At 39.8% G+C, this 60,948-nt stretch overlaps 2 protein-coding genes across 2 annotated transcripts in view; both read right to left on the reverse strand.

The window, feature by feature from the left end:
- The window catches only part of LOC137261456 (arylsulfatase I-like), a 17,663-nt gene extending 4,707 nt beyond the window's left edge, over positions 1 to 12,956 (reverse strand). Inside the window, exons 1-9 of the mRNA XM_067799206.1 lie at positions 12,799 to 12,956; positions 8,359 to 8,470; positions 7,413 to 7,464; positions 6,269 to 6,372; positions 5,228 to 5,334; positions 4,206 to 4,270; positions 3,410 to 3,511; positions 1,567 to 1,630; positions 653 to 750 (exon numbers count right to left, since the gene is read on the reverse strand). Coding sequence (XP_067655307.1) covers positions 653 to 750; positions 1,567 to 1,630; positions 3,410 to 3,511; positions 4,206 to 4,270; positions 5,228 to 5,334; positions 6,269 to 6,372; positions 7,413 to 7,464; positions 8,359 to 8,470; positions 12,799 to 12,931 — 837 coding nt within the window. The 5' untranslated portion in view covers positions 12,932 to 12,956. The remainder of the gene's footprint in view (positions 1 to 652; positions 751 to 1,566; positions 1,631 to 3,409; positions 3,512 to 4,205; positions 4,271 to 5,227; positions 5,335 to 6,268; positions 6,373 to 7,412; positions 7,465 to 8,358; positions 8,471 to 12,798) is intronic.
- Positions 12,957 to 29,505: 16,549 nt separating this feature from the next.
- On the reverse strand, positions 29,506 to 60,227 carry LOC137261457 (arylsulfatase I-like). Its single transcript, XM_067799207.1, has 14 exons — positions 60,049 to 60,227; positions 50,754 to 50,865; positions 48,476 to 48,527; positions 47,940 to 48,043; positions 47,361 to 47,467; positions 45,436 to 45,512; positions 44,587 to 44,688; positions 39,703 to 39,766; positions 38,594 to 38,691; positions 38,077 to 38,216; positions 33,248 to 33,306; positions 32,475 to 32,586; positions 31,393 to 31,532; positions 29,506 to 30,813 (listed from the first exon to the last, which is right to left on the reverse strand). The coding sequence occupies exons 1-14, from the start codon at positions 60,209 to 60,211 to the stop codon at positions 30,641 to 30,643; spliced, it is 1,503 nt and encodes a 500-aa protein (XP_067655308.1). The 5' UTR covers positions 60,212 to 60,227; the 3' UTR covers positions 29,506 to 30,640.
- Between the last annotated feature and the right edge of the window lie 721 nt (positions 60,228 to 60,948).

The following is a 60,948-nucleotide window of genomic DNA, read 5'->3' on the forward strand; positions in this document are numbered from 1 at the left end:
ATGATTAGTTTAGCATTGTTAACGGTGTCATATAAATACGGAGTGATGTCAAGCTTGATTTCAACGGTACGCCTCAGTAATAAGTCCAAGCAAGGCGACGCGTGAAGATTCAGGTTAGAATATTGATCTTCGATAACCTATGCTTGTCGTAAGAGGTGACTAACGGGATCAGGTCGTCAGGCTCACTGACTTGTTTGACACATGTCATCGTATCCCAGTTGCGTATACGATGTCAGTGATGTTGATCACCGGATTGTCTGGTCCGCTATATTTCTAGAATATGTCTAATAAGACTAAACCCATTCACTTATTGGACTCCCCATTCCATCCCTAATCGGATGGTCATCTCCAAACCACAAACTTTATGACGATTATTAATCGGTGCATGTTTAAGAGTGCATGAATCTCCAAAATGACAGAACACGTTATTTACACCAAGATTCTTAGATACGTATATGAATGTGGGCATCACCCTGTGCTAATGGATTTCGCCAACATCCTTTATGGTTATACAGTGAACGAATGAGTGAGTATGGTCTTACGTGAATGAGTGAAGCCCATAGCTGGCGTTCCCCGCAGTGATATTGCTGAAAAAACGCTAAGAGCGGCGTAACATTAAATTCACTCACTCTAACTTTCTGAGCATACGTACGTCTGAAGTAAACACCAGCACCAGATTGTCCATAAATCCCCTTTCTTCCAAAACTGCCCTTATCCGGCCAACGGAGTTGTCCATCTGTGTCACCATGCCTGCAACAGAGGGATTATCTTAGAGTTGAGTGACAGTACCTTCAGATTAGGAAACCATCCCTGATCTACGTAGTCATGGAAGTCTGTGGTCAACAAAGAAAGATATACGTTCTCTCTACTACCAGTTGATAGTTATGACAGTCAGTAATAAAATATTACGGTATAGCGTACGATGTTTTTAGAACATTCATTTTAGCGGTTTCAGACCGTCAGACAATATAGCGGTCTGGTCATACGCCCAACGCCAAAACACATCCAAGAGGGTTCCCACAGGCAGACTACAATTCACCGACATTTACCTTAAAAGTTTAGACTTTCCCATGACCACCAAAGCGTGAAAAACTGGCTTCCTTCCTCCCCTTCCGTTAATCCATGCCAATAAGACTTTACATTCCGTACAACCATTACATCTAGATTATCAATACTATTCAACCACTATCAGTTTTGACAACTGACACCATGTTTTTTTTTAATTCAAGGCAACGTTTTCTTAACAAAATTTGTAACTTGAACATATAATACATTGCACACCAAATGCAGCAAATATGATGTTAAGAATTAGGCATTAGGCAGGCTGTTCAGCCTGCGGTGGTATAACTCCACCCGCAACCACCATTGTCACATGGCTAAAATACCGTTTAAAGTGGCGTTTCATCCACTTCCTACTACCCGTACGATATGAGTGACTGATAGATGTATATTGGACTCAACACCCGATCTTAACCCAATGCAGTATTAAACTAAACTATCAGACTATGCTAAATGAAATACTGCGCTTGTGACCGTCCACTAATTATACCCCGATGTGTATCTTACCGCTGAAAGTACGACGTTTGTCGTTGACGACGTTGCTGTATTCAGTCTCATATTGAGGGTCCGTCTGCCAAAAAATACGCAAGTCATTAACACGGAAATCACACGAAATATTCAACAAAAGGTATAATATTAGATTATAATAAGTATGAAAACACAAGCACTGTCAAACAGACTACAATAATTGGCCCTACAGTAAGCAGTGTGTACGGTAGTTAGAGTGAAGAAATTCGTACAATGCCGTTAATCAATGCGTATCAAAAAGTGTGTACAATGTACAGAAGTTAAAATATGTACAGTAATTAGAGTATAAAGTGTAATCAGTGTGTACACTAATCAGAGTGTTAACACTTATCAAATGATAAACTGTAATTAAAATATTTACGGTAATCAGTTTATATTTATTATAATTTTTATTTATGTATATTTATACAGTGCCAATAACCAGGTCATCCGCTCAAAGGCGCTTTGTTTCCCCCTCAACCATTGGATGTCAGTCTGGGGATTAAAGTCATAGTCTGCAGTAGAGATATGAGTATGTCAACACTTGCAGGTAAACAGTAAAGTTTGTCACATTTTGTTTCTTGCTTATATAGTATCTGCAAATATACGAATATGATTCATTTGAAAATAGGGTGACATTTATAATTTTACTAATATTGCATTTTACATAATAGGCATATACATATACAAATATGAATTATCCGACAAATATGATGAAATCAGCAAATACGTAAATACATATTTAAGTGCACTGTGCATTATACATAAACACATACAGTTGTATAATTTATTTATATATTTGTCCAATAATATATTTACATTCACATTCACTCCACATAAGAAAATTCATCACCATAAATAGTGAGCTGAAACTATAGAGCATAGTTATGACTCTAAACTTGTAACCATTGCATATTAAACTCTGGCCACCCAAGGAATTGGGAACAAAGTGAGCACGTGTCTCTGCTATTGTAGGATGACTTCTTGTGAAATAATTAAACCCCATTCTCCACCTTATATTTGATTACTTTTAATGACTGAGTTAACTGACTATTATGAATTGGTCAATGTGGTCAGTTGGTGATCTTCGTGGTGAGTGGATTAGTCTTTAACAGACTAAAATTGTGCAAGCTAGTCCCTTATACAGCCAATTTAAAGTACATGCAAAAAGAGAATAGACCCTGCGGACAACCACAGACAACTCGGGCAGCTCAATGGCGCACCGAGTTTATGTTGCTTTCCCATCCTAATGAGGTACCCATTCACAGCTGAGTGGACTGATTGCTGGATCAATAACCTGGCGCCTTAACCAAATCGTCCACCTTGTCCCAGTCATCAGTATCTTCATTAAAATTATAGAACTACTAGAACTTCTACAGGGATTAAACTTCATAAATAAACAGTACCGACCCTGGAAAGCCGCACTCATTGAAGAATGAGGACAACTTCTTTATTCTGTATAAGCAACGTTTCGACATAGATTCTCAGATCGTTGTCAAGCATTCTAATGTCGTTGTCACTTGCTTGACAAAGACATTAGAATCTGTGTCGAAATGTCCCCTAAAAAGAATGGAGAAGTTGAATATCCATCAAATTGTCCCCGTTCTTCATACCCTCAACTTCAAGAATGCCAATCAAAGAAGCCACACTCATTGCAATAAAGAAGTTGACTATCCATAGAACTTCATCTTCCTTTACTACTTCTAAAATGACTCTCATTGAAGTTAAAATAATTCATTCATTCATTCATTCATTCATTCATCACGTGGTGTCCGGTATTCAGAGGTGTCCAGTGGTCAGTGTATGTACACAATATTCAGTAACTATGTGTGCTGGGACTTACCTCGAGAGGCGTGTGAGGGGCCTGGTAGGCGAGGTACAGGAACATTGGCGTGTTGGGATCCTGGCCTTTGATGGCCTGTATGGCGAGGTCAGTATACGTCTCCTGCAAATATAAGGAACCAGCTTTATACTACTACTACTACTACTACTGCTACTACTACTACTACTACTGCTACTACTACTACTACTACTACTGGTAAAATTGTAAAGTCAAACACATGTCTAGTGCATTAGTCACTCACGCAACACATGCACAGACTGCAGAGAATTATGTTATATTTTGTACATTGTTCTCACAAATTAATGTCCTAATCAATATTCAAAACGTATGGCGTGTTCGGGCTCATGAACATAGAATCGCTACCCGTTCCTATGGACAGGTACTTAAAGGAGAATGCTTGAAAATTTTAGTAACGAGTCACCAGAAAACAACATTAACCCAATTTGTAATGGAAAAGTATTTATAGTTACATTTCAATCGCAAAACTGTCTCTGATAGCACAGCTTCGACCATTATGCAAAATCCGATAAGACTCACGTGACCTTTTTTTGCTCGTGGTGTCAACGGTGGTTATTTCATTAGACCAAGCGCTACAGTAATACAAATCGTAGGATATTTTTTGTCGTTTTGCAAATGGCACGATGGAGTATTGTGACTTTCTGTTGCACGTGGATGCACTACGTCATCGAACAAGGTTTATTGTGAGTTTTGCTTTACGCCACACTCATCGACAAATCGGACAATGGAAAGAGCAACCACTGCTTCCGGAATGGGTGATGCTGTAATGTTTGCTCACCGTAGAGTGATGGCCAGTGAAAGAACGATTGGCTTGTCTATCGATGTAGAAGTCAAAGCCTTTACCTGGAATACAATGAAAAATATATTTCTATATCACCAAATCATGGTAACAGTGTGGTTTCGTCATGCCGAAAGTCCTAGGTTCGAGAAAGTGAATACACGTATATAAGTACAACACATGTATTATCGAGAAGCATGTACAATGTGAATGACTATAACACAGGGCCAAAGGCCGTGGAACAAAGACCCATTGTGAAGACCGTGACACAGAAGGATAAGAAACATGTCCGTATATTAGATGTTCATTTCACCAAACAATTACTGCCATTAATGAGCTCGTGTAGCTATCCATTAGAACACGCCCTTGGATAAATAGACATATTACCACCTGCAGATGTTCTCGTTTATCCCATTTACTAAGTTCCAGTAAGTCTGTATGCATTAAGTGACATTAACGGAGACATCTGTCAGTCATTGTTGTTGAAGCAGATAGGTAAAATATAAGCACATATGTTCCACTCAACCGTTAAACAAAATGCCACGGTGTGATAGTCCCGTTCCTTTGTCGGAAACAGATTCACATGTACTTAAGGTTCCCTTTTACTGAGATCTATATCCTTGGTTGATTATCTTTGTAGTAATCTGAACAAGATTGTATTGAAATTGTTCGTAAACCATCACCGTAGATGTTTACCCCTCAACCGTAAAACAAAATGTCACCGCGCTAGTCCTGTTTTTTTGCCCGAAAGACATTCATATCTCCCTTTTATTGAGATGTGTGCCATTGTGTGATTATCTTTATAGTAGTCTGGAGAAAGAAAGAAAGAAAGAAAACCACGTTCCACTCAACTATTAAACAAAATCTCACAGTGTGCTAGTCCTCGTTGATCAAAGTGAAAATTTATAAATTTATCGTGGTGAAATATTTGATATGAAAAGACTCTCGGTTGATATTCTCTACAAATCCCGATCTGTAGGCGTTAATGATAAGAGATAATAATGTTTTGTGTCTCTTATTACCGCTCATATAGTCGTAATGTCCGGCCGCACCACCGAGAATCCCACCGAAAGAGTCGAACCCTCGAGACGTGGGGGTGTAGGTCCAGTTGCACATACCCAAGTGCCACCTTGAAAGGAGACAATGGAGTGAGCCATTCACGGTAAAAGAAAGTCTGGTTTTGCTTCTGATTTATTCAAAATAACGAACTTGCGCGGCACAGAAAGCCATGTAACTGACATATGTTATAATTGATTCAGTAAATTACAGATTCTGTACATTTGTTTGGTTGAATCTCATCTGGGATTCGAAGCCACTGTACCAGAGAAGGGCAACAATATGTTTTTTTTTGCTAGTTCGATGTGGAGAGTTGCGGCCCTTCAGCGTGATAAAACCTCCCAGACTGCGGGCTCGAATATCAGTTTGAACTGTTACTGGGTTTGTCAGCGCCTATAGGGCCCCTAAGTAGGTCAGGGCACATCCTGTGACAAACGGTTTCATACCTTTTCGAATGGCATCAATATTATCAGATTAAACTAAGGACCCAACACTCCTGACAGGAATGCCAAATTTCCTATCTAACCATCCCCAAATTAGCCAGCTTACGACTGTCAAACGTGGTTGTACACTTGGTCCGGTCTAGTAAAGTCGCGCAATTTGGAACCAGAACTGGTTCTTGAATATGCACATGTCACCGGAAACCTGGTACCGAAAGTAAGCCGGGCCCCGTCTCGTTTATCGCAAATTGGCGCGCGCAAACTCATTCGTAGCTACTCGTGTCATTCCTGAAAGTAGGTCACGGTAAGTAGCAAGTAGTTACGAATGGCGTAACAGGGAACCAACTGTGTATAGGAAGTGGCACTTCTCCCTATTGTCCTTGAACTTCGCTAGGGGGTAAACGTCTGGGACCTGCATCACTTCCCATATAGAACTGTTACATGAAATACAGTTTCATACAACGTTGAACCAAATTTACTTACGATCGGTTACATCCATTATTTTTTCTCAGGTTTCTCGCATAAAATATAATGTAAATGTGACTGATTTTCAGCCAATCCACCTACTTGCCGACCATGTGTGTGGTGTAGCCGTTTTCGTGCAGTTTCTCTGACAGGGTACTCTTTTTTGTTGTCAAAAATGTTGGTGTGTTACCCTGGATGATCCCATGCTGAAAAAACACACAAAAAACATCACGATCAAATGTTACTGGGTTACGTAATGTTTACATGTTAGGTATACCCCGTAGTCTCATTCGTGAGCAACTCTTGTTGTTCCGGGACAAGACCAGTGTTTAAAGGTCACTTGAAAGGCTCGGAAATCGCCAGACAAGTTGAACAGAATTTGTGTTTTATTGTAGTTTAAAGGCCAGACTGGAGTGGATGTTGATAGCTTGGATATCTTTTTTTTAAAAAAATATAGGGTTATTATAAAATTCTATGGGAACACATTTGGTGTAGTGTAGAATCTAAGGATGAGAAAAAAGTTCGTATTCCCTATGATTTCACAAAGCTAACGAGGGGCCAATTGCGTCATGGCTGAGTTAAGGTATAGGACCTGTGCCACGACAGATTTGTGTACCAATGTCAGATCATACCCACCACGTCCCTGTGTTTGCGTAACATCGCTCATTTCCGTAGAACCCGTGAAAATCCTGGTTAAAATTGGTCTTCAGAAACACATACGTGGGGCAACTAACGGGATCGGGTGGTCAGACTCGCTGACTTGGTTGACAGGTGTTGTATGGGGTGAGGTGGGTGGGGGGAAGAATGACTATGCTCTATTTCAAGATACGCCATACCATTTGGAAAGTGGCCAGATACGACGTATGGTGTATTTAGGATCACACTCTCTGGTGAATGACTCTTAGGGTGTGGGTTCGGATCCCGAATTGGGCTCAACCCAACAAAAGTACTATTTGTACGTTACATTACAGACATATTTCACATGACGTGTCAAAGATTGAGTAAAAGTCATATATTATGTGATTACAAATTAACTATAGAAAAAGGTGCCATTGTACAGAACAACATTTGCGCTAAGACTACCTTAAGTCTGAGTTCAGATACGGGAGATCGCACGGCACCCTGGGGCTGCTTTCAAGAAGAAACCTTTATTAAGGTTAACCTTAACATTGCACTAAGGTTACCTCAGTGACTTACGATCACATTAGTGCTTTGTGAAAGGAGGCCCTGTTTGTTTCTAACCTACCTGTAGTCCAAGGTGATACGGGTAGTAGCCAGTGAGAAGGGCACCCCGTGTTCTGAAACATCGCAGATTACCGGATAACCAACACTGGCATATCAGCAGTCTCAGGTGAGAAGTAAACAAACACTTACCACGACGATGGTGGTGAGGATTCATAAGGCCTTGATTGAACCTCGTTTCATTTAAATCCAGAGTTTATTAAACAAAATATGTCACGCTGAAAACCTTTTCCGTGATTTGACTACGGAATCAGGAACGTGAAATATGTAACCATTTCAAAACTTTCTTTCTTGTCCCCGTGTTAATATGTGATAAAGTAAAAAAATCAAAAGTCATACTGAGTACTCTCAGAGTGCAGATCATAAAAGTACATGAACGAAAAATATGAAAAAAACGATATAAGTACCTATATGAAATAAAAATTTCAAAAGTTAATGTGTGGAAATATATAAATTAGGTGTCGGATTTGATTTGAATCGAACCGAAGAGTTGCAGCTCTCATAGGGAAGGTCTTGTTATTGGTCCCAGAACATTGAACACACCCAACGTGTTTTTGAACCTAAAATGTATATGTTCACAATTTTACCCTATATGATTGTTAATGTTGTCCGCCCATCCCGATAACATGCGCAAAGGACGCAAGAAACTGACGCCGATGTGATCAGTCCTTGTATTCCTTCAATGTACATCCTTAAGCCCGGTAATAACCATCATTTATACAAGATGGATAGTCATCGAAATAATCATAGTAACCAGTTTATTCATTCATTCATTCATTTATTTAAATATTGAGTATCGTCATATGTAACTTCGGCGTTCACTCCTCATATTGTACACAATAGACATTATGAATGTTTTCTATATACAGAAATCTTTTGTTTTGTTTAAAATGTGATTTAATTTAATTTGACTTGTGTTAATTTAATTTAATTTGACTAGGGCAACTTACGGAGAGCACACGGGCATGACGTAGGATGAATTGAGGATGACGCCATTGTTTGCCAGATCCTGCAGGTTTGGGGTCTTGATGTCGTTATTGTTCCAGCTGACGTCATTCCAACCTTCAAATAAAAAAGCAGAATTATTTCTTTGTGCGTTCCTTTCTGATATTTGCACACAGTACAAACAAGCCAGGAATGGAATTCATTTGCTACCTCCTGAAAAGTACAAGTTATATACAATCGGTTTTCTCTTGATATTCCTAAATGTCTACCTTTATCTATCAGAATATCATAAGAACTACATCTGAAACGGGCTAGTGCTGTTCCGAATTTCTTAATATTAATATGTAAAAAATATTTTTCTGTACGAATAGATGATTTGAAACATGAGTAATGATTTAACGTGTTGTGTAAACATACTGAACACTAGCACTTTTGAATATGCATGTATATATCCTTTAGCCTTTGTCTTATGTCATGAATGAAATGATCGGGTGCTGTTACATAGAGATTATTAGCTGAGTATGTTTCCGTATCATTAATCATTAATATTATTATTAGGGATAAAAACTGTATTTTGCGATCCATTGGCGAGCTTTATATATATATATATATATATATATATATATATATATATATATATATTGTGTATGTATGTATGTATGTGTGTGTATGTGTGTGTGTGTATATATATATATATATATATCCTACAGTAATAAGATTGACAAATGTCAAATGCGGCATAAAGCATTATTGCCAACTCATTGCCAATTAACTCGTATATGTGTGTGTGTGTGTGTGTGTGTGTGTGTGTGTGTGTGTGTGTGTGTGTGTGTGTGTGTGTGTGTGTGTGTGTGTGTGTGTGTGTGTGAACAGGCTGGTTCCAGGTTAGGCTTTATCTACCTCACTAAAATACCAAGCCACACCCATTCGGTCTTGTTTAAATGTTTAAACATTAGAAGGCCACAGTTATGCATCCTTTGACCTTATGTTTACTCAAAATACGAAAGACGTCATATTGACTCCATAGACTGAGATACTGTTGGAATGCATTTGTAATGGGCAATAAACCCAATCTCAGTTTTACCACCAGTTCTATAGGACACGGCTTGACGTACCGGATTCCACATATCTTTACTTCATTTATGTGTCTAGTCGTGTATCCCGTGTAAACAATTCTTGGCCAATAATTTGGAAATGAGGGTGTCATTAAATACACAGAGTCTCTGTGCATTCAAGTGCATCTGCGTCAACACGTTGTGTTGTCTGGAGGCTTTTCAAAATGTCACTTAAACACGGGGGGAGCTAACATTAAATGTACACAACTATGTCACTCCTTTCCTTATCTTTATTGATCTGCACTTCACTGAACCTGTCGTTACTATTTGCCTCTATTACCTACAATGTGGTCCCGGTGGTTTTGTTGAATATCGAAAACTATAGACATGGAACTCAGTGTAATCATGAAGATAAGATAAAAAAAAGCTTACCCTAAGGTGTCAGAACTTTCATTTTCCAAGAAGGGCTGAATGTGTCTTCAAAATAAGAAACGCAAAACCCAAATATCAGTGAAAATTTGGTGTTATTCAAGGACGTGTAAATCAGCGGAAAACAAACTGAAATTTTGTGGAGCAATGCATTGCTGTCTTGTCCATATTTCATGTGAATAACAGTCATCACAGTCATTACTGCTGTCCACGAGGTGGTGTTAAAGTACCTCGTATGACCACCTCCAGGTTGTCTTGGACAAGCACGAGTTCCGATCTGCGGGTGTATGAGATCCTTCCCTCCAAAACACACAGACAGAGACAGGCACAGACAGACAGACACAGACAGACACACAGACACACAGGCACACACACACAACACTCTCACCACCGAATCTCTCCACCTGTGTGATGCAGTTAGGAGCAAAACGTTCATGACGTCGTCTGTAGACACGGCCTCTATCATCACGTCGCCTGAGGAGATACCGGGATTCATCGCTAACCCATATGTGCCCCCAGTTTGCCAGGTTCCATGGTTACACCATCTCACTCGTCGTCGTCGATGTAGTCGTGTCAAGGAGGGAGCATATTTTGGACGTTTGGCACATATTCCCACTACTCGGAGACGGTTCCTGGCTGTCTGATCGGACACTCTTCGGGCTCCAAACTGTTCTTGCGCTGTGTCCCGGGCGGTACGATGGCGGACACGTAGGTGGGTTACCCGGATGTACCGATCTTCGTCAGGTTTGGTGACTTTAGGTCTTCCTGATCTTGGGCGGTCATTTGTCGAATCCCACAATCGAGTTATTGTGTTGGGATGAACGTTGACGATCCTTGCCACCTCACTCTCACCACATGATGAAATAGTGCTAAATCTCGCTGCCCGTTTAGGCCAACCATGTGGCCTCGCCACATTACTGCGCCTCCACATAAGCGAACAACAGGATGAATGTTCCTAGGTACAGATGTAGTGTTTACGTGTCTCCAAACTCTCGGACGAACATCGTCTGACTATTGGGTGTATCTCAAACGTGAGTCAAGCAAAACACCGCTGACAGCAAAAGAGTGGCTACAATTATTATAGAAAAACACGTCTTACACATGATTTTTGCTATGTAGGTTCGGCATCTCTCAAGTACACCACGGTATCCTAACTTGTGATTGGTCATGAATTGCGTAGGGCGTAGATTCACTTAAACTACGTTGTAGCTACAGACCTTCACTTAGACTATGTTGTAGCTACAGAACTTCACTTAGACTTTCTTGTAGCTACAGAACTTCACTTAAACTTTGCTGTAGCTACGGAACTTCACTTAAACTTTCCTGTAGCTACAGAACTTCACTTAAACTTTCTTGTAGTCTCCACATAAGCGAACAACAGGATGAATGTTCCTAGGTACAGATGTAGTGTTTACGTGTCTCCAAACTCTCGGACGAACATCGTCTGACTACTGGGTGTATCTCAAACGTGAGTCAAGCAAAACACCGCTGACAGCAAAAGAGTGGCTACAATTATATAGAAAAACACGTCTCACACATGATTTTTGCTATGTCAGTTCGGCATCTCTCAAAAACGCCACGGTATCGTAACTTGTGATTGGTCATGAATTGCGTAGGGCGTAGATTCACTTAAACTACGTTGTAGCTACAGACCTTCACTTAGACTATGTTGTAGCTACAGAACTTCACTTAAACTTTCTCGTTGCTACAGAATTTCACTTAAACTTTGCTGTAGCTACAGAACTTCCCTTAAACTATGTTGTAGCTACAGAACTTCACTTAAACTATGTTGTAGCTACAGAACTTCTCTTAAACTATGTTGTAGCTACAGAACTTCACTTAGACTTTCCTGTAGCTACAGAACTTCCCTTAAACTATGTTGTAGCTACAGAACTTCACTTAAACTATGTTGTAGCTACAGAACTTCTCTTAAACTATGTTGTAGCTACAGAACTTCACTTAGACCTTCCTGTAGCTACAGAACTTCACTTAGACTATGTTGTAGCAACAGAACTTCTTTTAAACTATGTTGTACCTACAGAACTTCACTAAACTTGGTTGTAGCTACAGAACTTCACTAAAATTACATTGTAGCACAGAACAGTACTTAAACTTTCTTGTAGCTACAGAACTAACAACTAACCTTTTGAAATGATCAGAACATAGCTTACCAAATCGCGAAGGTTAACATTCGCGCATTCCGTTTGAACTTATACCTTGAAAAGGTTTGTTATATAAAGATTCCGAAGGCTACTCGATCGACTGTGGAGTATCCATACTGGCAGTCGCCTTGTTGTACACAGCACCTGTGGGGTATTCCTTTTTGTGCACACGTAGCTACGTGTCATCATTGTGTTTCAGTCATTTATTCAGAAAACTGCCCCACTATTTTCCACTTTCTCCAAGTGGAATCTGGGTCGACAGCCAATCGTGATTTTACTCCGCTTTTAGCAATATTAATGCGGGGGACACTAGAAATCAACTTCACAAATTGTACCCATATCGAGAATCGGGTCTTCGGCGTGACAAGCGAACACTCTACGAATTAGGCTACCCCACCGTCCCCAACATTTACAACTGATATCGTACACATATGTGTTATCCCAAGGGAATTAGATCTGGGAAGGTTTAACAGTTCGATGAGTTTATAATGAACATACCAAACCCTTAACTAATGTTTAATCATCTACAGACGACACACCAATCTTACATTTACAGAGTAGGGCGTTGCAACTGTAACTTCTTTATGATTACATACATATTTTACTAGCTATTTTTATATTATATCTGTCAAGTATCGCGACACTGTACACTATGCATTATTGTATACGGGTATCTCTACATATACTCACCCTCCACCCGTATTATGGTACGGCATTAATATGTGTCATGAAAGCTTGTTTGCCAATCCAATTTCTCTCTTTTTGAATGGTATACAATATGTTTTAAAATTATACTCACCCAGATCATCAGCAACGATCAATACAATGTGGGGTGGATTAGTTGAGCGTACGCTCACTACGGCGCAAACAGCGAGCCAACAGAGCTTCAACATGGTCGCCATACTGTGGTGACTCCTTCGCTGGGAAAACATTCTTATATATGCTGCAGGCGAACTAGGCGAACTAGATCCAGAGAGTAGTTATTAGCTCACCAGACCGTGTGACAGATGTGTGATTGTTATCGAATAAGTAGACATGAAATGAGTGTCAGTGGGATGATGGTGATGGAAAAGATTTGAACAACTGTTAAAAGGGACCCGAGGACAAATTGATAGAGTCTTTGTAAACTTCAAACTATGACAATAGGAAGCGGGTTCTGTCTAAAAACAAAATCATTGAACATACGTAATACAAACATACCTACCGGTGACTTTCTGTTGATGACGTTTATTTACTTCACAACAACGTTACGACGTTAAGCACCTTCGGCTTGACGACCGAACCACTAGGCTACCCCATATGATGATGATGATGACGACGACGATGGCGATGTGGATATCGATGATGAAGAGATGACAGTGACTCAACGAAATTAAACAACGAATAACGAATAACAATAATGATTGAAAGTAATGACACCCATAAAGATGTGAATCACTTAATTAACAGGATGCGTAGGCATTTTATCCCAGGGTTTTATGTCCGTCACCTATTTATGACGGGGCTGTTATCCGACAATCACACTGTACAGCGTAAAGTATTATGATTAGTGGTGATGGTGGAAGTAGGTGCATGGGTGGGGTGGGGTGTTGTCCCTTTCCCTGAACCGGATCAGAGGAAAGGCCATTGGTGTTATCTCTCAAAGTGGCAGCCTGTTACACATTCGCTACTTGATCAACACGATTGGCGTTTTAAAGTAAGAAGACAATATATTGTGAACAACTTCTTTACTGCAATTAACTGTGACGTTTCGGTGTGGGTTCTGTTGCCCGTTTCGTTATGGGATAACAAATTGTAAATCATTACAAGTAAAATATACCATAGAATTAAATAAGTCATTGATCAAGGAGAACCTTCAATATTTATTGTGAGGTCAGGTATGGTGATACGATCTCTTTTTATAGTCGAAACATCACTGATCAATGTTTGAATTCTTTGCGATTGACCCAAACATATACATGCGATATAAATCTGTCAATTACACTTTTAGTTGGTTGACATAGAACAGATATTTTTACTAATAGTAACTGATTGGACAAACCAAAAAACGATTTTTCTAATGTGACCATGGCAGGATAATTACATCAGCTTAATTGCGGCTTGTTTTAAGCTCTTGTGTTGAATTCAAATTACCTTTTTAGCCTGTCACATGACCGTGACACAATGGTACATGGCATCAATTAGATTCTCATTTATTGCAGTTTGTTTTTACAGCTGGTGTCCGAATGTCTATACAGCACTCATTCAAACATGTACCGGTGCAGGAAACAACAGCGTGAGTAGACGTATACCCTTTCAATGGTATATGGCTTATGACAGAAATATTTTATTAAGGTGTTACATGACAGGTAAAACAACATTTCAAATGCTATATGATCCTATTTCAATATTCAAACGTAAAATACTGCCTTTTTGCACTACCTTACTAATCTTTGCAAAGTGCTTTACATCAGCTTGATCAATGACACGAAGGATAATGAAAGCAACATTTCAATATTAGCAAACTCTTGAGAATGAAAGTGATATTCGTGGCAAGAACTATACGATAATTAGTGCATTGCCACAGTTCTAACACCGTTATCAACCAAGTGATGAGCAGAATAAGGATAGAGAAGCATTATACAAGTGTGAGGAGATGTTTGTACAGTAGAAAAGAGGATTAGGAATGTGATGGTCGATGGAGGCCAGTAACGATAACAACACATTGCCTAGGTAGATGGGAACGGGAAAACCTGCCTTAGTCTCGGTCTATTCGTCACTGGGGTCTTTTGACGTAGATTGGTCCTTGGAGGCATTTTTTTGTTTCGTTTCATTGTCTTTGGGTTATTTGTTAGAGTTTTGACTCTGGTCGGGCACAGGCAAACTGTAGCGAAGCGAGCGAAGGTTGGCAACGTACTTTCCTCGCTTCGGTTCGAAAAATATTGTTCATGTCAAAATTTAATACCTCCGTCATTAAAGGTATAAACCCATTTCTTGACTTGGTTGTGCTCTCACATTTCCTACCCCGTGTGTAATAACTACTTATGTGAAAAATGTTTTATTCAACATTTTAAACGCCACTCGTGGTATTCAGATCGTTCTTCGCCTCCATTACCCCTGCCAGCTTCCGGTTGAATGGAGTGTTCCTTTGATGGTGGCGGTATTTTATTTTGACGTGAATAATATTTTTCTGATCGGAAGCGAGGGAAGTACGTTGCCAACCTTTGCCCGCTTCGCTTGTATATAAGAAGACTTGTCATACTGTCTGTGCTGCGGAACCCCATTTGCGCTACAGTTTGCCTGTGGTTCAAACCATCAAACATGAGTGTATTCTTCCCTGTGATGCAGCAATATAATTGACCTTTAAGGCGACTAGGTTTAGTAAAGACACAATGATATCAATCGCACCAGCCCAGAGTTTAGTTTTACGCCGCACTCGATTCTGGACCAGGCAACCCAGTGATCAACAGCATCAGCATAAATCTCCTGGATGTGGTCTGAGTCTGAGTGAACTTTTTATATTGACGTTCAATGCGTTTTGATTCGGGCAATGAGCTGTTTCGAACACATTAGCCTATCCACTGTCACACGGGACGCGGTAAGCTTTGTACGTTCAGGTTCGGTGCACCTTTATTTCACGTCCAGTCACTGACACACGCATGAGTGAATGTAGTTTTACGCCGCTCTTAGCAATATTCCAGCAATATCACAGCGGGGGACATCAGAAATGGGTTTCACACATTGTACCTGCGTGGCGAATCGAACCCGGGTTTTCGGCGTGACGAGCGAGCGCTTTTACCACTAGGCTACCCCGCCGTCCTCAAACGTGAAGCACCTAACAGTAGTAATGGTGGGAGCTGATTTTCTGACGACCACGTGTTAGCTATGAGGAATAACGGAATATTTATCCAGTAGTTTTTATGAAAGAAAGAAAATACGTCACTTTGCCGGTGAGAGGTGGAGAGAGAATGAATGAATGAAACTTACGTTTTGGTCTTCAAACGACGTCAAATTGCCATGGGTTACTTTTGGAACAATCATAACAGGGAGAAACAAGAATCGGAAGGTTTATCTGTGTAAGAAAATAATTAAAAATACGTAAAAAGTTACTTCAACAACCCATATACTTGTCTTAAGAGATGACTATTCAGACTGGTTCATGTCCATGTCCTCGACCGCCAAATATGACTTTACTAGACCGGACCAAGTCAACAACCATTCTTGGCTGTCACATATGTCGTGATAGTTGGCTAATGTGGGGATGGTTAGATAGAAAATTTGCAATCCCTGCAAGGATTATCAGTTCCTTATTGTCAACTGACAACAATGAGACCATTCGGAAAGGTAAAGTTGTTTTGACACCGGAAATACTAAACAACTAAAGATCTCGAAATGCCGTGACATTCTTACGGTCCAAATTGCTCCACATGTTGTACTCATGTTTGGCAGAGTACCCGGGCCTTCGTGTGGATGAGTAAATGCGATATCCACGACACTACCCCACCGACCACCAACGGTGTTGTAAAGTAGTGGGTTGGCACAAATCTTGTGCAAACAGTCATACAGATGTAAGCACGTCGCTGAAGTATACTTCTCTTCATTTTAATAGTGAGTTACAGTTTTACGACGGGCGGCACGATGTTAGTCGAGGAGCGACGAGTAAACATTGTTATAACAGTGCATTGATATTTCATATGAGCTGTGACTTGTCATTCGGAACTACAACGTTTTTTAAAAAACACAAACTTTCAAAATACACTGGTTACTAGGCAACGCTGGTTATTATTTGCATGTATTTTACACATAGTTCTAAGTTTAGCTAGTCGAGAACAAGAAGTCTAGGAACAACATCAGCACTTAGGCTGACGAGATGTTTTACATGATTTTGTTGTATTACTAGAAGCAGGTATTTTTACAGGCGTGGCGTTGCACTGGTATAGTGAGTGGGTTGGTCTAGCTAAACGGCTCACTCTGAAAACTATATCAAAACAACACAGATTAACCACATACCGACACCTGTGTCTGCTGAATGGATTTGCCCAACAGAATACAAATAAGCATTATTTATTTATTTATTTATTTATTTATTTATTTATTTATTTATACAAAATAAATAGATATTAATATATAGACACCTTCATACTGAGTGTTCAATCTGATCCATGTAGAATTCGTTTAGCTTTAGCTTCAGTAAGTATCCCACGTCATCCAGGCACTAGATTGCAGTCTTCTGTCTCCTCTGCAGCTGATCTTTCAGGCGATGGAGTCCGCTGGACACTTACCAATAGACTGAATCGTCTCAAGTGACATTCTTCTGGTAACGGAAATCAATACAAAGCACCTGAGGTTTACCTATCTGACTAGGAACAAAGTCAACTTCCCAAAGCCCCGCCATGTCGACATTAAATTTGACCACTTCATTATGCCTTATATATGAGAGGAAAACAATACTATTTTAACTTCATGACTCATTTGTTTATACATGTATTTCACCTCTACTCCAAGTACCTTTACTCCAGTTACCTACACCTTTAATTCAATATACCAAGCTTGGCTTGTTGGCGGCAGTCTTTAAATAATGGAAACTGGGTCAGACAATCCAGTGATCAACATCATGAGCATTGACGTATACAGTTGGGATATGGTGACATATGTCAATCAAGTGCCGTTCAAACCTGGATGTTCACAGATAGCTGGTAGTAGTTCAAGCACCAGCAGCAGCAGTGATAGTAGTAATACGTACTAGATGGTTGTGATCTCAGATATAACATATGTTATTATCTTACCTCACACATGAATGTCGCTTTCTGATTGGCTAAGCGCTATTCTGTTATTTTCAATGTACCCCGCTTACAGGCGATGTATTATTTTCAATGTACGCCGCTGGGTTTCCGAACTCTTCTGGTGCTTCATTGTAGTACTTCTTTGTCTCGAATAACATTGAATCACGCATCAAGCACGGAAATTACCGATCTTTTGCGATTGAAAATCGATGGAAGGGAGATAACTCTAAATCTGTTTACCGTGTGTCTTCTGCAAAATGGCGATTCGCCTCGCATTCAACAGATGTGCTTCAAACAGTTCAGAATTAAAAGTCAGGTGTTCGGTAAGATAAATACGTTGTTCACTAGTCCCTCGGGGTACATGGTCTCATGGCCCCCTCGCGACCAGTGAACAACTTATATAATATAGTTTTGGTCGCGTATTTCGCCACAGTGTCAAACATTTATGATATGCTTTACTGCTTGTCGTTGTCGCATTAGAATGTTATGCAGCAACATAAATGGTCATAAATTTGATAGAGTTATTGACAGTGATTCACGGACGTGTGGTCATGCGTATGAGGATGTACATTATTACCTGTTTATATGCCTAAACCATACAAATATTCGTCATGTAAGCTGTTTCTATGTTAGTGGTCACAACTTGAACACAGTTATATTTGGCAATACGAATTTATCAAATCAGGTCAATACATAATTAATCCAGTCCGTTCACGAGTTTATATCGCTAAGTAAACGCCTTACGTAGAATTATCAGTATGTCACAATTGTTTTCCACGTGAACGTATAATAATATCTGACGTAAATATCTTGTTATATGTATTCGTTTGGGAGAGACTTTAATATAGGGGAGACTCTGTCAGTCTCACTGTAGATTCCTTAAGTACAAAAAATATTGTTTAAACTATATGCTTTACTGCATCATCAAAGTGACGACATAGAATTGAATGATATTCAAAGAGGCCTTTTATCAAACCCAATGTCTTTCTCATGGTCTAGTTGACAGTGTTCTGTCCGGTGAACGGAAGACTAGCGGTTCGATCTCTGGAAGACTGCATCGGGAATAAGTTTTGTCAGAACCACAGCAGGTTTTGAAATTTCCTCCATATATCTACCTTAAGACCTTTTGAAAGCTTAACTGAGTTCTTGAAAGTTGAATTGATCATCAGCAACCCATGCTCGTAAGTGCCGACTAACGGGATCTGGTAGTCAGACTCGCTGACCTGGTTCACACATGTCATGGTATCCAGTTGATCACTGGATTGTCTGATTCAGACTCGATTATTTATAGACCGCCTCCATACAATAGGACTATTGCTGTGTGCGGCGTAAAACTAATTTAACTCACCTTGAATGTTGGAACCTTGACCAAGCATAGCCGAGAATATATTCACAAAACGGGTTACAGCATTTTCGTACAAGTATATTTTCTGGAGTAATTATGATCTCCTTGTACTATATTTGTTGTTAGAGCTCCGAATTCTGCCCATTTCTGAGAAGGACGATTCCTAGTACTCACGACTCACGAGAAAGTGAATGCGGCGTAAAACAAAACTCAGTCACTCGTGAAAGTTTTCATCACTCACTCTTGATTGTTTCTCTTCCATTGTTGATGCATCTGTATTGTTTTTCTTCTGTTACCGGATGATGTAACTCTTTCGTTTCAAGTTCAGTACGATACTATGTCAGTATAAGAGAAGCTATTTCCTACAATCCACGCATCGGTTTTTCCATTCGCGAGAGAATAGGATTTCTTACATTTCCACTCCACTCCACTCCAGAAGCAAATCAGTATGGACTGATTGAACTGTTCTGCGTATGTTCGGATGGGATGTACTGGACTTGTTCGTTTAAGAGAGGCTCTTCACGTGACCATCCGATTTAAAATCAGCCACAGATGCATTAGATGCCATTTACCGTTGACAGACGGGTTCTAAATTAAACAGTCACAGGCATTCAAGAAATAACATTCCTTCCGTTCGTGAAAACAGAAATGACTTTATGATAAACTTTGCAGTCCGGAAATACATGTTTCCAAGAAATGTTTTGGATTTTTGTTTCGATGGGTTTCGTTGTGACTTGTGTGCGTGTGCGTGTGCGTGCGCGTGCGCGGGCGTAATCGTTCATGAGAGAAGCAGCTCCTTTCATATTTGAAAACAGTGATTTTCTTACGATTCATTAGATTGAAAATAATTTCATCATATATATTCTTAAATCTTTGGTCCACTTCAAAAGAAGATTGGGGTTCTTTATCTTTGTTTTCCTCACCTGTCTCTCTCTCACACATACACACAAACACACACACACATACACACACACACATACATACATTGTTTTTTTTTTGTTTAATCCAGTTTCTTTTTTCTTTAATCCATTTTTTTTCTTTATACAAAATTACCATTTCATGTAAATTCATCAAAAGATGCCTGTTCCTACCCGCAGAAAGTTGTGTATGACATATACATAGGCTAAACTTTGTCCAAAGTCCCAATTCCAATGTTTCAGAACCAACACAACTACAAAGTAGACAGCATGAATTATCTCTTTGTAAAACATGGCGTCTGGAGTTGCTATAATAACTTAATTGGTATAGTTCCGTTGTCCCCGAAATAGACAACATGAAGTAGCATCACACAGAAAGACTCTGTTCCGAAACAAACCATGTACGTCATTCATAATCAGTTAATCACCTATAATCTTCAGCTAGTTGTACGAAAGTGTTTGACTTGGTTAATATTGGGCCCCAGTGTCTTCATATAGATGTAGATGAAGATGAACACTAGACTGGAAGTGGTTGCTCAAGCACTTCGTGATCACTTCAAGAACTGGTTCTTCTTTCATCTGTACAATTGAGAGTCGGTGATGGGGGATGTAGAAGGGGATGTAGAAAATTAGCCCTGTCTTTTTGCAGCATTGAAGACGAGGAAACCCCTTAGCGTGCGCTAGTTAGCGCTGGTATAGAGCCCCCGGCCTCTCCTCACTAGGCTCGCTGTCTTGCGACACGTCTTCCTTTCAGCGCCAGCCCTTCTTCAAACTGTGATATGTGTAAGAGACGTGAGAAACTAGTATATATCGCCGACGTATTTATTGGATAAAACTTGGAGCACGTGGGTGTTATCACACTATAAGACAATTGGTATGATAAAAGAGCAAGGGTGTGTGAGACCAGCTTTGTGTTTGAAGAAACGCCATGGTGTTCAAGACTCTTTTCATCCTTGTCGTAGTCCAATGGCTATTCTTTGCATCCTGGTGGTCACTTGGCCATGCAGCACCTCTCGGACGGTCATCAATGCCAAGAGTTCGGGTAAAACGTTTCGATACCAGTTTGCTAACGGTGAGTACTCGTTCATTTAAGCATGTACGTTTTGCAGAGGTTTACCATCAGAGAGCATTCCAGATCGTGTAAAGTCATTATTTGACAAATGTTTTAAGGATTACCAACGTTCAACAGAAACGTTCCAATTCTTTCTTCATAATTACTTTCACATATACGTGCCATTTACGACCCATTTTCTATCCTTGTTATAAGCCTTGTTTGTTTTTCACAATTCTCTTTGGAACATGTGCAAGAAACATTTAATTAGGTGTCCGAAAAGACGTTTATTTCTAAATTGTTTGAAGTTCTTTTCGTGTGTTTACCTTACTTTTGTAATCTGTTTAAACATTTTACCAAACTGTTTGTTTGTATTTTTAAGAGCGAATAGTGCGATATTTCCAGAACACATCGCGTGTGCATGGAATATCTGCGCTATTGGCACAAAACAGATCTGGGTCATAAAATGAGGACACGTTGCCCGAGCTTCAGATGTTTAAAAAATATTTCAAATGTAATTTGAATTATGGATTGGGATTCGTGTTACTATATAAATATGACTGTGCATAAGTTGCCAAAATGGGACCGACGAAAATGTTTCTTCTTTCTCTCCGAAATTACTTTCGTCACTTTCTCTTCATCGTTACTTTCACAACTTAACATTAATTCTGTACTACATAAAGGTTATATTTCAATTAGTATAGGATATGTGAAACATGAATTAGTAATGAATGATTACATTATACTGGCGCTTTCTTAAGCATCTGAGTAAACGTTCTTCGGTGAATTCATAATAGATATATTTGTCTGGCTAAGTCTAACTTTGCTTTAAATAATATACAACATGGGTTTATTTGATACCTGCACGTACCCGCCTCTGTCATTGCAGTGTGTAATGTAAATGGGGCGGTACATTTGGTACCTCTAGGTTCATTTGTGTGATAGAAAAAGTGAACAAAACGTGGTCTAATGTATATCGCATAGTGTATTTTGTTTGATTACGTATATTATTTAATAGCAAAGTTAAAGTATCGAGAATGATTAGAATATCAGTCATTTTACTTAAATGTTGTTATTTTCTATGTACTTCAGGTAATAACAAAGAACACTATACAGACAAAACAACCGCCAAAGTGAAACAGTGTTGTGTTGTCGATTTGTCTTTTTTGAAGAATCAGCAAAAAGTTGAGCCAACCACATTGTCATGTCAGAACAACCTAACTGAACTATCCATCATAGTATTTTAAACCAGGGGTACGAGGAATGATGGCATTGTTAGCTCTTTGAATGCTCATATTTCATGTCAAACTTGACCTGAAGGTAGTAGCAATTACTCACGGAAGAACGGGAGAGCAAAACAGAATATCTACGGAACGCATAAGCCGACAGATATGGACATTCTGATTGACAAAAATATCTGGGTTCAGACACTTGCGATGCTATATTTAGGATTTCCTTGAACGATCCCCCGCCATGTACATCGTAATAGACGCACTGTATACACGTGTGTAATGGAGACAAGAACTCAGCTGTATGTAATTGTCAGCAAAGAGATATGTTTGAGTAGAACAGGCTGGGTAATAGAAACATCAAGCTGAGGACAGCGCTGTGCTGACGGTTTGTGATCTGCTTGCACGCTCGAGTACCATGACTTGCAGTAAAATTAATAAGTGTACTTGTGTAGTTGTTCACGAATGGGGACAGACTTTCTGTTGTGCTTTTAACAAAGGTTACTTATTTCTTTCATGGGCTACAAGTGAAATTTTACCATTAAGAAGTTAGAAGTATTTTCGTTCTATGCAGAGTTCGCGTTTAAACAGAAACCTGCGTTTTCCACGCAAAATACCCGCAAACAATATATTGCGTGCGTGTTTGCACCCGCTCATCAATGAATCTGTCTCACCTATCCATCATCTATCCACCCACCCATCGATGAATCTGTCTCATCTACCCGTCATCTATCACCCATCCAAATCTGTCTCATCTATCCATCCATCCACCTACCCACCCATGCATCTGTCCCATCTATCCATCATCTGTTCACCTATCCATTCACGAATCTGTTCCATCTATTTATCTATTTATCCACCCACGCATCCATGAAGCTGTCTCATCTATCCATCCATCACCATCCACTATCTGTCTCATGTATCCATTCATCTATCCACTATCCATAAATCTGTCTTATCTATCTCATCCATCTATCATCCACCCACCCATCCATGAATCTGTCTCATCCATCTATGAATCCATCCATCCAACGCATCTTTATGGAGCAGTTCGATTCGTCCCTCAAACCCCTACATATCTATGAACTAATCAGCTAACCCATCCACGAACGAACATCACCATTCTGTCCATCTTTCTCTCCAACCAATTTCCCATCTCATCAATCTATACCCCCATCAATTAACCCACACATCCATTTACCCACTTAACCACCCACCCACCAAGCAGTCAAACCATACACCATAAATCGTTTCATCTGTAACCACTCGCTTTAAGTGGAACATTGTTTTTCGTGTACCAAGCTATGTAAACCAACTAGTGATAATAATAGCACGTATCGTCTATATTGGACGGCAAGAGTTACCACGAGAGTGGGTTTCGACGAGTTATGCAAAAGGGTGTTTATTTATGGCAAAAATAGCAGCAATTAAATACTCCAGAGGAAGTTAATAATCCCGTATATTTACCACATCTGCAAACGTAAACAGAAACACGTAGGAAATAATCCTACTCCAGGATTTAAAAAAATACAAGGAATTCTTGGCCTATTGCACGATTGTACTTATGCACGGAATGAGGAACTCGTATGTCTGAGCTGACTTAGTTAGCAGTGAGCAGAACATGGGCAAATCTATTAACCACGTGTTCACTCCTTGAACGACAAGCACCTTGTTAAAGTACGTTTACTGCGCAAGGAAATATCGAGAAACAGCTGACAATAACTAACTGCTGAACGTGGACGCGCGTAAAAAAGTAACAGCGGTAATAACTATCACTAAACTCTGAGCTGACACTACGTGTCAGTGTAGTCGAAAAAATAATTTGGTTAATGTTCATAGATTTGATGGTAATCAGTTTGTTTGATATCTATGTGTCGTTTTTGCTTCTTGTGGTTCATTCTTTTATACAACGACCGCCAGACAGAGTGTCAAGGTGATAATACTTGGTTTCTGGACGTTGCATTGATTAGTTCCTAAGTAACGCCTAGAATACGCAATGCCAGTTAGGGCTTACACTTTTTAAGTAAAGTGTATATTCTAGTACTTTGGATGGATTGAGTCCCATTCGATTCGAACCCACACACTCAGAGTCAGGCAGGTGATTGCCTCAACCAAGTGTACTTATCTAACTAGTGTAACCAATGTTCACTTCATTTCACTCCGTCCCGTGAAAATCCGGGATAGAACTGGTCTTCCGTAACGCATGCTTCTCGTAAGAGGCGACTGACAGGATCGAGCGGTCAGGCTTGCAGACTTGTTTCACACATGTCATCGTATCTCAGTTGCGTTAAACGACGATCATGCTGTTGATCACTTCATTGTCTAGTCCAGACGCGAATATATACAGACCAATGCCCGAGAGCTGGGATCATGCCAAGTGCGGCGTTAGACAACAAATCAACCAACCAAACCAACAATCTCAACATCCCATGCATATAATATTTTGTAATAGAGTAATGGCCAACAGATTAGTGCCAAGGCGGTTTAATAACATTCCTCAGATACCTGATCTGTAGATAGGATTTTGCATTTCCTCATGAGCTTAGCATTGCACCCATGTATATACATAGGAAATGCTTAAACGGTTTGTTGAGAGCAAGGGTGTCCCTGTTATTTAAGTCGTTGCCCTGCTGGACATATGCTTTGTTGTAGTGGCAGTTAGTACTGTAGTATCTGAGTCCCAAGGTCTATCAAAGTACATTCATTCATTCATTCATTCATTAATTACCTGTGAAGGTCCCGGGGTAGAATAGGCATTCAGCAACCCATGCTTGCCATAAAAGGCGACTATGCCGTAAGAGACGACTAACGGCTACCTGTCATCGGTTCCCAATTGCACAGAATGATGTGCATGTTGTTGCTCTGGTCCAAACCCGATTATTTACAGACTGCCGCTATATAGCTGGAATATTGCTGAGTGCGGCGTAAAACTAAACTCACTCACTCATTATTGATTTTTTTAAAATTTATTTATTTATTTATTTATTTATTTATTTATTTATTTATTTATTTATTTAAATCTTTCAGGCCCACTGTGGAGGACTTCGTCACAGATGTAGGCACATACCACCGGAAACCTGTGTTCGCGCATGCGTGCATGGGGAAATAAAGACAGTCTGTCGTCTGACACCTGCTCATGCAAATGACAGACGATGCCTTGTTGTGTGACGTCGAGTCAAGATGTGAACAGAGGGACTCCTACCGCATAGTCTACAACATATACACTGATGGTGCCTACTCGCATGTCGTCATTGTTTTATTAAGTGATAATGCCTTCTCTTCAGACGTCATTCAGACTATAAACAGACGGTGCCCTCATCAAGGTGTACAAACTGATGGTGATATCATCATTTGACCTCAGGTGTAAATGTGCATATGGTGCGCTACCACGTAACGTCAGAGACGCCCAATTATGTTATTGTAACTGTTGGTGGCTCTTCACGTGGCATCCTCAAGTTAAAAACAGGCAATGGCGTAAAATACGACGTCATGTGTTTTATGTGCCTTCTCATCTGTTCTACGGCACAATTTCATCTCACTAAACTGCATTTCAGTGCGGAAGATGTCTACGCAGTGACACATCATTCACAATATTCACAAAGTGCATTTTGTGACGCCATTTACACTTCACCATCCACCGTTCATCCATCTTATGGTAGCTTTCAAAGGAACTTGTTTCCTTGGAAACGTATAGACATGACAAGTTTGCAAAACGTATGGGTTAAAGTTAGCCCAAAGTTAATTCATTTTGGTATTCAAGGGCCCTTTCCACAAAGTGATCTTAGCTTTAAGACGGACTTTCCGGAGTCTTACTTCTTGGATCAGTTCAGTGGAAACGTTTATAATATTCTGCAAATAGGGCAAATATGAATTTAGATATACCTGGTGATAAGAATGATTCTCATTTAGTGATAGTTAATGTACTGGGTAACGCTTCGATTCATCGGAACCCCTTAAACCTTAATGCCTCGTGAAAAATGTTATTTTATATTTCTGTATATTGAGGAAAATTGTTTGTTTCAGGTAATTTACGAAAACGGTACTGTAATTTAACAACGCTTCATTCAATCTTTTCGCCATAATGATATTCTTGTTGAGAATACACCCCCAGTCAACGACTTAATAGATCGTTAGTGATGTCATATTAGAAAATATGTAGCCTGTATCAGGTGAGTTCAGCGCTGTGGAGCCTAGTCTAAATATATATGAAAAAATAATGAATACACCCCACGGGAACATAGTTTAGGGTAGATTCAACGCTCCTACAGTTTGAACGTGACCTCAAACACATTTTCTTGTCATAAAAGGCGACTACAATGGGTGAAAGTGAGTGAGTGAGTTTAGTTTTACGTCGCACTCCGCAAATTCCAGCTATGTGGCGGCGGTTTGTAAATAATCGAGTCTGAATCAGACAAGCTAGTGATCAGCATCATGAGCATCTATCGACACAATTTGGATACGATGACACGTGTCAACCAAGTCAGCCAGCCTAACCACGTGCACACGATCCTGTTAGTGGCTTCTTACGACAGAACTGGGTTAATGAAGACTAATTCTCACCCAGATCTTCACAGGTCAGTGGGTGTAATGCTTGCTGTGCTCATGATATCAAACAGTGGTTACAGGTTATAGCTGGCTGTGTGTTAACAATAACAAACAAAAACTTGTATATTCCGATATTTGAGGAGTTATAGATGCACCTGAGCACAATTTCCAAATTATGTCGTTAAAAATTCGTGGATGTTAGGTTTTTTTTTTTGTCCTCTGTATTTGTAATATGATGTATATGAATATGTAATTGTTTGTAAATAAATGTATATACTTGTCATCAAAGGCTTCTGGATTTAAGGCAATGATCTACAACGACGAATCTTGTGAGTGAGTTTAGTTTTACGTCGGTTTTAGCTATATTCCGACAATACCACCAGAAATGGGCTTCATGCACTGTGCCCATGTTGGGAATTGAACCCAGTGTGACGAGCAAACGCTTCAACCAGGAGGTACAACCCGGGTCTTCGGTGTGATTAGCGAATGCTATAACCGCTTGGCTACCAGGACACTACAATCGTGGTTCGAATTTCCCATTCGATTTATTTATGATCTTCACCTCTGCTCAGGGCTTCCAAAAGGGGACAACATCCCGTCCAATCTGCAACTTATCCACAATGATGGTGGAAATATTATGACCTTATGGAATAGCCATCCTGACCTTCTACGTGCAACCTTTTGGTATTGTAGGGCGGTGGGGTAGCCTAGTGGTTCAAACGTTCCATCGTCGCGCCGAAGACACGGGTTCGATTCCCACATAGGCACAATTTGTGAGGCCCATTTTCTGGTGTCCCCCGTCGTCATATTGCTGGAATATTGCTAAACGCGGCGTAAAACTAAACCCACTCACTCATTCTTGGTATTCAAGTGATCTATACCGTTGACAGCTGTCCTTTGCCCGATGTGACCCCGATTACAGCAGAATGTATTCATGCGCCGGGTTCGTGGGCATTGTTTTGGTTTGCTGAAAATGTACTGATCCATCTCAAAGATTCCTCATTCGCTTCCGGAAACTGGGTATTTTTATACTGCTGTTGTGTTCTGGTGATACGCATAACAGCGATGCGTTTACTACGCCAAGAGCTTTATAGTGAAAACAATTACTTCATAAATGACTGTATAAATGTATATTGTACATATTTAATTCGTATATAGATCAGAACGTAAGTGCAAAAGAATACCTACTCTTTGCTATCCTCAGAAACAAATTCCGTTTGATGTAAAGGGAAAATAACGATGATAACCCTCAAGTCATGACGCTAGCTCATAATCTTCCGGGACAATATATATTCTGTGTTTGCCTGTTTAAAATTCAGCGTTGTTCAATATATCACTTGACTGGTACAGTCAAAGATGTCGTATAATGGACACCACAAATGGGCTTCACCTACTGTACCCATGTGGGGAATCGAACCCCGGTTTTCGGCGTGACAAGCGAAGGTTTTAACCACAAGGCTACCCCTAGTAACGGATGACCATACAACGCACAGTGTCACAGGTATAGATCTGGGCCTAGATTTTCGAATCTCTCTTAGCGCTAATACAGTCGTACGTTAATGTTAATGTATGGCACTTACGACTATTGTAGAGCCCGAACTCCGATGTTTATCTTTCTCACCTCACTCCGCGGCGTATAAATAGGTTATAAATAAATTAGTAAATGATTATACACTGTACTTATATCCTATTCTTTATTGAAAAAATGTACATCTGTAAATTGTAGAGTATGATAAAAAGTTCAGTAGTCGTGCAATTTGTAAAACACAAGTGCAGGTGTTAAACGTAATCAGCAAAACAAACAAATTAAGGAATTCTCACACCATCCAATCTAATATCCCTTCCTTTCCGACTCCCATTAAAGCCAGTTCGTGTACTAAAATTCGATACGATCCTAGCCTCATGATAGTTATATGATTTTAGTAAGAGATAATATAAAAAACACAACTGGAAGTAGAAAACCCAGAGAGATAAGCAATGTGCGTGCGTGCGTGCGTGTCTGTGTGTGTGTGTGTGCGTGTGCGTGTGCGTGTGCGTGTGTGTTTTACACAGTCATTAACGGTGCAGACAATACAATACCAATATTGCCATAGCAACTATACTGAAGTACAGATACAAGCTCATACTCCAGCAAACGCCGACTTGTAGCAATATTCCACTTAAAATACGGCGGGGGGACACCACAAATGGGCATCACATATCGAACCCACGTGAGGAATCGAACCCGCTTTTCGGCGTGATGAGAGGCAACTTTAATCACGATGCTAACCTACCCCTAAGACATAGGGGTGTGTTTATCAAGAGTAACTGCCATTTGTTCAACGCATCATGCATCAAACATGTAAAGTCATATTTCTGAATAGTATAGTTGTGAGTTACTGACTGCCAAAGGAATAACTTTTGGATCAGTCTCTTGGAGTATTTACAGAATACTGTCGTAAATCAGCGCACATTGAAGAGAAAGCGTTAATCTGGCAGATAACTTGTACTTGGTTCTGTGGAGAGTATCTTGGTGGGATCACGTAGCACAACATAAGACCAGTTCTAAACGTAACTTAAAAAAGACGTCCTCACACGTAAATTAGTTACATTACAACGAAAGTATTGTCTCAATGACCAATTTAAAGTGCAAAAATATACTTACGCATAAGAACTCACATCTTAAAATATGTATTTTAGGAAACACCTACTTAAGAAATCGTTTAGCCCTCGTACCTATTCATGAGCACTGGCGTTATTCTGGGAAACTGTCTCGTTCTCAGGGAGGGGCGATTGGTACTGAATGCTTCTTCGCAATTGCCTGCTTCACCTTGAGGGTCGTAGGAACACACGGACGGTAAGAATTTGATTCGTTATGGAGTACATTTTTAAAAGGCATGATTGAAGCAGTTCCGGTCTTTCAGTGCACCTGTTTACAAGAAACCCTGTAGCCCGAACCATTCCTCAAACATGCGTAAGTGAGTGAGTGAGTGAGGTTTGGCACCGTTTGTAGCAAAACGCCAACAACACATTGCACTCATGTAAGGAATCGAACCCGGGTTTTGGACGTGACGAGCAAACACATTCACCATAAGGCCACCCGACAACAAACATGAACCTAGGAACAAGAATGTAAACTCCGTACAGGTTGTCGTCTTTTCAAGTGTTGTAAGGTCTTCAGTGGAATAGGCCAAACCATCAATCACCTCTAACGGAAACACTCAAGCAATACCATATCATGCAGTGGTTCAGACAGTTTCACATCATAGTGAGCGAGTGTGGTTTTACGACGCTTTTAGTCGTATTCCAGCAATATCACGGCGGGGGACATCAGAAATGAGTTTCACATATTGCACCCATGTGGGGAATAAAATCCGGGTCTTTGGCGTGACGAGCAACACTTTAGCCATTAGGCTACCCCACCGCCCTACGTTTCACAGTACACAAACTTCCGGTGTGTGGAACTTGCACATGTCGAGTAAAATAGATATGTACGGCTTCGGTACTTCCGGTTTTATACATTCAGATTACAGATCGAATTCGACTATCCAAATTCGAGACACCAGGTTCGAAATATTCAAATTCGAGACGACAGGTTCAATACATCAAAATGAGTGAATCACATGAGGGAAACATGTCTGGTACAATATGAGGGAAACATCTGGTACAATAATACCCAGGTACAATATCATTGTCATGAACACATTGGGGTATCCTAATTCGAGAGATGTTGCCCCTGAAGCTAGCACCAAGGGCTTGCAAACATCCATGTTGGGGATGACGGTAGATGTTAGCGTGAGATTTGGAAACGTCTCAACACCATCCTGAAGCCCACACGCCGCCATAGTATTTGGGATTGGATTTACGTGTTGACTTGCCTAAAGACGAGGGCACCATCTTCCTCTTGTAACGGTTTAAGATCTTGATCATCTTGGCTAGGATATCAGGGGATTTGTAGGCGATGTCGTAGCTTTCTGTTGGGTCAGCTATGAACAAAGAAATTTAGGAATAAGACATAATCCTTCAAGATCAAACAGGATGGTGAGGTAGCCCCGTGGTTATAGCGTTCGCTCGTCACACCGAGGACCCGGGTTCGATTCCCACATGGGCATACAATGTGTGAAACCCATTTCTGGTGTCCCCGGCGTGATATTGCTGGAATGTTCATGAAGCGGCGTAAAACTAAACTCACTCACTTAAGTTAATATAGCAACACAAGGGGGGCATGAGAAACGTGGTTGTCACATTGAATGTTTGTTTGGAATCGCATCCGGGGTCTTCGGCGTGACAAACGAACGCTGTAGCCATCAGGCCACCTACGGCCCATAGTCTTTCTCAAAATGGCAAACACCATTTATTCAGATTTAAGAATCAAACAATAACTAAAGGCAGTTGCATTTATGGACCATGGTATGAGTATGAAATAGTGAAGTCTTTTAACAGCGTTTCCCCTAATAAAAGATTAAAACTCCTCTCTTCAACCGTTTCACAAACTGCAAGTTTGGCCCAGTGTTTGTGGTATCATACGCACGCACGCACCCATCCAATTGGTCGAATTCATCTACCTGTGATGTTAAAGAGTTGATACTCGGGAAGCCTGAGCTTGTCAGCTTTATAGAGGCACCTGTCTGTCCACAGGGTAGGTACGGGGTACCAGTTGTTATAGCGCCCTGGATTGCCATGGATGAGTTTCATGTGACCGATACTGTGAAGGAGAGTTTAGATGCATTGTAAACTTTGTAACTTCTAATCAATCAATCAGTTTATGATATTCGGGACTGTGACAATGTTTATTAAATCTGAAAACTTTACAGATTCTACTTGAAAATGGCCCAATTCATTCAATTAGAGCTGTTTCCAGTTTTTGTCATTTTTCATTGAGAAAACATGTTCTGTAATGATGGATTAGTTCAAAATTGACTTTTTTCAGGAAGTTTGGATTTTAACAAAACGGCCACATTTGAAGAAAATTGTTTCCTACGGTCTAATCCTATACTTCTTGCCTTGACCTTGTATTCAGTTGAACTAAACATATTGCCCTGAACGTAGCGCAGCATCTCTTTCATACGACCGTAATACACTGCGTTCTGTCATGTCTAGTCAGGTGAGCTAAACATGATCACCTTAAAGCGGTGTCCTGCCTTTTTCACGCTACCGTATGTTGGTCAGGTGGGCTAAACATGATCACCTGAAAGCGGTGTCCTGCCTTTTTCACGCTACCGTATGTTGGTCAGGTGGGCTAAACATGTTGCTCAGGACCACGTTTCGCAAATCTTAGATCGCGTAACTTTCCTCGCAGCTTTCCTACCTTCTATATTGTAGCACTGACTTAGTAGCAGCGCTAGAGAACTTTCGGAAACGGGACACTGAAAGTGGCGTCCTGCCTGTTTCGCTCTACCTTAATGCTGTGTTCTGTCATATGTTGTTCAGGTGAGCTAAACATGTTGACCTGAAAGTAGCGTTCTGCCTGTTTCGCTCTACCTTAATGCTGTGTTCTGTCATATGTTGTTCAGGTGAGCTAAACATGTTGACCTGAAAGTGGCGTCCTGCCTGTTTCGCTCTACCTTAATGCTACGTTCAGTCATATGTTGTTCAGGTGAGCTAAACATGTTGACCTGAAAGTGGCGTCCTGCCTGTTTCACGCTACCGTAATGCTGAGTTCTGTCGTATGTCGTCGATGCTGTGGACGATCTGCCGACGTTTGCTAGGCGTCCCCTTTCGTATCATCATCCACTGGTTGACACCGTCAATTGCGTTACCTGAAAGATTATTTTCAAATATCATTCAACATATCGCAATGTTTGGGTAAGCGGGTAACATATTTATGCCGCCTTTGGGAAACTCATCAATTATGAGTGATTTTCGTTTGAGGCCGCTTGAGCAATATTCCAGCAATATCACGGCGAGGGAGTACACTTTCTCTACTGTGCTACCTAACAAATCCTGCTGACTGCTTAAACGGGGGACAAATCAAATAGAATAACGTAAACAACTTTGTAATATAACTGGACAAACATAGATAGGGATATATGTAAATTTTCAAAATTATGAATAGTGGTCTATTTATTCATTGGCACACTGATGAAATCAATCATGAAAATACCAATATCCCTAACTTGTTTGTCCAGCATACGTCAAAGGTACTGTACATACATTACATTCCACCACCATCACGGAACATTATATGGAAGTATGCAGTGCTTACAAAACCTCAGAGGTAATGAAGATGAAATGAAAAACTCTCATTCCATGTTATATCTCGACCTAGCCCGCCTAATAAGCAAGTAAGTAAATAAATAAAGATAGATTGATAAATAAATAAATAAATAAATAAATAAATAAATAAATAAATAAATAAATAAATAAATAAATAAATAAATAAATAAATAAATAAATAAATGGCCACTTGAAGGAACTTACTTGTCTTCCCCCCTGCCAGGTGCAGCAACGTAGGGTACCAGTCCACAGCATGGAACAGCCTGTAACGATGACATCATCAATATCCCAGGCAATGGTAATAAACTCTTCATGAATATGTCTACTACTGTTGACTTTGTCAAATGTTATACTGTTCTTCACACGGACCGAACGAAAACATATATACGTAATTTAAAACTATTCCCATACTAGCAGCAGTGTATCAACAACAGACTACCTGAGTGCTTACACGGTTTGATGTACCTCAGTGATGCTGATATTTGAAATTGAACGGCACTGTCCGTGTATGTTATTAGGTTCTTGAATACCCATAAAGTGGAAAGAGTGTGTTGAAAAGTGTTCAGTAGGACAGGACCACTACCACCAATTTTAGTCAAAGTAAAACGTATAACCATGCCAGAAAGCACCACTTCACAACCATGCCTGTCTATGTGCCAAGTTTAGTTGAAACATATTGAAGGGTTTTCGTGTTCTGCTCCAGAAAAGACGAATTTGCACGGATGGAGTTCAAACAATATCCCTTGAAAACACCCAAAGGAGCCCAATTAATGGTAAAGGCATTAACGACACATATACATTCTGAATGCAGATAGACTTCAAGTCAGACTCAGAGCATATCATCTGACTGACGGCATATCTATTGATAGCAACATTCTGGACTTGTGGATAGATGTACTGATCGGACCTATTATGCATATTAAGCAAGGCATGCATGTATCCAACAGAAGAGTACATCCAATTTAGCTGTTTTCAAGACTTCCTGTGCCGCATCCTTTCATCTTTGTCTTTTGAGTCAACGGAGGGTATAGTTTAGATGTCTTCCAAGAGGATTACAGTACCACTCATACATGCTCCAGACCCGCCCCCAAACCCATCATTTATAGGCCCATCTTCATAGAAAACAAGCTTCCCAACGGTTCTTCGTCTAACATTGTGTTCAAGTCCATACATGATTCGTGACGCAGCACTTCAAAAACCACCACCTCCACAGCACTTCATTGGTGTTAGATGATGCGGGGCATTACGGTGTAGAACAGTGTCATCTGTTGACATCTATAATAAAGTGATCCACTACTGAACGAGACCACTATAATAAACTGATCGATTACTGAACGAGACCACGATAATAAAGTGATAGATTACTGAACGACATCACCATAATAAAGTGATTGACTGCTGAACGAGACCAGTACAAAAAAGGTGTTAGGCTATCGAACGAGACCACTATGATTAATTAAAGGGGCACTGATGCGGAGCAATTTCCGTGGACTGGTGTAAACTTTTGTTATTGTTTTTCTCCCGTGAGTACCCGGATGATATCCCAGAATTCGTGACTGGTTCGTGACCTCTGCTGCGCAGTCCGTATGCGCAACTGAGAGTTTAATTATAGACAGATCAACTAAGGTCAAGTAATTTTACTTCATTACAAAGGTATTATGAAAACAAATGAAACACTTTGAAGGTTAATCATCTGCCAGTGGTAGAAATGGTAAAAAAACTATTAGGACGGGAAAATAACGAAGCCAATTTACGTCTCTATATTTTGTCTCATAACCCTAATTCGTTTATTGTCATATTTGTATGATTTTGAAATTTAATGAAAGAACACACAGTCTGCTTATACAGACTTATATATAAATTTCTAACATGACAGCAACATTTATACGTTGTATAGAGTGCCAATGTTGATCATATTTCACACACATACGCGATCTAGTGTGTGTTTTCTGTCAAATAGATTCTGCTGAATGCTACAACAAATAAACTAAAACAAAATGCAAATAACGAATGTAAAACAGACTAATTTTATGGAACAATGTCAGGCTACTACCTTGTTCAGTAATATATCCATCAATATCCACATAAAAGAACGATATTCCATTCATCTGCAGCTGGTAAAAAATCCTGCTCTGTGTCATGTGTCTTACAACAGTCTAATTTGCGAAAAAGTAACACATTGGTGAAAACCTGATAAACCTCTCATTGGTCACCCAAGATAGCACACCTGGCAACTAATTGTATGATGTCCGCCATTCTAAGTAATTTAGTTAACCAATAATGAGCAATCAGTCAACGCAATGGTGGTTAATTCTTTGAAGGGAGGATGTTGTTTTTACACTTGCACTTTACGACAGGGTGTAGTCAGTATAGATTTGTACATCTACACACACTGCCTTTTGACAAATCCGCTGTGGAAGATAAAAGTAATTAATCAGTCAGTGTGCTATCGGTTAATCCTTTGATCGATGTTTGTTTTTGTAACTCAGCTGATTAACCCTCTTACATCACTTACATGCACATATTACATAACATACAATACATTTTCCACAACAGACCTTAATTTATAATGTTGAGTATTTACTCCGGACAGGAGAAGTGCCAAATGGGAACCTTTGATGAGTAACCAAAGTGGTGTTACTACTAATTATACCTGCTATAAATTCATTAATTGACCATCCAGTGAATGATGACAAATAACACGTGTAGGTTTACACCATCAAACACGAGTTACAACAAGGAAGATGTAATCTCTGTGTCGCATGCAGCCTGAAAACACTTATGGGCCGAAACTGTTTTGAGGATACCAACGGAACTTCGTTCTATAAGGAATACATACAGGCATTTGCTGTGTACTTGGGTAAATAGGTGTAATAAGTTTGGTTTTTTTACGTAAGATAATTTTCAGATTTCTTTACCAAAGGCAAAGTCATCGTTTGTAGTTTACGAATTCATATAAATTAACTGTGTGTTTTTATTATCATAAATAATAAACCGGGGTAGCAACCACAGCTACCAAAATTTACGTATGATATTTACTATCACAGCTGAACCAACAAAAAAACCATCAAAACTATCTAAATGTAAAGCTTTGCAATCTTTCGGACTGAAACAAATGGCTTACTACGTGCATGTAGATATCATATTTTCACATAACATGATTAAATATCGAGGTTAAAAACACACAAATAGGATCAAATTGGATCAGTCACTATACTATCCAAGCATCCGAAAAAAAACTACACTGCCGGGATATTTTGTTACAATCAGACAAGGAATACCATGGATATTTTTAAATAACGTCATGTGATGAGCATCCGGCCTCCTCACTTTTTAGGGTGAAGAAATTCTGCTAATGTGGACAGGAGCCCAGTCCCTTTGTCCGTCACGGTCGAGGGAGCGGGTGCTGACCAATTTGCAGCTTGGTTTCGTAATTAGACCGTTGGCGAGAAACATTATTCGCTCCGCATCAGTGCCCCTTTAAGTGATAGACTGCTGAACGAGACAACGATAATAAAGTGACCCACTACTGAACAAGACCACTATAACAAAGTGATCGATTACTGAACGACACCACTATAATAAAGTGATCGACTGCTGAACGACACCACTAGTGATAGATTACTGAACGACACCACGATAATAAAGTGATAGATTACTGAACGACACCACCATAATAAAATGATAGATTACTGAACGAGACCTCGATAATAAGGTGATCGACTACTGAGCGAGACCACAATAATAAAGTGATAGATTACTGAGCGAGACCACGATAATAAAGTGATAGATTACTGAACGACACCACGATAATAAAGTGATAGATTACTGAGCGAGACAACGATAATAAAGTGATAGATTACTGAACGACACCACCATAATAAAGTGATCGACTACTGAGCGAGACCTCGATAATAAGGTGATCGACTACTGAACGAGACCACGATAATAAAGTGATAGACTACTGAGCGAGACCACGATAATAAAGTGATAGATTACTGAACGACACCACGATAATAAAGTGATAGATTACTGAACGAGAGCTCGATAATAAAGTGATCGACTACTGAACGACACCACGATAATAAAGTGATAGATTACTGAACGAGACCACTATAATAAAGTGATCGACTGCTGAACGACACCACTATTATAAAGTGATCGATTACTGAACGACACCACCATAATAAAGTGATCGATTACTGAACGAGACCACTATAATAAAGTGACAGGCTTCCTTCGAAGCTCTGTGTAATGATTTCATCGCATAAGTAATATAGATGTAATAATAGGATGTCAAAATCCATTGACCCAAACAATATTACTTGTTCACATCATAGCCATGTATTTCCATTAATATGATAACGTAAAACAGATACCTTCTCATTCAGATATATATATTTTAACAAATGAGGATTCAAAGGTTTGTGGAGCGTTATGCCAGCAGTTTGAGCGAATGAAACGTTTTATACCTGGTTCAAATGCTTAATTATGGCATGAAGGGAGCATAGTGAAATTCATTTCATTTTGCTATCAGATTCAATCAAACTACAGAACAATGCCTTGCTAAATGCCAGTCTTTTTGTCACTTCCAGCTGTTGCTAAAGCGGCGATTAATGATCTGTGTTTATACGAAGTATGCATGGTATCATATTAACATATTGAAAACATAATAACATCATGAAAGATGATATTACACTTCGATTGAGTGTATGTATTTGTCGATACTCACAAATAAGTAAGCTTATATTTCTCTCTCTCTCTCCCTCTCTCTCTAACACACACACGCACGCACGTATGCACGAACGCACGCACACACATACACACACGGGGGTCCAACTGCCATCCTCGACGGGGGTTGGGGTGGCAGGGGGAGATTGTCACCCCACTTCAAAAGATGGGGGTCCAGTTGCCATCCTGATGCCCCGGTTCCAGCGCTTATGGTATGTATTCTCTATGGTGCAGGGGGAACGATAGTCGTGGGAGGCTGAACGATTGTTGTCAGTTATATATGCAACATGGTGACAGCTTACCCATCATGCCATTGTATCCTCTTCTTGAGCATAGTCTTGCTGTACACAAGGGTGGGAACTCTCATCCCTCCCTCCCATAGAGTTGTCTTTCCACCCCGTAGGGGCCAGTTATTGCCGCCTGCATAGGGAGCGCCACCGTTCTGAAATTTGTAATTCTTTAAATGTCAAGTCTTTACTTTGTCTTACCGCTTAATAGACATGATAATTTATTACTTCGTCCAGTGATCTATTTAATATGATAGTCATGCTAAATCTTGTCAGGTCTGTTATACCAGACTGACACTGTTCGCGCCATTACGCAGTTTCAATGTGGGAATATTGCTGAAAGTGGCGTAAAACCTCACTCACTGACACCTCCTCAAGGCATAAGCGATATCAATAGTTTACAAGCATGAACATTAAAGGGAGACGACTCTGCCAGGCTGGGATCACCGGGCTGTCAGATCTCCGTGTTTTGATGTCAGAAATTATTTCACATAGAGAATCTGCTCTTCAACGGTTAGAATGTAATACTTACATCTGAGGTAAATATGACGAGGGAGTTTTTGAGCAATCCTTCAACTTTGAGTGACCTCATTATATCCCCAATAGCCTCGTCCATTGCGGTGACCATGGCTGGAAGACAAAAGTACACGTGATAATCACTGGATATCTGCCAACTAGGCCCTACAGAAAGAATTACCTAGAAGTTAAACTAAAATGTACAATGATTTCAGAAGTCTAGCTTGACTCAACTCTGAAAATAAGGAATCTTCTCGGTCTCATTTGGGTTTTGTTTTTGGTAGGTACATATTTTTAAATATATTTTTTTTTAAACGAACAGAACATTTGATCGTTTGTGAGTCCTGCAAGCTGCCATCTCAGTCTGCACCGTAATTTAAATATCATGTGAATTAAACCTTTTGCAATCTGTCTCCTTGGCTCAGTAATAATCATAACATAAAAACATATTTTTTAAAAGTCTGTTTCTGGGAATAAATGTCTACAGTTCGTATTAAAACATAGAAGTACATCTACTGCCTATAAACACAAGCGGTCAAGGCCGACCTGGTAGCCGGTAATACGGGGGCTATGTCGTTGTTGCAGTACACATTCCATACTGATTGCATGAGCTTTTGCAATACACCAGGTATCCTTGATAGTACATGATCCATATCTGAATACTTGTTGCAGTACATTACCTGTACGTGAATAGTTGTTGCAGTGATGAAACAGTTGTTACACTATATGATGTACCTTTGACAGTACAATTTCTATAGTGGAATAGTTGTAACATTATATCATTTATACTGCGTATATTCTATCAGTTGTTGCGTTTCGCGATTTATACCAATATGAAACGTTGTTGCAGTACATGATCTACACTGTAACGGTTGTTGCAGTGCATGATCTACACTGTAATGGTTGTTGCAGGATGTGATCAACAATGACATGGTTGTTGCAGTTCAAGATCTGTATTGAAATGGTTGTTGCAGGACGTGATCTATTCTGGAATAGTTGTTGCAGTACATGATTTATACCTAAATAGTGAAACACATGTCTACGCTGAAACACTTGCTGACCTCTCTATAGTGAAATATACAGTATATACTTGTTGCAATACATCTTGTTTAGGTCAATACTCACCACTATATAAACGTCTAGATCTATACCGGATTCTTGAGTATAAGTCTTTAAACCTCTTTGGGGCCTATAACGACAATATCAAACAGCAAGGTTATATCGTTTCATTCATTATTTCATACTTTTAACATAGGAAGTGAGACAATCCGTTTGTTGATGGCGTTTCTATAATTAAGTCTGAATGCTTGATGTCTAATATATAAACATATATTTTAATTTTTGACCTTTATGTATAGATTTTGAAAGAACACGACCATCTACTTCTGGAAACCTGTTTGTGTACAGCCTTTTGTTAATAATATACCACTACAAAAAGGACTTGGTTTCCAGAAACCTGGAAACCATCCGTAATGTGGGTAATTGCGGAATCCAGTTTGTTTCCATTCCCTGAAACTCACTAACTGGGTTTCCAACTAGATTCCATTTTGGAATCTGTGATTGTGGAATTCTGTAAATGGAAACCAAAATGAAACTAAGTTCGGGGGTTTCTTGTTGGTTTCCATATCTGGAATTTGCAATTCTCACATCTCACTGAATGGAAACCAACATAAAAGCAGAAAATGTGGTTTCATGTTGGTTTCCATTGGGCTGTTTTGAACTAAGTAACATAAAATGGGTAATTGTTTGTCATCCTGACATCCAGTTGGTATCCATTCAGTGAAACTGGGTGACCTAGTTTCCAAATAGAATCCATAATGGATACTCTAAGCTCTGGTGATGGAAACTGACACGAAGCTATGGTCATGTGTTGGTTTCCATTCCTGACAACAAAAGTACATTGTTGACGCATGATTCGGTGGATATCACAATATTAAATGTGGCTTCAAACTGATGATACAAGAACAAACGATGCACTTTGTTCCTTCACATTCTTGTTTATTCGTAATGTAATGAAGCATCATATTCCAACTACCATGCACACAAACTTCACAATAACCGTACTAAACATGCAAATGGTGAAAGGACGAATGGCTATAAATGGCCTTTGTCCAGCTATGTGCGCGAGGCATACTTAGTCTGGTTTCTCTAGATTGGGATGAATGAGGCAAGTCCAGGTTTCGGTTGTCTGCTTTCTCAAATTAAGGATCAGACGCTTTCTTTATCTGAAAAGAAATAATAAAACTCTGATATCTATATACAAGAATAAAAGGTGAGTTGACTCTGCATAGGAACATTGCTCAAACTTTTATTATATATTAATTATAATTTATTGGATCATTGAGTTGTGTATGGGCTTGTATTCCTTTCAGTAAATATATTGTATAAAAATAAGTAAAATTAAAACCACTTTAGCAATAGCAGTAGTTCAGATATATATTATTAATTAAAAGGTAAATGATGCAATATATAAAAAACAGGCTATAGACTGCCAACTCCTAGGAATGTGAAAGAGTATAAGCATTTAGGAAGATTAGTATAAGTCATTAAAACAATTGTCAGTTCGGTACTTACATGATGGTATTTCTTAATATCCAGAATATACGTGAATTATACAATAAACTGAGGCAGTGCGTAAAGTTTAGCATTAAAAGCATTTATAGTTGTAATACTTTGACACTGAGTTCAAATACTTGACAATTAATCAGTGTCAGGTCATTAGTGTGTCGGGGTTCGTGTGTCGGCTTCATTGGGGCAGTCCCCACTTAACAGGTTCTATTATCAAAATTAGCTAGCTGTAAAAACGATGGAACTTACCTGAGTCAGGTGTTGACAGACGAAACCGGAAGTAATGACTCGGTAATCCATGGGCACGCGAACTCGTGACATTTTATAAAAGCAACAGTTTAATGTACTGAAGTGGTCGTTTTCAGTCTTTGTCTTAAAATCACATCGCAATTGGGTCAGAGAAGGATTTCATGCCTGCCAATCGAAAAAGGATCAGGTATTTGTTATTACCCACAATGCCCCAACGCACAGTTGCCGCCATTTTGTCACTTGATCCCAAGTTGTTTTGAGACGACTATTTTGAAAGCAGTTCTCAACCGGTATGCCCAGTAACGACAACAAGGAAGTCAACACAATGCAGTATTCCTACGTTTGCCCGTGTTATCTGATTCAAGAGACTGGCAATGAGATTTACAATAGAAGCTTTGGAGATTCGGTTACGTGAAAAATTGAGAACAGCAGCAGTCGTCGATCGCAGCGGGAGAAAAGGAACATTCCACGATCTGGTCAGGTACAGTGTTATTTTCTTGAAATAAGCAATAGCACATGTTATTCGTAATGTTTAACGTAAATAAGTAACTACCACAATACATATGAAAGTTTAGACTTGATGAACCTCTGTAAACAAATGCGTGTTGAATTCTTAGCAAGAGAGATGGCTTCCTTCACTCAGCACTCGGTTAATTCAAGAACTCAATATTACTGTGATTTGGATCAGCTCACACACGATTAAAATGGTTCATTGTGTTAATGAATGAAAAATTATCGTTGCAAGAAGAAAATAAATCACAAATATCTCTAGTCTATTATTGCTAATGTGCTTGTTACGACTCACAGTAACTTCAAACGTATTTATAGATACGAATATTTATTTAAGAAATCCGTTTCATATTGCTTTTGATATTTGCACCTTTGAAAACAATGTAGTTGGGGATAGTGTGTCATTTTGCATTTATAGGTTAGTGATTCTCTGACCAGATTTGGTGCATTGTTTGAGTGAAATTTCAAAAATGAAATTTCACAATGTTTTCAAACTAATATTGAATATTGTTATATGATTGATTTATGAGATAATTTAGGTTTGCCATCTGATGTAAGTAGTGTTATGCTTATCATATCAAGATTTAACGAACCCTGAATGAAGAATTGTAGATTGTGTTTAGGCCCACAGAAAAGGTTGCGAAGAGTTTTTGATATAAATAATATATGGGTATACAATGATGGATTGCCAACTCAAAATAGTATATGAATTTGTTGACCTGGATTCTTTTCATGTAGCATAATCTACACTTTGCAAATTGATATTTATTCTTTTTATTCGGCACTTTATTGTTATCAAGAGTGCAATATGACAAGTTCCTGTTTTTTAATCGATGCATTTCTACGTTTCCAGCATAAAGGAGGGCAGTGTTGGAAATTCTGAAGAAGGCAGCCAGGACCAACTCATTTTGACATACAAAAGGTATGTATAACCTGAACCGTCCAGTACATAATGTACATACAACATAACCAAATAATGTACATCCTAGGAATCAGTAAAAATGAATGGCACAGTCACTATTGTTGTAACCTCCAACTGGAAACATGTTTCACTTATAGTTATGCATCATGCACATGTCTCTTTTCAGAAGCTTTTTGATGGGTTTGGATTAACAAGATGGATCTCTTAAGAAGGTGTGGGGAAAGCAGAGGCCCACGGCTTGTACGCAAAGAACGGCAAAAAGTTCAGAGTAAGTAAACGTATTCTAGTCATTTTACATCTTGCACAGATTAAAAGTTTAAAGGAATCCTTTAAAATATCAAGTTAATTTGGATTCTTTCTATGTACATTCAAGGAATTTCAAAATGAACACTGTTGAAAAAGTGCAATTTATCCTTTGAAATTTACAGCTTCAAAAGTTTTAAATAGCACATATTATGCTGCAGTGTATGCTTGTGACCCCATATTCATAGCTTGTCTGCCTGAATGACTGCATATTATTGGTTAAGAAAATATGTCTTTTCACAATAACGGATAAGTCCTAGTTCTATACACCTAATGTGTATTGTAAGTAACATTCAGAAAATAAATTATGGTTTTCAAAGGAGAATTTTTCATGTCTCTGCACTCTCATATATCAATAGGCTGTTCTGGGATTGAAACTTTTGATGTCAAATGCTCATTTTATACTTTTTGAGCTCTTCGCTTTTTGGACATGGGGTTCAGTGTATTTCACCTCAAGCAATGTTTGACAGTTTTCTTTTCTCTAGCCATGGATATGGTTGACGAATCATTGTTTGTACTGATAGTTTGTTTTTCAAATTTCAGAAGCTGGAAAGCAGGAAGGCTGTGAAACGATTGATTGGCCGGAGGAGAAGAAGCACACAGTTCTTCCTCTCTTGGGGAATGAGCTAACATTTTCAAACTAGGAAGCCAAGTGATATGGGCTGATCTACATTGATGTGTTCAAGCAAAATATTCTGTACTCACTGCTAATTATTCCCTTGCTTTTGTTTCATTTACTAACTTGAATATTCCGAATAATATTTGTGTACAAACAAATTGTTGAATATAAATAAACTTTTAATGAATTTTGTGTTTTATTCTGTTATTTGCCATCCTGGAGCCTTTTACCATTATGCAATTGTATAAAATACCTGATTTGCTACATGTGAGACATGAAACAACATGTTTTCCGGAGGACCGGGTAAAGGGCCGACACGAGCAAGTTTCAGTTCATGGAAACTAGGTATTAAACTAGGTTGGAAACTACAACACGGAAACTAGGTTGAAACCTACAGTAAACTCATACATGGAAACCAGGTTGAAACCTACAATAAACTCATACATGGAAACCAGGTTGAAACCTACAATAAACTCACACATGGAAACCAGGTTGAAACCTACAATAAACTCACACATGGAAACCAGGTTGAAACCTACAATAAACTCGTACATGGAAACCAGGTTGAAACCTACAATAAACTCGTACATGGAAACCAGGTTGAAACCTACAATAAACTCGTACATGGAAACCAACTGGATCCCGCTTGGAGGAGTGGGTAATGAAACGAACTGGAAACCATCCTGAAATGGTGCAGTTTCAGTTGCATGGAAACCACAATGAAACTATAGGAAACTCCCTGGAAACCAACTGGAAATGTTGGTTTCCATGACGTTTCTTCTTGGTTTCAGTGTTCCGGAAACCAGCTTATTTTTGCTGTGTACGTGTCTATGGTTACCTGCAAGGGCACATGAACTGCCTGGAATGACACAAACAGGAAGAGGGGTGACTCCTGGTCGTGTCCACGTATGATGTCTATAGCCCGTCGTGCAAACACAAACTGACAAATAACAAAAATACGTTAGTCGCCATGACAACCGACAAGAGCTGTATATACTGAACGGCAAAAGAAACGCCATTTTTGGAAACATTTAAATTTCATAAAAATAGGCGTTTATGTTTATGTATTCTATTAAAAGACTTGACAACAAAAAAAGCTCCGATTCTTTTGCTGTTCAGTATATTTATCACTGACTGTGGCAAGATATCGGACGTACGTTTAATTAATTAATTAATTACTTGGCCACCGTTACTGTCATTATGATTTTTTAACAGATTAGGATTGAAATGAAGCAGAGAGGGTTCGGGTGATCCTGGCTGGTCAGGCTGGTAAAGCTCATCATCAGCTCAGGGCACCGAGAACAATGGGGAGCCTGACGACAGTGTACCTGGGATGCAAGCGAGACAATATTCCAGATACATGGCGACGGTCTGTATATAATAGAGTCTGGACGATACAGTGATCAACACTATGAGCATTGATCTACGCAAATGGGATAGGATGGCATGTGTCAACCAAGTCAGGGAGTCTGACACCCGATCCCGTTAGTCTTACGACAATCATGGGTTGCTGAAGATCATTTCTAACCCAGATCTTCAAGCTTGGAACTTGCAATCTGCATTTTTATTTGTAGTATTTTTAACAATAGTATATGAATCAATATACGACACATGATATTGCGGACAGGCGATTTCTACCGTTTCTTAAAAAAAACCCGTTGTTATTGCTGTTGTTGTTTTTACGTACTGTAGAGTAATTTCCATTTTCAGTTGCGAGGACGGACGAGTTAAACCAGAAGTCCAGGCCGATGCTGTTTTGTTGACCTGAAACAGTCATGTTGTCACCTGCAACACTCTCCTTTGTGCAGGGAATTGTATGTTAGCCATATTATAATAAATAAGATGTCACCATCAGATCCATCCTCGTATGTGCAGGGTGTTATGTTACATAAGATGTCACCACCAGATCCATCCTCGTTTGTGCAGGGTGTTATATTATATTAAATAAGATGTCACTATCATATCCATCGTCATTTGTGAAGGGTCTTATATACTTGCCGCATTATAATAACAAGGTGGCGCCATAAGGTTCATCCTTATTTGTGAAGGGTATTATACGTCTATCGTATTTCAGTAAATAAGTATTCACCATCAGATCCATCCCCGTTTGTGCAGGGTATTGTAGATGTTAAAATAAATAAGATGTTACCATGTGATCCAGGTATCACTAAGCTTTCAATCTCTTTGCAATGAAATTTTTAATCCATCTGTGGATATTCGATTTCTAGTCACTTTGACCGACCATTGAAAGTACTATTATGATAAGGGTCTCGGGTCCAAATGAGGATTCCAGTGAAATCCCTTACCAACTGGCGTGCAGGTCTGCTTGGGGGAATTAACTCAGCAAAGAGTCCGTAGTCACAAGAAGCTAATTACAATTTCATTAACAAGAAATGGAATAACAAGGGTGGCCACAGAGTCGGTACAACCCTCCGGGCTGAGGGTAAGAGCTGGTCTGATTTGGGAGTATAAACCCTCCTGCTTAATATTTGGAATTGGTGACTTATTTATCTTTACTTGAAACGATAAAAAGATTATGGCCCATTAAAAGATACAAAATGGTTGTGCCCTACAACAGCCAATGACAACTGAATATACAGAGTGGGGTGTGACCTACTGGAATAATCAGGCAGATGGGAGTGCTCTTAATCCTATTAATCCTATCTTAAGTGGCATTAATCCCGCTGGCACATTTACTGTATGCTTGGGCTGGATCTATAACAAGCCTGTATTGATGTGACAGTTATAATTGCTTGGATTACAATAGATGCGCTTCACAGGACCATGTCCCTAATTTAGAGTGTTTGCACAGTACTGACGATATGTTTTCTTCAAAGCAGCTCATTAAACTGTCTAGACTCAGCTGTTGTCTTAATGAATGGTTTGTCTAACAGTGATATTATGAATACCTCAGGCTAAGATTTATGTACAAACATCTTTAAACTGTGCAGTTGTAACTTTAAACCCTTGTGGAATGTTGTAGATCTATGAAATTAGTTTTTGTTTTAAGTTGGTGTCGCTTGTAAAAGTGTTTTCATGGTTTTTTTTTTTTTGGTTTTTTTAATTTGTTTGTTTTTTGTTTTTTTTTATGAATTTCTCAATTTAGAATTCAAACAACTGAACAGATAACATTCTCATATGCGTATATCTAACAGCAGTTCTTCCCAACTGCTATACAAAACCTTTTCCGTTGAAATCTTTATCCGTTTGAACAGGATATTGTGTGGGAATCCATGGTACAGGGTTCAATAGCTGGTCCATAGTTTGATTTGGATGTTTAACGTCGCATCTAGCAATATTCCAGCTGTGTAGCTGTGGTCTGTAAGTAATCAAGTCTGAGCCAGACAAAACAGGGACCATCGATAAACACAATTAAGAGCCGATAACATGTGCGAACCAAGTCAGCAATCAAGTGACAGTCCAGTGATCAACAACATGAGCATCGATCTCCGCACTGGGGATGGGATGACATGCGTCAGCCAAGTCGGCGATCCTGACCACCCGATCCCCTTAGTCGTCTCTTGCGACAATCATGTGTTACGGAAGACCAATTCTAACAGGATCTCCGAGGGTCCCAGAACGATAGGACTGACTGCGACCTTGCGTTTATACCTCTAATATGAGTGTAATGGTCTTCAGCCCCTCCGTAGAATCCAAGGAAGCTGTCAAAACCCCGGTAAGTGGGCGTGTACTTTGAGTTGCAGTACCCGAGGTGCCACCTGCAAGTACCAAACTCATGTATCTTCATGATCAACTAGTTTTAGGGCAAATCACGACAACGTAAGCGAGCGAGTTTAGCTTTACGCCGCACTCAGCAATGTTCCAGTTATATGGCGGCGGTCTGTAAACATTCGGGTCAAGATAAGACTGTCGAGTGATCAACATCGTGAGCATCGTTCTACGCAATTGGTTCCAAGACTGCAGCAGACACACACAGACACAGACACTTACAGACACACATAGCCCTTTGATTGCTTTGAAACCATAAATCAGTTAAATGATGCTGACTTAGAAATCAAATGAGGACAAATCTTAGATTCGAACCAACGGTCACCTGTGTCAGAAACAGGTAAGGAACGCAACACTCTAAAGTGAATTGTGATATCTTCTACGCTATTTTCACCAGTGAACCAAGAACGTTATTGAAGAGATAATTGCAATTGAAATGTAAAATATTGAGATACTACACACTTTCCAACCATATGTGTTTTATATCCAAGCTTTTTCAGCTCCTCTGGCAGCAGACGGAACTTGTCCGGGAGATATGTCGGTCGGTCCTGCGGCATGATTCCACTCTGGAAATATTCCGAACCAGGATTGAAACAACCATAAGTAATTAAAACGGCCGGAAAATCTCAGTCAACGCCGAGCTCCATTTGGTTAACCTAGTGAAAATATAATATATTTTTAATCAGTTATTCCTATCGGAGTGTGTAGCATTTTTAGCAAAATTCCAGTATTACTAAACGGCGGGGAACAACTGAAGTGGGCTTCACACAATGTACCTATGTTGGGAATAGAACCCGGGTGTTCAGTGTGCACGTGTCGAGCGAACGCTCTAACCAGCAAGTTATTCCACAGCCCCTTTCTCTGTTGGGATATTTCGTTGTTGAACGACATTGCTTTGATACATGGCAATATAAACAATAAGAACATGAAGCGTGGGTAAATAATTAAATAAATTTCATTTTTTATACTTTTTGTGTAAGATCGTTGTCATATATTACCTGTAGGCCGGTGCGGAAAGGATACTGACCAGTCAGTATCGCTGCCCTCGAACTGAAATGTGAAGATTATACATTACGTGAGGAGAAAAACACACTATAAAATGTAACCATAACTCAATCTTAGAAACTAAGACTAATGTCTGAAACAAAATATATATACAGAGTCAAAAAGGAAACTTCACATTCTTTCTTCAGGGCACTATAAAAGAACATGAGATGGGAAGATGACTAAATTGTTATCACTTCATTGCTGAGATGTGTGATATACTCGATACACTGACAGTGCCACAATCAATTCCATTAGGCTACACCGCGGTTCCAAAATATGGGTATACAGAATGTCAAGTAACAAGAACAAAAATTCGGAAATTCTAAGTTCAATATTGTGTATGGCCACCCCGCGCATTCACCACTCCCAAACACCGTCTCCTCATCGACTGCCTGTGTGGGGATTCTGCGCCATTGCTCTTGCAAGGCAGTGGTAACTTCATGCAAATTCTGAGGCTAGTTTCTAAGATTACGAAGCCTTCTCCCAAGTGCATCCCACACGTACTCTATTGGATTAAGGTCAGGGGACCTCGGTGGCCAGTCCATGACGTTGATTCCAGCGTTGTGAAGGAAATTTCGTGTCAATATCGCGGTATGCTGCCGAGCATTATCATGCTGGAACTGTAGACCTTGACCATGAGCCGCCATGAAAGGAAAGAGTTCAGGGGTGAGCATCTGGTGGCGGTAAGCAGCACCTGCGAGGTTTCCACGGATGACCAGAAGTCGGGAACGGTTGTTCCCACTGAAAGCACCCCACACCATGCAAATTCCGCCCCCGAATCTGTCGACTTCCTGTACACAACATTGGGCATACCGTTCACGACGTCTCTCCAGACTCTATGCCTGCCGTCCGCGAATCTGAGGGTAAACCTGGATTCATCGCTAAAGATGACTCGATTCCAGTATCCCTGGGTCCATCGGAGGTGACGTTGGGCCCAGGGCGGACGTTGACGTTGATGAAACGGCGTCAATAAGAGCCCACGATATGGACGTCGAGAATTGAGACTGGCAGCCCGCAACCGATTTCGAATGGTCTGTGAGGACAGTTGACCTCTATACATCTCAGCCCTGGTTTGTGTAGCCGGCAGAATTTGTCACGTAGGTGACGTAGGGCGATTTGAGGGTCTTCTGCTCGTGACGTCACACGTAGACGACCCGACCATGGGCGATCAGAAGTGGTGCCAGTTTGTTGTAGACGACCTCGCAAGTCATACACAGTACGACGGCTGCATTGCTCTGGCGACGTCAGTAACTGATCTTCCCACTTGCAATATGCCAACGGCACGTTCATGTGCCGTACAAATAAAGAAAACTTCGATGCGAAAATCACGTGATCGACTGCACGTGCAAAACCTGATTTGGCACTAACGTCATTTGCACGATAAATGGATGGGCTTGAGAGGGTTTTGATAACGTTTTTCTAGAGTTGAAAGATAGGGATCCCATTTCGGATATATAGGTGTATCATCAGAGAAACATTATTCATTATTTTTCGAAATTACATTTTGTGAAGTTTCTTTTTTGACTCAGTATATTATGGCACACTGAAGACCCGGGTTCGATTCCCAACATGGGTACGATGTGGGAAGGCTATTTCTGGCGTCCCCCGTCGTGGTATTTCTGTTATTTTGCTAACAGCAGCGTAAAGCCATACTCAATCACTTATATATTTCAGTTGTTTTCTGACGGAGTCTAATGCGAACAAGATTTCACGCCTCTTTCAGCAATTTTACAAAGAATAACGGCAGACGAACTGCGCGTCACGCTCATGTATTTGAATGAGGCGGTGCGAGTTTGGTTTTACTCCGCATTTAAGCAATATTCTAGCAATTCACGGGGACACAAGAAATGGGCTTCACACATTGTAGCCTTCTTTATCTCACAGTCCCAGAACCACATTATTGTCCCTACTTCCAAGTCATCTCTGCAATGCTTAAGCTTTATTTGAAGCAAGTCTAGATTTCTTCAGGTTCTGAATCTCTGGTCTGCTGGTCAATTTACATGGGTTAGTTTCTTACTATCAAAATTATACATATTCAGGTACTAAGAGACAAAGTATTAGTCTAACTGTACCCATGTAGGGAATCGAACCCGGTCTTCGGCGTGACAAGCGAACGCGTTAACCCCTATCTAGGCAATCACACCGTCCCTCAAATTCTTGACAGAATTCGTAAGCAGTACTTTGTTTTAGGGCTCCCCAACCGCACTCAACACTATAATGCTTACTCACGGGGTACAGACTGGCTGGACGTATGAGCTGTTCAGGACCACCCCTGCTCGCGCCAGTCGATCCAGATGTGGAGTTTTAACCTCGCGGTTCTTCCAGCCAACATCATTCCACCCTGAAAGGTAAATTAACATTTTTCTCTGGTCATATCCGTTACATTTATTGCATAAATGCTTAATATCCGGTTTAGAAGTAACACATGCAACACATGTTCGCGCATTTCGGTAATGCCACCAGTGAATATCCGGGTTAGAACTGGTCTTCAGTAACCCATGCTTGTCGTAAGAGGCGAATAACGGGATCGGATGGTCAGGCTTGGTTGACTCATGTCATCTGTTCCCAACTGCACAGATCGATGCTCTTGCCGTTGATCAGTGGATTGTCTGGTCCAGACTCGATTATTTACAGAGTGAGTTGTTTATCGCTGCAATATTCCAGCAATGACTTTGTAATAAAAGATGAGACAGACACTGTCAAACATTTTCCATGCAGTGGATTTGAATGTGTTGAACATAAGTTAACGCATATCTGAGCAATATCTCAGCCTTTAGACGACGAGGAGCCCTGGGACGGGCTTCAGACGGGATATCAAAGAATTAGATATCACTGCAAGCATCTGAATTTCCCTATATCAGACAATGAAATAGCATTGTAAAGACGTGATTTTCTCTAAACCAAAGAATTATTGTTAACACGTGATTTTCCCTATGTCAAACAATTAAACACGTGTTTTCTTTATTCCAAAGAATTACATAGCATAGAAAACACGTTTTCCCCATCAAACAAATAAATGGTATTGTAAACGCACGATTTCCCCTATATTATACAATTAAATAGCATTGTAAACACGTGATTTCCCCAAGATCCAACGATTAGATATTGGAAATAGCTGATTTTCCCTACACGAGCAATTATATACAACATTGTAAACTCAGTATCCCTTGCTTCAAACAATTATATATCATTTTAAATGCGTGATTTACCTATATCAAGTAATTTAAGAGCACATTTCAGTGTAGGGTATGGCATTTGTCCCTCAGAAGAACCTTTGTCATTCAAGACTCTCAACACCAAAGTAACGAATTACGAATAGAACGACCCGTGAAGGTCCGGGCTAGAACTGGTAGATGTTGCTCTTCGTGGAGAGGCGAGTAGCAGGATCTGATTGTCAGCCTCGCTGACATGGATGATTTATGTTCATGTGACCTTCAGGTTCGATTTGCACTTTAAAGAAATTTGTGAACAGTTTTCGTACACTTACTACACATGCCTTATGTCCAAAATGATGTTTTCTGTTGAAAGAAAAGTATGTATGATCAATTACACGTTTTTTACGTTTTCTGACAATATTATTAAGCAGTTTCTCAAAGGAAAGCGAGATTCCTTTGACGCTCTCAGCGAGGAGTCAATGTTACACAGAACGAGTCTTCTCGTTTTAATCACGTTTCAAACAGCGGCACATTTTACAGCTGTTTTCTGTCGAGATCTCGTTTTCGCTAGCATAAGAGGCATGGATTCCTCTGAAATAACTGACGGCGTATTTTTGCGATAATTGGAATATCCAGACGTGCGACGTCGTTGGCCTTGACCTACTGACCCAGTGGGAGACGTTAAAAAGACACCTCGACGTAACAAAATACTATACCAACAAACATTAATAAGAAGGGAAGTAAATGATTTGCTACGCTATACGAGCTCAGGGGAATGAGCGGATATTTTCTTTCAGCTTGCGCTTCTTGCCATCACCTGTAGACCACCTGGGGCGACAGGGTATCTGGTTGGACGTACCCCGACAGAAGAGAATGCCATGAACCAAAACGAGCCTACTAGTAAGTCAGGTAAGTATGTGAAATGGGTTTAGTGCCTCCTTGGACAATACATTAGGGAATTCACAGCGTGTCGGGTTAACGTAAGCGGAAAACGGGGTATCACTCAATGACCCAGTCCACACATTGCAAACACGATAGTAGCTCCCATACTTGAATGTACCATTCAAAGACCGCTTTATGAATCGGTGCCAGTGTCTCCCTCGTTTACCATTCCGGTGAATGCCATGGGAGCGGTGCTCACAGACTAATGTTCAGAGTGAGTAGGTGAGTTTAGTTTTAGGCTGCACCAGGGAACCAGGCTCCAGTTATGTCAGCGATCCTGACCACCCGATCTCGTTAGTCGCCTCTTAATGCAAGCGTGGGTTATTGAGGATAGATTCTAACACGGATCTTGTTCAGATTCAAGACGAATCTACCAATAGCAGAAGAATTACCATTAATCAGAACTTCAAGCAAACCGATGCCCGTTCAACACATGTATTGTGTGCCGTGACCTTATTACTTGTCCGCCGTGTCATTTTAAGCCATGTAGTATTCACACTGGAATTTAATGCTTGTAGTGGGCATTCGAAATACTTTTTCCTTTGCACCAAGGATTTATTGAGTACTGGATATAGGAGTATATGTATCGTCAGTACATAACTGTGCGTAAAAGTATTTGAATACGCAAAATGAAAAATAAACATCATTACCCATTGTGCCACTGTAAATAATCCAAATATGTATATAACTTTATAAGTGGTGATATCGAATATATTACAAAATGAACAATTTATCATCAAGGCACGGTTTTCTTTAAAAGTACAATTTTCTTTATCCAGATTTTCAAACCCACTGGGTGGATTCCATAGTTTCGCGCACCTGACAATCATATGACACCACCTGGCGGCAGACATATATAAACTTACATTTAAAAGAAAGAGCTTTGAAGCAGTTCAAAATATGTAACAAAATTGATGTAACATGCAGATCCGGTTAGAACTTATCTTCTGTAAACCATGCTTGTCGTAAGAGGCGACTAAGGAGATCGGGTGGCCTGGTTCGCTGACCTGGTCGGCACATGTCGTCATTGTATCTCAGTTGCGTGGAACGATCCTCATGTTGTTGCAATTGGTTACTGAATTTCTGGTCCGGACTCGATTATTTACAGACCGCCAAACATAATCAGGAAAACAACTTTTTTCTCACGTCATCAATGTTCTTTATTCAATCAGTTATTTGTATATCAAGTGTTCGCTCATAATTGGCTGAATATAAGCAGTTTATGCAAAGTTGGTGCATGGTTCATTGAAAGGGTAAAATTATGAAAACAGATTATTTCTCAAAACATAGTGCAAACATTTCACTGGTTTATCGGTGAATACATTCGTTTACAAGTTCGGAAATACAGAGATCATTCTAAGTTCAAGGTTATATGTATCAATGTATCACTGTATACGCTACGGGATAAGAGTCAACATGTGGCACAAGAAAGTAAGGAATGCTTCCATCTTGGCACCAGCGAGCCAGAACGGAATGGTAAGAGTTGCTCCGTGTCACTGCAGTAATGGTCTCGCACTGGAGGAGGGCACAGAAACGCTAATGCCATGGCCTCCTGGTAAAGTACATTCTTTGAATGATGCCAAAATCCACCTGGAACCAGTCTTTATTTTGGGAAATGATTTATGCATACGGTACCCCAAAATGAAACGAAACCTCTAACACCTGTCTGTAAGGAATACGATATGTACAAATGTACACCGATTCAGTGCGTGTTGTCCTTGGCGAGACATTTACAATAATGGTTCCGCAGATCCGAAAAACTAAATGCCATCGAAAACGTACAACCTTTAGAAACAGTGTTTACATTGAATTTCAGTAGATGATGACACGTGTATACGCGAGTTTACTTTCGATTACATCGGGAGCACGTGGAAGAATGCAGTTTGTAGCAGTCGGGGGTATGCTGGTTGATAATGTTCGCCCACTTAGGTATATACCAAACCTTGATTGAGTAAGTGAGTCCTGAACCAGGCAGGGTGATGGCAAGTATCATCTTTAAAGTTCCTGACTTAGGTTTCTATCAGCTGTCAATTGAATGAGTGAGCGAGTTTTACGGCGCTTTTGGCAATATTCCAGCAATATCACATCGGGGAATCCCAAAATAGGCTTCATACACTGTGGGGAATCGAACCCGGATCAACGGCATCGAGCGAACGCTACAACCACTAGGCTACCCCACCGCCCATATGAATCTTACAACAACTGCCAATTTATCTGCAAATAGTCCCTTCAAATCTGTAACGTATAATGCTTGTGAACTGAAAGGCAATAACAATACTAAACTTAGATCTCAGGGAGCTCATTTTGTCAATATTTGTAATAAAAGCATTTCTATGTATGTTTCTAACTTTCACTCGTTTGACTCTACGATTTGTCACAGAAGTCACGAGTACAACAGTGTACTGGTCAGACATGTCGCTTGTGATATATGAACATTTTACGAATTCAGCGAATCCAGTGAATTCAAAACCGCTCATTGTACAAAGAGTTCCAAAAAGTGTAGAATACTCAGACTCCCCATGGTTGAGGCTCGAGGTGTTGGTGCTTGCTGTGCTCGTTTTTCGATGTGACCCGACCACCCGAGAGTGCCGAATGACTTGTCGATTCCCATCTGTTGGTTTCATTCACAAATGGATTGAATGTGCAAGTGGCGGACTTGACGGATGTATACAAGAATGTCATATGATGTTACTTTAACCCTTTTCACGGTAAAAGGTAATGCATTTTAGAATGCATTCGATATTTTGACTCACCGGCATTAGTACAGGCACAGCTCATTATTTCGCTTCGTTTCAACGAACCCGATCAGTCGACAGGAGGTGTGTTCGATAACATAACATATTATGGAAATAGTGACTGAGTGTTTAGCGATTGCGTGATAGTATCACTCTGGTCATTTTATAAATAAAACGTAACTGCCGACGTTTGTTGCGTCGTTTCCTGTCGAGAAGGCACCTAGAGAGTGGTCCAGCGATATGTAAACCCAATTCTGGACCCGAGAAACATGCATCAGCCAAATCAGCGAACCTGACCACTCCATCCCGTTAGTCGTCTCTTACAAACATGGGTTACTGAAGATCAATTCTAACCCGGATCTTCATGATTCGAGGAGCGAAGGGATAGCCTAATGGTTACAGCGTTTGTTCGTCACGCTGACGATCTGGGTTCGATTCCCACATGGGTACAATATGTGAAGTCTGTTTCTGGTGTCCACCGCGTAAAACTAAACTCACTCACTCACTCACTCACTTCATGGGTCGAGCATCTATCCATTACACCGGGATACCGAGACACACGATACATACTACCAAGTCACCGAGCCGGACCACCAATCCATTTAGTACCATTTGCAAGTGGAATGGAACTCAAGAACATATAATTCATGCCCAGACGTTGTATAATTTATTTAATTGATATGCATAGTTCCTTTTTTTTAAGATTGTTTCGGATTCCATCATTATTTTCAAAATATAAAACATACTTTACAAAACCTGCCTTCAGACAGACTGAGTTTTACACGCAGACGAGAGATTTATGCTAAATTATTTAAATCATCCACCAACTCGATCTCTTTTTTGGAAGACGGAAATATTCTCACAATGAAAAACATTCCATTCCAAAAGGTTTACACAAACAGCCTGTTGTTAACGCTTGACAACATACGGTAATACATTAAAAAGAAACTGAAAACAGAACAAGCACGATTTTACAGAATAACAAGTTCAGCATAAACAAACAGGTCTCGCATCGGGGGATCTTTTTGAGATGTAAACTGGTTGTTTACCGTGCGCATAAATTTAAACTGGCTCTGTAGGAATTCTGAGGTTGAAGGATATGAGGCTTTGCAATTTGCCAGAGGTCGCTTCTTTATGTTGAGTGAGCTGTCACGAGTAGATTTGTAAAGTGAGTGAGCGAATGACACATTTTGTCGCATCAGCAATATACTGTAAGAGCTGAGATAACAAGACCTCGTGCATTATTTTAGCGAGAAAGTCACTAAGACAACGTATTTGCCTCTATCGGGAAGGCGTTGTTGCAGTATGGCGGTCCTGTATCTCTGGACAAGACAATCAATTGGCTGATATTACGGACAGTGATCGAGACGTTTGAGGTATGATACAAGGTCAAGGACATCCGATTCCCGTGGATGCTCCCCACGACCAATATTGCTTGATGGTGGCCTCCCGCAATCTCAATCGCCATACGGGTACATGTATATGTATGTGCGAGTGGCGTTGCTATGAACCACAGTTGTTTATGGTGATTGAGTGAGCTTAGTTTTACTCCGCACTCAGCAATATTCCACCTATATGGCCGCGGTCTGTAAACAGTCAGGTCTGGACCAGACAATCCAGTGATCAACAGCATGTGTATATATATATATATGTATGTATGTATGTATGTATATGTATGTATGTATATGTATATATATATATATATATATATATATATATATATATATATATATATATATATATATATATATATATATATATATATATATATATATATGGCATGCGTTAATGAAGTTAGCAAGCCTGACCACCAGATCCTCCTACAACAAGCATGAGTTACTGAAGATCAATTCCAATTCAAACCCGGATCATCATAGGTACCATTGTTTATGGGAGAGAATGAGAAAGAAGTACATTGAGGGAGATTGATGAAAGAGTGAGATAAATAGTTAGTGTTTGTGAGAGAATGTAAGATAGATCTGCCTGTTCCTGAACCATATCGTTTTCTCTTCTATTCTCCATAATGTCTAAATGAGGCAATTTGGACATTCATCAATTTCTGAATTGACTATATAGTACTGGGTCCTGCCCGTTTAAAAGGATTTGATTTGGGTAAAATTATATATTTTTAGAGAGTAAGTGTTGCTCCAGGTATGGAGGAGAGATTGTTACTAACGAGCACATATATGGAATGCGAGTGTGAGGAAGAAAAGGAATTAAAAAGACAAATAACAGGAAATGGATAAAGAAGAGTTAGTAAAAGAAAAGGAACTGGCAGAGTGAAAAACTCGTTGAAGTAAAATACACAGACTTCACGTTCTGGGGGGCGATGGGATAGCTCAGTGGTTAAAGCGCCACGCTGATAACACGGGTTGGATTTTGCAACGTGTCAAGCCCATTTATGGCATCCCCCGCCGTGATATTGCTGGAATATTGCTAAAAGCGGCGTTAACTAAACTCACTTACTCCCAATTCGCACTTGAAAGTGAAAGTGTTAAGGGGCATCTGGTCTAGATTGAGTCCCCCAAATGAGCCACGCAGGGCACAAAGTGCTCTCCGCAGCAGAATACCTTGTGTTGACTAGGGTACATTTCACATCGCCTGACTATCTGCCTATCATACTGCAATCTGATTGGCTAATAATGTCGATCCTCTGTGGTACTGGCTGATGATCACAGATAGTGCTAATCAGATATCAAGTGACATCAGTACTGTACAAATAAGCTCAAGCGATACCAAGACATTACAGAGTGGTTATGTAAGTTTTACGGCAACTTTATCTAGTGACCCGGGATGCTAATTAATGTCTTGATTAGTTGTCTTAGGGAGATATGTGGCACTTTAATACTTGACGAGTTAACAAAGTAGTTGGTAAAAAAATAACTGCTTACGCAACAAGTTGTTGAGGTAATCTCCCAATTATAGATGGAGTGATGATATGAAACGGTGATGGAAGGTGAGACTCTGAACAGCATAGAATATGTTGGGTGTCTTTCTGTCAGACAGCAACCCAGTGACGTCATGCAACAAAACGCTTTTGAGCAAAAAAAAAAAAAAAAAAAAAACCACACACGAATGAGTGAGTATGCCTTTACGCCGCTTTTAGTAACATTTAAAAAATAACACTGCGGGGGACACCAGAAATGGGCTTCACATTTTGTACCCATGTGGAGAATCGACCCCGCGTCTTCAGTGTGCTAAACGGGCGCTTTAACGATCGGGTTATTCCTATGAAGATCTTTTTCACTGATCATGATATCAAAATACAGGCAAAACATGGATCATAACTGATGGTTGTTTCTGTTTAGATAACAGACTTTAACTACTCAATTATAATGTGATTGTCCCAGCTGCAGCTGCCATGGTTTGTACTGAAATATCTTTATGTAGGTTATGTATGTTTTCATGTGCGCATACGTCATAAACAAATTTGAATTGATATCTCATTACACTTCTTGTTGTGGCATAATTTATTTTTTTTTAGCTTAGCGGTTATATTTGGTGATATCTTTTCCCAGATATATCTCGGTAAATGGGACACATATATGGAGACGCCCTCAGAACATTCCATTGAAACAAGAAGGAAACAGGTTGTCGTCTAAAAATTGGAAAGTTCAATTTCCTCGTGCGAATCGTGTCGTGATGGTGTCTTGCTGAACTAAATAGCTCTACGAGACACGTGTTAAACAGTACCGGTATTGATCTCACGCCACGATCACCATGTATGCACCTGCTTAATCGCCAATCTACCTGTAGCAAAAAAAGTGTATTCGTCCGGATTGCTTGCCCCGCCTGCTTGTTACAAACGCGTTCAATGCCCTCATCTAATACGTGTCAAGCAGTAGCCCCGAACCCCCAACAGTCCAGTGTCATTGGGCTATTATTTTGCATAAAAACAAAATGGACCTGACCCAGAATTTATCTGTATCTTAATGTTTTTATGCTACAAAGTGGGAAAATCCGATTTTTGTTTTACATAAAAAGGTCTTTCATAGATGCAAATAAGGTTGCAGTCAGTGCATGAATGCTAAGCAAAGCAATAGAGTCTACCTGTTCTTCTTTTCATTGTTTCTGATATGACAAACCTAAATATTAGCAACGACAATTTTATACTTTGTTATTAATCTTAAATTCAAATGTTGGAATTTTACTGATCTTGGTTGGAATTTTGGTCGAATATCCTTCTCTGAGAGGGTTCGCGTAGATTCTTGCATTCATGTGAAATGTTTTGTATTTCAAACTTTAAAAGAATATATATATAATCACATTACCGTTTGTATTTGTACTGTATGGCTAATACACTTTTCAATAAGTTCAGGTTAAACATTAAGTCATTTAGCCATGAAAGTTTAACAATACCCGAAGGTTCCATGTACCATCTGACAGTTTAGCATGTTTCAAACTAAGAAAACCTTAAACAAGATATGGTTTATCACACTTCACCAAAACAACAACACATACTTAACAAATACTTACTGATGAAAAAACTACCCACAAACGCCAACGCACCCAAAAAAATAAAATGAAAAAAGAAAAACAAACAAAACAAAAAACAAAACAGACCGAGAGCAGTGGCACAACGCAAAAACGATAACGCTATTAAGTTAAGAGAATCTGCTATGCTGGCGTCAATAATTACAACCTGAAATAAACAACCAGTCAGTCAAATGTTACAGATAAGAAATAACTTACCGAGATCATCAGCCAAGAAGAAAATAATATGCGGAGGACTAGCGGCGATTGCAAGTAGATCTAAAACAAGAGCCAAGCACGGAATGAACACGTTAGGCAGAAACATGGTTTGAATTACAACAAGCGGGTAATACACGACTTCCACACTTGTCAATGAGGGCATGAGAATGCCTCACTTTAACCGGTTGCAGCCAGAACGAAGCAGCTACATGTTACCGTGGCCCGGGTCAGGTGATCCGGTTTTAGATAAACACCCGGGTCAGGTTTACGGATCGGTAAAATTTAGCGGAGTATGATTTGGATATTTTGGCGGCGGGGGTCCTCTCTCTCTTTTTTTTCAATTTATTTTTTGTGTGTGTTCTTTTGGCCTTATTTCCTTTTCATTTTTGGTATTTATGTACATTTGGGATTTGGATTACAGACGTAAACTTGTTTTTAAAAAAAATCAGTTCAATAAATAACTTCAGTACCTCAAGGGGATCTATATGGCTGGACTAGGACGTATTTGTCAAAATATATAACCAGACAACAGAACAATTACTTACAATGCAAGTATTTGATTTTCTCTATAACCCGAAAATCGACTTCAACCTCTGTTCAACAACCGAAATTGTTACTTCTTCTTTGTGTAAAGTTTGATTAGCACTTTATAATGAGAAAATTAACAAAAATGACATCTTCAAATGGACATGTAGTCAGCCCACTAAGACGTTCCTGTGTATATCGTGCTTTTTAATAGGACTCATATTAGAAATGGGAATTTCAAAACTTGATTTTTGTTCATGTTACATCACTACAGCGGAAAAAAATCATTTACACTTAGCAAGACCGGAAACATTCAAATTTTGAATATTTTTCAAACATATTTCCAGTGCTTTAGGTCTTCATGCCCTCGAACAT

Source organism: Haliotis asinina, chromosome 14, assembly GCF_037392515.1.
Source record: "Haliotis asinina isolate JCU_RB_2024 chromosome 14, JCU_Hal_asi_v2, whole genome shotgun sequence".
Lineage (NCBI taxonomy): Eukaryota > Metazoa > Mollusca > Gastropoda > Lepetellida > Haliotidae > Haliotis > Haliotis asinina.

Bases quoted from the DNA above. Each gene is read 5' to 3' on its own strand.
- LOC137261457 (XM_067799207.1), bottom strand. From the start codon at position 60,211: ATGCCCTCATTGACAAGTGTGGAAGTCGTGTATTACCCGCTTGTTGTA. The intron at 48,044-48,475 runs GTAATATATGAC...GAATATTTCCAG, and splicing joins CTTTCCGCACCGGCCTACAG to AGTGGAATCATGCCGCAGGA. The intron at 32,587-33,247 runs GTAAGTTCCTTC...ATAATCTTTCAG, and splicing joins CCTGGCAGGGGGGAAGACAA to GTAACGCAATTGACGGTGTC.